This window comes from Doryrhamphus excisus, linkage group LG23, assembly GCF_037039965.1.
Source record: "Doryrhamphus excisus strain RoL-2023G ecotype Guam linkage group LG23, RoL_Dexc_Guam_v1.1, whole genome shotgun sequence".
NCBI lineage: Eukaryota > Metazoa > Chordata > Actinopteri > Syngnathiformes > Syngnathidae > Doryrhamphus > Doryrhamphus excisus.
In genome coordinates this window covers 6,664-74,547 of record NC_136379.1, presented here as the reverse complement: position 1 = coordinate 74,547, position 67,884 = coordinate 6,664, and the positions used below count along the sequence as shown (strand labels likewise).

Here is a 67,884-nt window from a genome sequence, read left to right as displayed (position 1 = left end):
CTTTAAGCTGGCCCTCTAAGGCTGGCCCTTTAAGCTGGCCCTCTAAGGCTGGCCCTTTAAGGCTGGCCCTTTAAGCTGGCCCTTTAAGGCTGGCCCTTTAAGCTGGCCCTTTAAGGCTGGCCCTTTAAGGCTGGCCATTTAAGCTGGCCCTTTAAGGCTGGCCCTTTAAGCTGGCCCTTTAAGGCTGGCCCTTTAAGGCTGGCCCTTTGAGGCTGGCCCTTTAAGCTGGCCCCTTAAGGCTGGCCCTTTAAGCTGGCCCTCTAAGGCTGGCCCTTTAAGCTGGCCCTCTAATGCTGGCCCTCTAAGGCTGGCCCTTTAAGGCTTGCCCTTTAAGGCTGGACCTTTAAGCTGGCCCCTTAAGGCTGGCCCTTTAAGCTGGCCCTCTAAGGCTGGCCCTTTAAGCTGGCCCTCTAAGGCTGGCCCTTTAAGCTGGCCCTTTAAGGCTGGCCCTTTAAGCTGGCCCTGTAAAGCTGGCCCTCTGAGGCTGGCCCTTTAAGCTGGCCCTTTAAGGCTGGCCCTTTAAGCTGGCCCTCTAAGGCTGGCCCTTTAAGGCTGGCCCTTTAAGCTGGCCCCTTAAGGCTTGCCCTCTAAGGCTGGCCCTTTAAGCTGGCCCTTTAAGGCTGGCCCTTTAAGCTGGCCCTTTAAGGCTGGCCCTTTAAGGCCGGCCCTTTAAGCTGGCCCTTTAAGGCTGGCCCTTTAAGCTGGCCCTTTAAGGCTGGCCCTTTAAGCTGGCCCTTTAAGGCTGGCCCTTTAAGCTGGCCCTTTAAGGCTGGCCCCTTAAGGCTGGCCCTTTAAGCAGGCCCTCTACGGCTGGCCCTTTAAGCTGGCCCTCTAAGGCTGGCCCTTTAAGGCTTGCCCTTTAAGGCTGGCCCTTTAAGCTGGCCCCTTAAGGCTGGCCCTTTAAGCTGGCCCTCTAAGGCTGGCCCTTTAAGGCTTGCCCTTTAAGGCTGGCCCTTTAAGCTGGCCCCTTAAGGCTGGCCCTTTAAGCTGGCCCTTTAAGGCTGGCCCTTTAAGGCTGGCCCTTTAAGGCTGGCCCTTTTAGGCTGGCCCTTTAAGGCTGGCCCTTTAAGCTGGCCCCTTAAGGCTGGCCATCTAAGGCTGGCCCTTTAAGCTGGCCCTTTAAGGCTGGCCCTTTAAGCTGGCCCTTTAAGGCTGGCCCTTTAAGCTGGCCCTTTAAGGCTGGTCCTCTAAGGCTGGCCCTTTAAGACTGGCCCTTTAAGGCTGGCCCTTTAAGGCTGGCCCTTTAAGCTGGCCCCTTAAGGCTGGCCGTTTAAGCTGGCCCTCTAAGGCTGGCCCTTTAAGCTGGCCCTCTAAGGCTGGCCCTTTAAGGCTGGCCCTTTAAGGCTTGCCCTTTAAGGCTGGCCCTTTAAGCTGGCCCTTTAAGGCTGGCCCTTTAAGCTGGCCCTTTAAGGCTGGCCCTTTAAGGCTGGCCCTTTAAGCTGGCCCTTTAAGGCTGGCCCTTTAAGCTGGCCCTTTAAGGCTGGCCCTTTGAGGCTGGCCCTTTAAGCTGGCCCCTTAAGGCTGGCCCTTTAAGCTGGCCCTCTAAGGCTGGCCCTTTAAGCTGGCCCTCTAAGGCTGGCCCTTTAAGGCTTGCCCTTTAAGGCTGGCCCTTTAAGCTGGCCCCTTAAGGCTGGCCCTTTAAGCTGGCCCTCTAAGGCTGGCCCTTTAAGCTGGCCCTTTAAGGCTGGCCCTTTAAGGCTGGCCCTTTAAGGCTGGCCCTTTAAGGCTGGCCCTTTAAGGCTGGCCCTTTAAGGCTGGCCCTTTAAGGCTGGCCCTTTAAGCTGGCCCCTTAAGGCTGGCCATCTAAGGCTGGCCGTTTAAGCTGGCCCTTTAAGGCTGGCCCTTTAAGCTGGCCCTTTAAGGCTGGCCCTTTAAGCTGGCCCTTTAAGGCTGGCCCTTTAAGCTGGCCCTTTAAGGCTGGCCCTCTAAGGCTGGCCCTTTAAGACTGGCCCTTTAAGGCTGGCCCTTTAAGGCTGGCCCTTTAAGCTGGCCCTTTAAGGCTGGCCCTTTAAGCTGGCCCTTTAAGGCTGGCCCTATTTAGGCTGGCCCTTTAAGCTGGCCCTTTAAGGCTGGCCCTTTAAGGCTGGCCCTTTAAGCTGGCCCTTTAAGGCTGGCCCTTTAAGCTGGCCCTTTAAGGCTGGCCCTTTAAGGCTGGCCCTTTAAGGCTGGCCCTTTAAGGCTGGCCCTTTAAGCTGACCCTTTAAGGCTGGCCCTTTAAGGCTGGCCCTTTGAGGCTGGCCCTTTAAGCTGGCCCCTTAAGGCTGGCCCTTTAAGCTGGCCCTCTAAGGCTGGCCCTTTAAGCTGGCCCTCTAAGGCTGGCCCTCTAAGGCTGGCCCTTTAAGGCTTGCCCTTTAAGGCTGGCCCTTTAAGCTGGCCCCTTAAGGCTGGCCCTTTAAGCTGGCCCTCTAAGGCTGGCCCTTTAAGCTGGCCCTTTAAGCTGGCCCTTTAAGGCTGGCCCTTTAAGGCTGGCCCTTTAAGGCTGGCCCTTTAAGGCTGGCCCTTTAAGGCTGGCCCTTTAAGTTGGCCCCTTAAGGCTGGCCATCTAAGGCTGGCCCTTTAAGCTGGCCCTTTAAGGCTGGCCTTTTAAGCTGGCCCTTTAAGGCTGGCCCTTTAAGCTGGCCCTTTAAGGCTGGCCCTCTAAGGCTGGCCCTTTAAGACTGGCCCTTTAAGGCTGGCCCTTTAAGGCTGGCCCTTTAAGCTGGTCCCTTAAGGCTGGCCCTTTAAGCTGGCCCCTTAAGGCTGGCCCTTTAAGCTGGCCCTCTAAGGCTGGCCCTTTAAGCTGGCCCTCTAATGCTGGCCCTCTAAGGCTGGCCCTTTAAGGCTTGCCCTTTAAGGCTGGACCTTTAAGCTGGCCCCTTAAGGCTGGCCCTTTAAGCTGGCCCTCTAAGGCTGGCCCTTTAAGCTGGCCCTCTAAGGCTGGCCCTTTAAGCTGGCCCTTTAAGGCTGGCCCTTTAAGCTGGCCCTGTAAAGCTGGCCCTCTAAGGCTGGCCCTTTAAGCTGGCCCTTTAAGGCTGGCCCTTTAAGCTGGCCCTCTAAGGCTGGCCCTTTAAGGCTGGCCCTTTAAGCTGGCCCCTTAAGGCTTGCCCTCTAAGGCTGGCCCTTTAAGCTGGCCCTTTAAGGCTGGCCCTTTAAGCTGGCCCTTTAAGGCTGGCCCTTTAAGCTGGCCCCTTAAGGCTGGCCCTTTAAGCTGGCCCTCTAAGGCTGGCCCTTTAAGCTGGCCCTTTAAGCTGGCCCTTTAAGGCTGGCCCTTTAAGGCTGGCCCTTTAAGGCTGGCCCTTTAAGGCTGGCCCTTTAAGGCTGGCCCTTTAAGTTGGCCCCTTAAGGCTGGCCATCTAAGGCTGGCCCTTTAAGCTGGCCCTTTAAGGCTGGCCTTTTAAGCTGGCCCTTTAAGGCTGGCCCTTTAAGCTGGCCCTTTAAGGCTGGCCCTCTAAGGCTGGCCCTTTAAGACTGGCCCTTTAAGGCTGGCCCTTTAAGGCTGGCCCTTTAAGCTGGTCCCTTAAGGCTGGCCCTTTAAGCTGGCCCTCTAAGGCTGGCCCTTTAAGCTGGCCCTCTAAGGCTGGCCCTTTAAGGCTGGCCCTTTAAGCTGGCCCTTTAAGGCTGGCCCTTTAAGCTGGCCCTTTAAGGCTGGCCCTTTAGGGCTGGCCTTTTAAGCTGGCCCTTTAAGGCTGGCCCTTTAAGCTGGCCCTTTAAGGCTGGCCCTTTAAGGCTGGCCCTTTGAGGCTGGCCCTTTAAGCTGGCCCCTTAAGGCTGGCCCTTTAAGCTGGCCCTCTAAGGCTGGCCCTTTAAGCTGGCCCTCTAATGCTGGCCCTCTAAGGCTGGCCCTTTAAGGCTTGCCCTTTAAGGCTGGACCTTTAAGCTGGCCCCTTAAGGCTGGCCCTTTAAGCTGGCCCTCTAAGGCTGGCCCTTTAAGCTGGCCCTCTAAGGCTGGCCCTTTAAGCTGGCCCTTTAAGGCTGGCCCTTTAAGCTGGCCCTGTAAAGCTGGCCCTCTAAGGCTGGCCCTTTAAGCTGGCCCTTTAAGGCTGGCCCTTTAAGCTGGCCCTCTAAGGCTGGCCCTTTAAGGCTGGCCCTTTAAGCTGGCCCCTTAAGGCTTGCCCTCTAAGGCTGGCCCTTTAAGCTGGCCCTTTAAGGCTGGCCCTTTAAGCTGGCCCTTTAAGGCTGGCCCTTTAAGGCCGGCCCTTTAAGCTGGCCCTTTAAGGCTGGCCCTTTAAGCTGGCCCTTTAAGGCTGGCCCTTTAAGCTGGCCCTTTAAGGCTGGCCCTTTAAGCTGGCCCTTTAAGGCTGGCCCCTTAAGGCTGGCCCTTTAAGCAGGCCCTCTACGGCTGGCCCTTTAAGCTGGCCCTCTAAGGCTGGCCCTTTAAGGCTTGCCCTTTAAGGCTGGCCCTTTAAGCTGGCCCCTTAAGGCTGGCCCTTTAAGCTGGCCCTCTAAGGCTGGCCCTTTAAGCTGGCCCTTTAAGGCTGGCCCTTTAAGCTGGCCCTTTAAAGCTGGCCCTCTAAGGCTGGCCCTTTAAGACTGGCCCTTTAAGGCTGGCCCTTTAAGGCTGGCCCTTTAAGCTGGCCCCTTAAGGCTTGCCCTTTAAGCTGGCCCTCTAAGGCTGGCCCTTTAAGCTGGCCATCTAAGGATGGCCCTTTAAGGCTGGCCCTTTAAGCTGGCCCCTTAAGGCTGGCCCTCTAAGGCTGGCCCTTTAAGCTGGCCCTTTAAGGCTGGCCCTTTAAGCTGGCCCTCTAAGGCTGGCCCTTTAAGGCTGGCCCTTTAAGCTGGCCCCTTAAGGCTGGCCCTCTAAGGCTGGCCCTTTAAGCTGGCCCTTTAAGGCTGGCCCTTTAAGCTGGCCCTTTAAGGCTGGCCCTTTAAGGCGGGCCCTTTAAGCTGGCCCCTTAAGGCTGGCCCTTTAAGCTGGCCCTCTAAGGCTGGCCCTTTAAGCTGGCCCTTTAAGGCTGGCCCTTTAAGCTGGCCCTGTAAAGCTGGCCCTCTAAGGCTGGCCTTTTAAGCTGGCCCTTTAAGGCTGGCCCTTTAAGCTGGCCCTCTAAGGCTGGCCCTCTAAGGCTGGCCCTTTAAGCTGGCCCTTTAAGGCTGGCCCTGTAAGCTGGCCCTTTAAGGCTGGCCCTTTAAGTCTGGCCCTTTAAGACTGGCCCTTTAAGGCTGGCCCTTTAAGGCTGGCCCTTTAAGCTGGCCCCTTAAGGCTGGCCCTTTAAGCTGGCCCTCTAAGGCTGGCCCTTTAAGCTGGCCATCTAAGGCTGGCCCTTTAAGGCTGGCCCTTTAAGGCTGGCCCTTTAAGGCTGGCCCTTTAAGCTGGCCCCTTAAGGCTGGCCCTCTAAGGCTGGCCCTTTAAGCTGGCCCTTTAAAGCTGGCCCTTTAAGCTGGCCCTTTAAGGCTGGCCCTTTAAGGCCGGCCCTTTAAGCTGGCCCTTTAAGGCTGGCCCTTTAAGGCTGGCCCTTTAAGGCTGGCCCTTTAAAGCTGGCCCTTTAAGCTGGCCCTCTAAGCCTGGCCCTTTAAGGCTGGCCCTTTAAGCTGGCCCTTTAAGGCTGGCCCTTTAAGGCTGGCCCTTTAAGCTGCCCCTTTAAGGCTGGCCCTTTAAGGCTGGCCCTTTAAGGCTGGCCCTTTAAGCTGGCCCCTTAAGGCTGGCCCTTTAAGCTGGCCCTCTAAGGCTGGCCCTTTAAGCTGGCCCTCTAAGGCTGGCCCTTTAAGGCTTGCCCTTTAAGGCTGGCCCTTTAAGCTGGCCCCTTAAGGCTGGCCCTTTAAGCTGGCCCTTTAAGGCTGGCCCTTTAAGGCTGGCCCTTTAAGGCTGGCCCTTTAAGCTGGCCCCTTAAGGCTGGCCATCTAAGGCTGGCCCTTTAAGCTGGCCCTTTAAGGCTGGCCCTTTAAGCTGGCCCTTTAAGGCTGGCCCTTTAAGCTGGCCCTTTAAGGCTGGCCCTCTAAGGCTGGCCCTTTAAGACTGGCCCTTTAAGGCTGGCCCTTTAAGCTGGCCCCTTAAGGCTGGCCCTTTAAGCTGGCCCTCTAAGGCTGGCCCTTTAAGCTGGCCCCCTAAGGCTGGCCCTTTAAGGCTGGCCCTTTAAGGCTTGCCCTTTAAGGCTGGCCCTTTAAGCTGGCCCTTTAAGGCTGGCCCTTTAAGGCTGGCCCTTTAAGCTGGCCCTTTAAGGCTGGCCCTTTAAGCTGGCCCTTTAAGCTGGCCCCTTAAGGCTGGCCCTTTAAGCTGGCCCTCTAAGGCTGGCCCTTTAAGCTGGCCCTCTAAGGCTGGCCCTTTAAGCCAGGCCCTCTAAGGCTGGCCCTTTAAGGCTTGCCCTTTAAGGCTGGCCCTTTAAGCTGGCCCCTTAAGGCTGGCCCTTTAAGCTGGCCCTCTAAGGCTGGCCCTTTAAGCTGGCCCTTTAAGGCTGGCCCTTTAAGCTGGCCCTGTAAAGCTGGCCCTCTAAGGCTGGCCTTTTAAGCTGGCCCTTTAAGGCTGGCCCTTTAAGCTGGCCCTCTAAGGCTGGCCCTTTAAGGCTGGCCCTTTAAGGCTGGCCCTTTAAGCTGGCCCCTTAGGGCTGGCCCTCTAAGGCTGGCCCTTTAAGCTGGCCCTTTAAGGCTGGCCCTGTAAGCTGGCCCTTTAAGGCTGGCCCTTTAAGGCTGGCCCTTTAAGCTGGCCCTTTAAGGCTGGCCCTTTAAGGCTGGCCCTTTAAGGCTGGCCCTTTAAGCTGGCCCTTTAAAGCTGGCCCTTTAAGGCTGGCCCTTTAAGGCTGGCCCATTAAGCTGGCCCCTTAAGGCTGGCCATCTAAGGCTGGCCCTTTAAGCTGGCCCTTTAAGGCTGGCCCTTTAAGCCTGGCCCATTAAGCTGGCCCCTTAAGGCTGGCCATCTAAGGCTGGCCCTTTAAGCTGGCCCTTTAAGGCTGGCCCTTTAAGCTGGCCCTTTAAGGCTGGCCCTCTAAGGCTGGCCTTTTAAGACTGGCCCTTTATGGCTGGCCCTTTAAGGCTGGCCCTTTAAGCTGGCCCCTTAAGGCTGGCCCTTTAAGCTGGCCCTCTAAGGCTGGCCCTTTAAGCTGGCCCTCTAAGGCTGGCCCTTTAAGCTGGCCATCTAAGGCTGGCCCTTTAAGGCTGGCCCTTTAAGGCTGGCCCTTTAAGGCTGGCCCTTTAAGCTGGCCCCTTACGGCTGGCCCTCTAAGGCTGGCCCTTTAAGCTGGCCCTTTAAGGCTGGCCCTTTAAGCTGGCCCTTTAAGGCTGGCCCTTTAAGGCCGGCCCTTTAAACTGGCCCTTTAAGGCTGGCCCTTTAAGGCTGGCCCTTTAAGCGTGCCCTTTAAGGCTGGCCCTTTAAGCTGGCCCTTTAAGGCTGGCCCTTTAAGGCTGGCCGTTTAAGGCTGGCCCTTTAAAGCTGGCCCTTTAAGCTGGCCCTCTAAGGCTGGCCCTTTAAGGCTGGCCCTTTAAGCTGGCCCTTTAAGGCTGGCCCTTTAAGGCTGGCCCTTTAAGCTGGCCCTTTAAGGCTGGCCCTTTAAGCTGGCCCTTTAAGGCTGGCCCTTTAAGGCTGGCCCTTTAAGGCTGGCCCTTTAAGCTGGCCCTTTAAGGCTGGCCCTTTAAGGCTGGCCCTTTAAGGCTGGCCCTTTAAGCTGGCCCCTTAAGGCTGGCCCTTTAAGCTGGCCCTCTAAGGCTGGCCCTTTAAGCTGGCCCTCTAAGGCTGGCCCTTTAAGGCTTGCCCTTTAAGGCTGGCCCTTTAAGCTGGCCCCTTAAGGCTGGCCCTTTAAGCTGGCCCTTTAAGGCTGGCCCTTTAAGGCTGGCCCTTTAAGGCTGGCCCTTTAAGGCTGGCCCTTTAAGCTGGCCCCTTAAGGCTGGCCATCTAAGGCTGGCCCTTTAAGCTGGCCCTTTAAGGCTGGCCCTTTAAGCTGGCCCTTTAAGGCTGGCCCTTTAAGCTGGCCCTTTAAGGCTGGCCCTCTAAGGCTGGCCCTTTAAGACTGGCCCTTTAAGGCTGGCCCTTTAAGGCTGGCCCTTTAAGCTGGCCCCTTAAGGCTGGCCCTTTAAGCTGGCCCTCTAAGGCTGGCCCTTTAAGCTGGCCCTCTAAGGCTGGCCCTTTAAGGCTGGCCCTTTAAGGCTTGCCCTTTAAGGCTGGCCCTTTAAGCTGGCCCTTTAAGGCTGGCCCTTTAAGCTGGCCCTTTAAGGCTGGCCCTTTAAGGCTGGCCCTTTAAGCTGGCCCTTTAAGGCTGGCCCTTTAAGCTGGCCCTTTAAGGCTGGCCCTTTAAGGCTGGCCCTTCGAGGCTGGCCCTTTAAGCTGGCCCCTTAAGGCTGGCCCTTTAAGCTGGCCCTTTAAGCTGGCCCTTTAAGGCTGGCCCTTTAAGCTGGCCCTTTAAGGCTGGCCCTTTAAGGCTGGCCCTTTAAACTGGCCCTTTAAGGCTGGCCCTTTAAGGCTGGCCCTTTAAGCGTGCCCTTTAAGGCTGGCCCTTTAAGCTGGCCCTTTAAGGCTGGCCCTTTAAGGCTGGCCCTTTAAGGCTGGCCCTTTAAAGCTGGCCCTTTAAGCTGGCCCTCTAAGGCTGGCCCTTTAAGGCTGGCCCTTTAAGCTGGCCCTTTAAGGCTGGCCCTTTAAGGCTGGCCCTTTAAGCTGGCCCTTTAAGGCTGGCCCTTTAAGCTGGCCCTTTAAGGCTGGCCCTTTAAGGCTGGCCCTTTAAGGCTGGCCCTTTAAGCTGGCCCTTTAAGGCTGGCCCTTTAAGGCTGGCCCTTTAAGGCTGGCCCTTTAAGCTGGCCCCTTAAGGCTGGCCCTTTAAGCTGGCCCTCTAAGGCTGGCCCTTTAAGCTGGCCCTCTAAGGCTGGCCCTTTAAGGCTTGCCCTTTAAGGCTGGCCCTTTAAGCTGGCCCCTTAAGGCTGGCCCTTTAAGCTGGCCCTTTAAGGCTGGCCCTTTAAGGCTGGCCCTTTAAGGCTGGCCCTTTAAGGCTGGCCCTTTAAGCTGGCCCCTTAAGGCTGGCCATCTAAGGCTGGCCCTTTAAGGCTGGCCCTTTAAGCTGGCCCTTTAAGGCTGGCCCTTTAAGCTGGCCCTTTAAGGCTGGCCCTCTAAGGCTGGCCCTTTAAGACTGGCCCTTTAAGGCTGGCCCTTTAAGGCTGGCCCTTTAAGCTGGCCCCTTAAGGCTGGCCCTTTAAGCTGGCCCTCTAAGGCTGGCCCTTTAAGCTGGCCCTCTAAGGCTGGCCCTTTAAGGCTGGCCCTTTAAGGCTTGCCCTTTAAGGCTGGCCCTTTAAGCTGGCCCTTTAAGGCTGGCCCTTTAAGCTGGCCCTTTAAGGCTGGCCCTTTAAGGCTGGCCCTTTAAGCTGGCCCTTTAAGACTGGCCCTTTAAGCTGGCCCTTTAAGGCTGGCCCTTTAAGGCTGGCCCTTCGAGGCTGGCCCTTTAAGCTGGCCCCTTAAGGCTGGCCCTTTAAGCTGGCCCTCTAAGGCTGGCCCTTTAAGCTGGCCCTCTAAGGCTGGCCCTTTAAGGCTGGCCCTTTAAGGCTGGCCCTTTAAGGCTGGCCCTTTAAGGCTGGCCATCTAAGGCTGGCCCTTTAAGGCTGGCCCTTTAAGCTGGCCCCTTAAGGCTGGCCCTTTAAGCTGGCCCTCTAAGGCTGGCCCTTTAAGCTGGCCCTCTAAGGCTGGCCCTTTAAGGCTGGCCCTTTAAGGCTTGCCCTTTAAGGCTGGCCCTTTAAGCTGGCCCTTTAAGGCTGGCCCTTTAAGCTGGCCCTTTAAGGCTGGCCCTTTAAGGCTGGCCCTTTAAGCTGGCCCTTTAAAGCTGGCCCTTTAAGGCTGGCCCTTTAAGGATGGCCCTTTAAGCTGGCCCCTTAAGGCTGGCCATCTAAGGCTGGCCCTTTAAGCTGGCCCTTTAAGGCTGGCCCTTTAAGCTGGCCCTTTAAGGCTGGCCCTCTAAGGCTGGCCCTTTAAGACTGGCCCTTTATGGCTGGCCCTTTAAGGCTGGCCCTTTAAGCTGGCCCCTTAAGGCTGGCCCTTTAAGCTGGCCCTCTAAGGCTGGCCCTTTAAGCTGGCCCTCTAAGGCTGGCCCTTTAAGCTGGCCATCTAAGGCTGGCCCTTTAAGGCTGGCCCTTTAATGCTGGCCCTTAAAGGCTGGCCCTTTAAGCTGGCCCCTTACGGCCGGCCCTCTAAGGCTGGCCCTTTAAGCTGGCCCTTTAAGGCTGGCCCTTTAAGCTGGCCCTTTAAGGCTGGCCCTTTAAGGCCGGCCCTTTAAACTGGCCCTTTAAGGCTGGCCCTTTAAGGCTGGCCCTTTAAGCGTGCCCTTTAAGGCTGGCCCTTTAAGCTGGCCCTTTAAGGCTGGCCCTTTAAGGCTGGCCCTTTAAGGCTGGCCCTTTAAAGCTGGCCCTTTAAGCTGGCCCTCTAAGGCTGGCCCTTTAAGGCTGGCCCTTTAAGCTGGCCCTTTAAGGCTGGCCCTTTAAGGCTGGCCCTTTAAGCTGGCCCTTTAAGGCTGGCCCTTTAAGGCTGGCCCTTTAAGGCTGGCCCTTTAAGCTGGCCCCTTAAGGCTGGCCCTTTAAGCTGGCCCTCTAAGGCTGGCCCTTTAAGCTGGCCCTCTAAGGCTGGCCCTTTAAGGCTTGCCCTTTAAGGCTGGCCCTTTAAGCTGGCCCCTTAAGGCTGGCCCTTTAAGCTGGCCCTTTAAGGCTGGCCCTTTAAGGCTGGCCCTTTAAGGCTGGCCCTTTAAGCTGGCCCCTTAAGGCTGGCCATCTAAGGCTGGCCCTTTAAGCTGGCCCTTTAAGGCTGGCCCTTTAAGCTGGCCCTTTAAGGCTGGCCCTTTAAGCTGGCCCTTTAAGGCTGGCCCTCTAAGGCTGGCCCTTTAAGACTGGCCCTTTAAGGCTGGCCCTTTAAGGCTGGCCCTTTAAGCTGGCCCCTTAAGGCTGGCCCTTTAAGCTGGCCCTCTAAGGCTGGCCCTTTAAGCTGGCCCTCTAAGGCTGGCCCTTTAAGGCTGGCCCTTTAAGGCTTGCCCTTTAAGGCTGGCCCTTTAAGCTGGCCCTTTAAGGCTGGCCCTTTAAGCTGGCCCTTTAAGGCTGGCCCTTTAAGGCTGGCCCTTTAAGCTGGCCCTTTAAGGCTGGCCCTTTAAGCTGGCCCTTTAAGGCTGGCCCTTTAAGCTGGCCCTTTAAGGCTGGCCCTTTAAGCTGGCCCCTTAAGGCTGGCCCTTTAAGCTGGCCCTCTAAGGCTGGCCCTTTAAGCTGGCCCTTTAAGGCTGGCCCTTTAAGCTGGCCCTGTAAAGCTGGCCCTCTAAGGCTGGCCCTTTAAGCTGGCCCTCTAAGGCTGGCCCTTTAAGGCTGGCCCTTTAAGCTGGCCCCTTAAGGCTGGCCCTCTAAGGCTGGCCCTTTAAGCTGGCCCTTTAAGGCTGGCCCTTTAAGCTGGCCCTTTAAGGCTGGCCCTTTAAGGCCGGCCCTTTAAGCTGGCCCTTTAAGGCTGGCCCTTTAAGCTGGCCCTTTAAGGCTGGCCCTTTAAGCTGGCCCTTTAAGGCTGGCCCTTTAAGGCTGGCCCTTTAAGGCTGGCCCTTTAAGCTGGCCCCTTAAGGCTGGCCCTTTAAGCAGGCCCTCTAAGGCTGGCCCTTTAAGCTGGCCCTCTAAGGCTGGCCCTTTAAGGCTTGCCCTTTAAGGCTGGCCCTTTAAGCTGGCCCCTTAAGGCTGGCCCTTTAAGCTGGCCCTTTAAGGCTGGCCCTTTAAGGCTGGCCCTTTAAGCTGGCCCTTTAAAGCTGGCCCTTTAAGGCTGGCCCTTTAAGCTGGCCCCTTAAGGCTGGCCCTTTAAGCTGGCCCTCTAAGGCTGGCCCTTTAAGCTGGCCCTCTAAGGCTTGCCCTTTAAGGCTTGCCCTTTAAGGCTGGCCGTTTAAGCTGGCCCCTTAAGGCTGGCCCTTTAAGCTGGCCCTTTAAGGCTGGCCCTTTAAGGCTGGCCCTTTAAGGCTGGCCCTTTAAGGCTGGCCCTTTAAGGCTAGCCCTTTAAGGCTGGCCCTTTAAGCTGGCCCCTTAAGGCTGGCCATCTAAGGCTGGCCCTTTAAGCTGGCCCTTTAAGGCTGGCCCTTTAAGCTGGCCCTTTAAGGCTGGCCCTTTAAGCTGGCCCTTTAAGGCTGGTCCTCTAAGGCTGGCCCTTTAAGACTGGCCCTTTAAGGCTGGCCCTTTAAGCTGGCCCCTTAAGGCTGGCCCTTTAAGCTGGCCCTCTAAGGCTGGCCCTTTAAGCTGGCCCTCTAAGGCTGGCCCTTTAAGGCTGGCCCTTTAAGGCTTGCCCTTTAAGGCTGGCCCTTTAAGCTGGCCCTTTAAGGCTGGCCCTTTAAGCTGGCCCTCTAAGGCTGGCCCTTTAAGCTGGCCCTTTAAGGCTGGCCCTTTAAACTGGCCCCTTAAGGCTGGCCCTTTAAGCTGGCCCTCTAAGGCTGGCCCTTTAAGCTGGCCCTCTAAGGCTGGCCCTTTAAGCTGGCCATCTAAGGCTGGCCCTTTAAGGCTGGCCCTTTAAGGCTGGCCCTTTAAGGCTGGCCCTTTAAGGCTGGCCCTTTAAGCTGGCCCCTTAAGGCTGGCCCTTTAAGCTGGCCCTCTAAGGCTGGCCCTTTAAGCTGGCCCTCTAAGGCTGGCCCTTTAAGGCTGGCCCTTTAAGGCTTGCCCTTTAAGGCTGGCCCTTTAAGGCTGGCCCTTTAAGCTGGCCCTTTAAGGCTGGCCCTCTAAGGCTGGCCCTTTAAAGCTGGCCCTTTAAGGCTGGCCCTTTAAGGCTGGCCCTTTAAGCTGGCCCCTTAAGGCTGGCCATCTAAGGCTGGCCCTTTAAGCTGGCCCTTTAAGGCTGGCCCTTTAAGCTGGCCCTTTAAGGCTGGCCCTCTAAGGCTGGCCCTTTAAGACTGGCCCTTTATGGCTGGCCCTTTAAGGCTGGCCCTTTAAGCTGGCCCCTTAAGGCTGGCCCTTTAAGCTGGCCCTCTAAGGCTGGCCCTTTAAGCTGGCCCTCTAAGGCTGGCCCTTTAAGCTGGCCATCTAAGGCTGGCCCTTTAAGGCTGGCCCTTTAATGCTGGCCCTTTAAGGCTGGCCCTTTAAGCTGGCCCCTTACGGCTGGCCCTCTAAGGCTGGCCCTTTAAGCTGGCCCTTTAAGGCTGGCCCTTTAAGCTGGCCCTTTAAGGCTGGCCCTTTAAGGCCGGCCCTTTAAACTGGCCCTTTAAGGCTGGCCCTTTAAGGCTGGCCCTTTAAGCGTGCCCTTTAAGGCTGGCCCTTTAAGCTGGCCCTTTAAGGCTGGCCCTTTAAGGCTGGCCCTTTAAAGCTGGCCCTTTAACCTGGCCCTCTAAGGCTGGCCCTTTAAGGCTGGCCCTTTAAGCTGGCCCTTTAAGGCTGGCCCTTTAAGGCTGGCCCTTTAAGCTGGCCCTTTAAGGCTGGCCCTTTAAGGCTGGCCCTTTAAGGCTGGCCCTTTAAGCTGGCCCCTTAAGGCTGGCCCTTTAAGCTGGCCCTCTAAGGCTGGCCCTTTAAGCTGGCCCTCTAAGGCTGGCCCTTTAAGGCTTGCCCTTTAAGGCTGGCCCTTTAAGCTGGCCCCTTAAGGCTGGCCCTTTAAGCTGGCCCTTTAAGGCTGGCCCTTTAAGGCTGGCCCTTTAAGGCTGGCCCTTTAAGGCTGGCCCTTTAAGCTGGCCCCTTAAGGCTGGCCATCTAAGGCTGGCCCTTTAAGCTGGCCCTTTAAGGCTGGCCCTTTAAGCTGGCCCTTTAAGGCTGGCCCTTTAAGCTGGCCCTTTAAGGCTGGCCCTCTAAGGCTGGCCCTTTAAGACTGGCCCTTTAAGGCTGGCCCTTTAAGGCTGGCCCTTTAAGCTGGCCCCTTAAGGCTGGCCCTTTAAGCGTGCCCTTTAAGGCTGGCCCTTTAAGCTGGCCCTTTAAGGCTGGCCCTTTAAGGCTGGCCCTTTAAAGCTGGCCCTTTAACCTGGCCCTCTAAGGCTGGCCCTTTAAGGCTGGCCCTTTAAGCTGGCCCTTTAAGGCTGGCCCTTTAAGGCTGGCCCTTTAAGCTGGCCCTTTAAGGCTGGCCCTTTAATGCTGGCCCTTTAAGGCTGGCCCTTTAAGCTGGCCCCTTAAGGCTGGCCCTTTAAGCTGGCCCTCTAAGGCTGGCCCTTTAAGCTGGCCCTCTAAGGCTGGCCCTTTAAGGCTTGCCCTTTAAGGCTGGCCCTTTAAGCTGGCCCCTTAAGGCTGGCCCTTTAAGCTGGCCCTTTAAGGCTGGCCCTTTAAGGCTGGCCCTTTAAGGCTGGCCCTTTAAGGCTGGCCCTTTAAGCTGGCCCCTTAAGGCTGGCCATCTAAGGCTGGCCCTTTAAGCTGGCCCTTTAAGGCTGGCCCTTTAAGGCTGGCCCTTTAAGCTGGCCCTTTAAAGCTGGCCCTTTAAGGCTGGCCCTCTAAGGCTGGCCCTTTAAGACTGGCCCTTTAAGGCTGGCCCTTTAAGGCTGGCCCTTTAAGCTGGCCCCTTAAGGCTGGCCCTTTAAGCTGGCCCTCTAAGGCTGGCCCTTTAAGCTGGCCCTCTAAGGCTGGCCCTTTAAGGCTGGCCCTTTAAGGCTTGCCCTTTAAGGCTGGCCCTTTAAGCTGGCCCTTTAAGGCTGGCCCTTTAAGCTGGCCCTTTAAGGCTGGCCCTTTAAGGCTGGCCCTTTAAGCTGGCCCTTTAAGGCTGGCCCTTTAAGCTGGCCCTTTAAGGCTGGCCCTTTAAGCTGGCCCTTTAAGGCTGGCCCTTTAAGCTGGCCCCTTAAGGCTGGCCCTTTAAGCTGGCCCTCTAAGGCTGGCCCTTTAAGCTGGCCCTTTAAGGCTGGCCCTTTAAGCTGGCCCTGTAAAGCTGGCCCTCTAAGGCTGGCCCTTTAAGCTGGCCCTCTAAGGCTGGCCCTTTAAGGCTGGCCCTTTAAGCTGGCCCCTTAAGGCTGGCCCTCTAAGGCTGGCCCTTTAAGCTGGCCCTTTAAGGCTGGCCCTTTAAGCTGGCCCTTTAAGGCTGGCCCTTTAAGGCCGGCCCTTTAAGCTGGCCCTTTAAGGCTGGCCCTTTAAGCTGGCCCTTTAAGGCTGGCCCTTTAAGCTGGCCCTTTAAGGCTGGCCCTTTAAGGCTGGCCCTTTAAGGCTGGCCCTTTAAGCTGGCCCCTTAAGGCTGGCCCTTTAAGCAGGCCCTCTAAGGCTGGCCCTTTAAGCTGGCCCTCTAAGGCTGGCCCTTTAAGGCTTGCCCTTTAAGGCTGGCCCTTTAAGCTGGCCCCTTAAGGCTGGCCCTTTAAGCTGGCCCTTTAAGGCTGGCCCTTTAAGGCTGGCCCTTTAAGCTGGCCCTTTAAAGCTGGCCCTTTAAGGCTGGCCCTTTAAGGCTGGCCCTTTAAGCTGGCCCCTTAAGGCTGGCCCTTTAAGCTGGCCCTCTAAGGCTGGCCCTTTAAGCTGGCCCTCTAAGGCTTGCCCTTTAAGGCTTGCCCTTTAAGGCTGGCCGTTTAAGCTGGCCCCTTAAGGCTGGCCCTTTAAGCTGGCCCTTTAAGGCTGGCCCTTTAAGGCTGGCCCTTTAAGGCTGGCCCTTTAAGGCTGGCCCTTTAAGGCTGGCCCTTTAAGGCTGGCCCTTTAAGCTGGCCCCTTAAGGCTGGCCATCTAAGGCTGGCCCTTTAAGCTGGCCCTTTAAGGCTGGCCCTTTAAGCTGGCCCTTTAAGGCTGGCCCTTTAAGCTGGCCCTTTAAGGCTGGTCCTCTAAGGCTGGCCCTTTAAGACTGGCCCTTTAAGGCTGGCCCTTTAAGCTGGCCCCTTAAGGCTGGCCCTTTAAGCTGGCCCTCTAAGGCTGGCCCTTTAAGCTGGCCCTCTAAGGCTGGCCCTTTAAGGCTGGCCCTTTAAGGCTTGCCCTTTAAGGCTGGCCCTTTAAGCTGGCCCCTTAAGGCTGGCCCTTTAAGCTGGCCCTCTAAGGCTGGCCCTTTAAGCTGGCCCTCTAAGGCTGGCCCTTTAAGCTGGCCATCTAAGGCTGGCCCTTTAAGGCTGGCCCTTTAAGGCTGGCCCTTTAAGGCTGGCCCTTTAAGCTGGCCCCTTAAGGCTGGCCCTTTAAGCTGGCCCTCTAAGGCTGGCCCTTTAAGCTGGCCCTCTAAGGCTGGCCCTTTAAGGCTGGCCCTTTAAGGCTTGCCCTTTAAGGCTGGCCCTTTAAGCTGGCCCTTTAAGGCTGGCCCTTTAAGCTGGCCCTTTAAGGCTGGCCCTTTAAGGCTGGCCCTTTAAGCTGGCCCTTTAAGGCTGGCCCTCTAAGGCTGGCCCTTTAAGGCTGGCCCTTTAAGGCTGGCCCTTTAAGCTGGCCCCTTAAGGCTGGCCCTTTAAGCTGGCCCTCTAAGGCTGGCCCTTTAAGCTGGCCCTCTAAGGCTGGCCCTTTAAGGCTGGCCCTTTAAGCTGGCCCTTTAAGGCTGGCCCTTTAAGGCTGGCCCTTTAAGCTGGCCTTTTAAGGCTGGCCCTTTAAGCTGGCCCTTTAAGGCTGGCCCTTTAAGGCTGGCCCTTTGAGGCTGGCCCTTTAAGTTGGCCCCTTAAGGCTGGCCCTTTAAGCTGGCCCTCTAAGGCTGGCCCTTTAAGCTGGCCCTCTAAGGCTGGCCCTCTAAGGCTGGCCCTTTAAGGCTTGCCCTTTAAGGCTGGCCCTTTAAGCTGGCCCCTTAAGGCTGGCCCTTTAAGCTGGCCCTCTAAGGCTGGCCCTTTAAGCTGGCCCTTTAAGGCTGGCCCTTTAAGCTGGCCCTGTAAAGCTGGGCCTCTAAGGCTGGCCCTTTAAGCTGGCCCTCTAAGGCTGGCCCTTTAAGGCTGGCCCTTTAAGCTTGCCCCTTAAGGCTGGCCCTCTAAGGCTGGCCCTTTAAGCTGGCCCTTTAAGGCTGGCCCTTTAAGGCTGTCCCTTTAAGCTGGCCCTTTAAAGCTGGCCCTTTAAGGCTGGATCTTTAAGGCTGGCCCTTTAAGCTGGCCCCTTAAGGCTGGCCCTTTAAGCTGGCCCTCTAAGGCTGGCCCTTTAAGCTGGCCCTCTAAGGCTGGCCCTTTAAGGCTTGCCCTTTAAGGCTGGCCCTTTAAGCTGGCCCCTTAAGGCTGGCCCTTTAAGCTGGCCCTTTAAGGCTGGCCCTTTAAGGCTGGCCCTTTAAGGCTGGCCCTTTAAGGCTGGCCCTTTAAGGCTGGCCCTTTAAGCTGGCCCCTTAAGGCTGGCCATCTAAGGCTGGCCCTTTAAGCTGGCCCTTTAAGGCTGGCCCTTTAAGCTGGCCCTTTAAGGCTGGCCCTTTAAGCTTGCCCTTTAAGGCTGGTCCTCTAAGGCTGGCCCTTTAAGACTGGCCCTTTAAGGCTGGCCCTTTAAGGCTGGCCCTTTAAGCTGGCCCCTTAAGGCTGGCCCTTTAAGTTGGCCCTCCAAGGCTGGCCCTTTAAGCTGGCCCTCTAAGGCTGGCCCTTTAAGGCTGGCCCTTTAAGGCTTGCCCTTTAAGGCTGGCCCTTTAAGCTGGCCCTTTAAGGCTGGCCCTTTAAGCTGGCCCTTTAAGGCTGGCCCTTTAAGGCTGGCCCTTTAAGCTGGCCCTTTAAGGCTGGCCCTTTAAGCTGGCCCTTTAAGGCTGGCCCTTTGAGGCTGGCCCTTTAAGCTGGCCCCTTAAGGCTGGCCCTTTAAGCTGGCCCTCTAAGGCTGGCCCTTTAAGCTGGCCCTCTAAGGCTGGCCCTTTAAGGCTTGCCCTTTAAGGCTGGCCCTTTAAGCTGGCCCCTTAAGGCTGGCCCTTTATGCTGGCCCTCTAAGGCTGGCCCTTTAAGCTGGCCCTTTAAGGCTGGCCCTTTAAGGCTGGCCCTTTAAGGCTGGCCCTTTAAGCTGGCCCTTTAAGGCTGGCCATCTAAGGCTGGCCCTTTAAGCTGGCCCTTTAAGGCTGGCCCTTTAAGCTGGCCCTTTAAGGCTGGCCCTTTAAGCTGGCCCTTTAAGGCTGGCCCTCTAAGGCTGGCCCTTTAAGACTGGCCCTTTAAGGCTGGCCCTTTAAGGCTGGCCCTTTAAGCTGGCCCCTTAAGGCTGGCCCTTTAAGCTGGCCCTCTAAGGCTGGCCCTTTAAGCTGGCCCTCTAAGGCTGGCCCTTTAAGGCTGGCCCTTTAAGGCTTGCCCTTTAAGGCTGGCCCTTTAAGCTGGCCCTTTAAGGCTGGCCCTTTAAGCTGGCCCTTTAAGCCTGGCCATCTAAGTCTGGCCCTTTAAACTGGCCCTTTAAGGCTGGGCCTCTAAGGCTGGACTTCAAAGGCTGGCCCTTTAAGCTGGCCCTTTAAGGCTGGCCCCCTAAGGCTGGCCCTTTAAGGCTGGCCCTTTAAGGCTGGCCCTTTAAGGCTGGCCCTCTAAGGCTGGCCCTTTAAGGCTGGCCCTTTAAGGCTGGCCCTTTAAGCTGGCCCCTTAAGGCTGGCCATCTAAGGCTGGCCCTTTAAGCTGGCCCTTTAAGGCTGGCCCTTTAAGCTGGCCCTTTAAGGCTGGCCCTTTAAGCTGGCCCTTTAAGGCTGGCCCTCTAAGGCTGGCCCTTTAAGACTGGCCTGTTAAGGCTGGCCCTTTAAGGCTGGCCCTTTAAGCTGGCCCCTTAAGGCTGGCCCTTTAAGCTGGCCCTCTAAGGCTGGCCCTTTAAGCTGGCCCTCTAAGGCTGGCCCTTTAAGGCTGGCCCTTTAAGGCTTGCCCTTTAAGGCTGGCCCTTTAAGGCTGGCCCTTTAAGCTGGCCCTTTAAGGCTGGCCCTCTAAGGCTGGCCCTTTAAGACTGGCCTGTTAAGGCTGGCCCTTTAAGGCTGGCCCTTTAAGCTGGCCCCTTAAGGCTGGCCCTTTAAGCTGGCCCTCTAAGGCTGGCCCTTTAAGCTGGCCCTCTAAGGCTGGCCCTCTAAGGCTGGCCCTTTAAGCTGGCCCTCTAAGGCTGGCCCTTTAAGGCTGGCCCTTTAAGGCTTGCCCTTTAAGGCTGGCCGTTTAAGCTGGCCCTTTAAGGCTGGCCCTTTAAGCTGGCCCTTTAAGCCTGGCCATCTAAGTCTGGCCCTTTAAACTGGCCCTTTAAGGCTGGGCCTCTAAGGCTGGACTTCAAAGGCTGGCCCTTTAAGCTGGCCCTTTAAGGCTGGCCCCCTAAGGCTGGCCCTTTAAGGCTGGCCCTTTAAGGCTGGCCCTTTAAGGCTGGCCCTTTAAGGCTTGCCCTTTAAGGCTGGCCCTTTAAGCTGGCCCTTTAAGGCTGGCCATTTAAGCTGGCCCTTTAAGGCTGGCCCTTTAAGCTGGCCCCTTAAGGCTGGCCCTTTATGCTGGCCCTCTAAGGCTGGCCCTTTAAGCTGGCCCTTTAAGGCTGGCCCTTTAAGGCTGGCCCTTTAAGGCTGGCCCTTTAAGCTGGCCCTTTAAGGCTGGCCATTTAAGGCTGGCCCTTTAAGCTGGCCCTTTAAGGCTGGCCCTTTAAGCTGGCCCTTTAAGGCTGGCCCTTTAAGCTGGCCCTTTAAGGCTGGCCCTCTAAGGCTGGCCCTTTAAGACTGGCCCTTTAAGGCTGGCCCTTTAAGGCTGGCCCTTTAAGCTGGCCCCTTAAGGCTGGCCCTTTAAGCTGGCCCTCTAAGGCTGGCCCTTTAAGCTGGCCCTCTAAGGCTGGCCCTTTAAGGCTGGCCCTTTAAGGCTTGCCCTTTAAGGCTGGCCCTTTAAGCTGGCCCTTTAAGGCTGGCCCTTTAAGCTGGCCCTTTAAGCCTGGCCATCTAAGTCTGGCCCTTTAAACTGGCCCTTTAAGGCTGGGCCTCTAAGGCTGGACTTCAAAGGCTGGCCCTTTAAGCTGGCCCTTTAAGGCTGGCCCTTTAAGCTGGCCCCTTAAGGCTGGCCATCTAAGGCTGGCCCTTTAAGCTGGCCCTTTAAGGCTGGCCCTTTAAGCTGGCCCTTTAAGGCTGGCCCTTTAAGCTGGCCCTTTAAGGCTGGCCCTCTAAGGCTGGCCCTTTAAGACTGGCCTGTTAAGGCTGGCCCTTTAAGGCTGGCCCTTTAAGCTGGCCCCTTAAGGCTGGCCCTTTAAGCTGGCCCTCTAAGGCTGGCCCTTTAAGCTGGCCCTCTAAGGCTGGCCCTTTAAGGCTGGCCCTTTAAGGCTTGCCCTTTAAGGCTGGCCCTTTAAGCTGGCCCTTTAAGGCTGGCCATTTAAGCTGGCCCTTTAAGGCTGGCCCTTTAAGGCTGGCCCTTTAAGCTGGCCCTTTAAGGCTGGCCCTTTAAGCTGGCCCTTTAAGGCTGGCCCTTTAAGGCTGGCCCTTTAAGCTGGCCCTTTAAGGCTGGCCCTTTAAGCTGGCCCTTTAAGGCTGGCCATCTAAGGCTGGCCCTTTAAGCTGGCCCTTTAAGGCTGGCCCTCTAAGGCTGGCCCTTTAAGCTGGCCCTCTAAGGCTGGCCCTTTAAGGCTTGCCCTTTAAGGCTGGCCCTTTAAGCTGGCCCCTTAAGGCTGGCCCTTTAAGCTGGCCCTTTAAGGCTGGCCCTTTAAGGCTGGCCCTTTAAGCTGGCCCTTTAAAGCTGGCCCTTTAAGGCTGGCCCTTTAAGGCTGGCCCTTTACGCTGGCCCCTTAAGGCTGGCCCTTTAAGCTGGCCCTCTAAGGCTGGCCCTTTAAGCTGGCCCTCTAAGGCTGGCCCTTTAAGGCTTGCCCTTTAAGGCTGGCCCTTTAAGCTGGCCCCTTAAGGCTGGCCCTTTAAGGCTGGCCCTTTAAGGCTGGCCCTTTAAGGCTGGCCCTTTAAGGCTGGCCCTTTAAGGCTGGCCCTTTAAGGCTGGCCCTTTAAGCTGGCCCCTTAAGGCTGGCCATCTAAGGCTGGCCCTTTAAGCTGGCCCTTTAAGGCTGGCCCTTTAAGCTGGCCCTTTAAGGCTGGCCCTTTAAGCTGGCCCTTTAAGGCTGGTCCTCTAAGGCTGGCCCTTTAAGACTGGCCCTTTAAGGCTGGCCCTTTAAGGCTGGCCCTTTAAGCTGGCCCCTTAACCTGGCCCTTTAAGCTGGCCCTCTAAGGCTGGCCCTTTAAGCTGGCCCTCTAAGGCTGGCCCTTTAAGGCTGGCCCTTTAAGGCTTGCCCTTTAAGGCTGGCCCTTTAAGCTGGCCCTTTAAGGCTGGCCCTTTAAGCTGGCCCTTTAAGCCTGGCCATCTAAGTCTGGCCCTTTAAACTGGCCCTTTAAGGCTGGGCCTCTAAGGCTGGACTTCAAAGGCTGGCCCTTTAAGCTGGCCCTTTAAGGCTGGCCCCCTAAGGCTGGCCCTTTAAGGCTGGCCCTTTAAGGCTGGCCCTTTAAGGCTGGCCCTTTAAGGCTTGCCCTTTAAGGCTGGCCCTTTAAGCTGGCCCTTTAAGGCTGGCCATTTAAGCTGGCCCTTTAAGGCTGGCCCTTTAAGGCTGGCCCTTTAAGCTGGCCCTTTAAGGCCGGCCCTTTAAGCTGGCCCTTTAAGGCTGGCCCTTTAAGGCTGGCCCTTTAAGGCTGGCCCTTTAAGCTGGCCCCTTAAGGCTGGCCCTTTAAGCTGGTCCTCTAAGGCTGGCCCTTTAAGCTGGTCCTTTAAGGCTGGGCCTCTAAGGCTGGACCTCAAAGGCTGGCCCTTTAAGCTGGCCCTTTAAGGCTGGCCCTCTAAGGCTGGCCCTTTAAGGCTGGCCCTTTAAGGCTGGCCCTCTAAGGCTGGCCCTTTAAGGCTGGCCCTTTAAGGCTGGCCCTTTAAGCTGGCCCCTTAAGGCTGGCCATCTAAGGCTGGCCCTTTAAGCTGGCCCTTTAAGGCTGGCCCTTTAAGCTGGCCCTTTAAGGCTGGCCCTCTAAGGCTGGCCCTTTAAGGCTGGCCCTTTAAGGCTGGCCCTCTAAGGCTGGCCCTTTAAGGCTGGCCCTTTAAGGCTGCCCCTTTAAGCTGGCCCCTTAAGGCTGGCCATCTAAGGCTGGCCCTTTAAGCTGGCCCTTTAAGGCTGGCCCTTTAAGCTGGCCCCTTAAGGCTGGCCATCTAAGGCTGGCCCTTTAAGCTGGCCCTTTAAGGCTGGCCCTTTAAGCTGGCCCTTTAAGGCTGGCCCTTTAAGCTGGCCCTTTAAGGCTGGCCCTCTAAGGCTGGCCCTTTAAGACTGGCCTTTTAAGGCTGGCCCTTTAAGGCTGGCCCTTTAAGCTGGCCCCTTAAGGCTGGCCCTTTAAGCTGGCCCTCTAAGGCTGGCCCTTTAAGGCTGGCCCTTTAAGGCTTGCCCTTTAAGGCTGGCCCTTTAAGCTGGCCCTTTAAGGCTGGCCATTTAAGCTGGCCCTTTAAGGCTGGCCCTTTAAGGCTGGCCCTTTAAGCTGGCCCTTTAAGGCTGGCCCTTTAAGCTGGCCCTTTAAGGCTGGCCCTTTAAGGCTGGCCCTTTAAGGCTGGCCCTTTAAGCTGGCCCCTTAAGGCTGGCCCTTTAAGCTGGTCCTCTAATGCTGGCCCTTTAAGCTGGCCCTTTAAGGCTGGGCCTCTAAGGCTGGACCTCAAAGGCTGGCCCTTTAAGCTGGCCCTTTAAGGCTGGCCCTCTAAGGCTGGCCCTTTAAGGCTTGCCCTTTAAGGCTGGCCCTCTAAGGCTGGCCCTTTAAGGCTGGCCCTTTAAGGCTGCCCCTTTAAGCTGGCCCCTTAAGGCTGGCCATCTAAGGCTGGCCCTTTAAGCTGGCCCTTTAAGGCTGGCCCTTTAAGCTGGCCCTTTAAGGCTGGCCCTTTAAGCTGGCCCTTTAAGGCTGGCCCTCTAAGGCTGGCCCTTTAAGACTGGCCTTTTAAGGCTGGCCCTTTAAGGCTGGCCCTTTAAGCTGGCCCCTTAAGGCTGGCCCTTTAAGGCTGGCCCTTTAAGCTGGCCCCTTAAGGCTGGCCCTTTAAGCTGGCCCTCTAAGGCTGGCCCTTTAAGCTGGCCCTCTAAGGCTGGCCCTTTAAGGCTGGCCCTTTAAGGCTTGCCCTTTAAGGCAGGCCCTCTAAGGCTGGCCCTTTAAGGCTTGCCCTTTAAGGCTGGCCCTTTAAGCTGGCCCCTTAAGGCTGGCCCTTTAAGCTGGCCCTCTAAGGCTGGCCCTTTAAGCTGGCCCTTTAAGGCTGGCCCTTTAAGCTGGCCCTGTAAAGCTGGCCCTCTAAGGCTGGCCTTTTAAGCTGGCCCTTTAAGGCTGGCCCTTTAAGCTGGCCCTCTAAGGCTGGCCCTTTAAGGCTGGCCCTTTAAGGCTGGCCCTTTAAGCTGGCCCCTTTGGGCTGGCCCTCTAAGGCTGGCCCTTTAAGCTGGCCCTTTAAGGCTGGCCCTTTAAGCTGGCCCTTTAAGGCTGGCCCTTTAAGCTGGCCCTTTAAAGCTGGCCCTTTAAGGCTGGCCCTTTAAGGCTGGCCCTTTAAGCTGGCCCCTTAAGGCTGGCCATCTAAGGCTGGCCCTTTAAGCTGGCCCTTTAAGGCTGGCCCTTTAAGCTGGCCCTTTAAGGCTGGCCCTCTAAGGCTGGCCCTTTAAGACTGGCCCTTTAAGGCTGGCCCTTTAAGGCTGGCCCTTTAAGCTGGCCCCTTAAGGCTGGCCCTTTAAGCTGGCCCTCTAAGGCTGGCCCTTTAAGCTGGCCCTCTAAGGCTGGCCCTTTAAGCTGGCCATCTCTATTCTGGCCCTTTAAGGCTGGCCCTTTAAGGCTGGCCCTTAAGGCTGGCCCTTTAAGCTGGCCCCTTAAGGCTGGCCCTCTAAGGCTGGCCCTTTAAGCTGGCCCTTTAAGGCTGGCCCTTTAAGCTGGCCCTCTAAGGCTGGCCCTTTAAGCTGGCCCTCTAAGGCTGGCCCTTTAAGGCTGGCCCTTTAAGCTGGCCCCTTAAGGCTGGCCCTCTAAGGCTGGCCCTTTAAGCTGGCCCTTTAAGGCTGGCCCTTTAAGATGGCCCTTTAAGGCTGGCCCTTTAAGCTGGCCCTTTAAGGCTGGCCCTCTAAGGCTGGCCCTTTAAGACTGGCCCTTTAAGGCTGGCCCTTTAAGCTGGCCCCTTAAGGCTGGCCCTTTAAGCTGGCACTCTAAGGCTGGCCCTTTAAGCTGGCCCTCTAAGGCTGGCCCTTTAAGGCTGGCCCTTTAAGGCTTGCCCTTTAAGGCTGGCCCTTTAAGCTGGCCCTTTAAGGCTGGCCCTTTAAGCTGGCCCTTTAAGGCTGGCCATCTAAGGCTGGCCCTTTAAGCTGGCCCTTTAAGGCTGGCCCTTTAAGGCTGGCCCTTTAAGGCTGGCCCTTTAAGCTGGCCCCTTAAGGCTGGCCCTTTAAGCTGGCCCCTTAAGGCTGGCCCTTTAAGCTGGCCCTCTAAGGCTGGCCCTTTAAGCTGGCCCTCTAAGCTGGCCCTTTAAGGCTTGCCCTTTAAGGCAGGCCCTCTAAGGCTGGCCCTTTAAGCTGGCCCCTTAAGGCTGGCCATCTAAGGCTGGCCCTTTAAGCTGGCCCTTTGAGGCTGGCCCTTTAAGCTGGCCCTTTAAGGCTGGCCCTTTAAGCTGGCCCTTTAAGGCTGGCCCTCTAAGGCTGGCCCTTTAAGACTGGCCCTTTAAGGCTGGCCCTTTAAGCTGGCCCCTTAAGGCTGGCCCTTTAAGCTGGCCCTCTAAGGCTGGCCCTTTAAGCTGGCCCTCTAAGGCTGGCCCTTTAAGGCTGGCCCTTTAAGGCTTGCCCTTTAAGGCTGGCCCTTTAAGCTGGCCCTTTAAGGCTGGCCATTTAAGCTGGCCCTTTAAGGCTGGCCCTTTAAGGCTGGCCCTTTAAGCTGGCCCTCTAAGGCTGGCCCTTTAAGGCTGGCCCTTTAAGGCTTGCCCTTTAAGGCTGGCCCTTTAAGCTGGCCCTTTAAGGCTGGCCATTTAAGCTGGCCCTTTAAGGCTGGCCCTTTAAGGCTGGCCCTTTAAGCTGGCCCTTTAAGGCTGGCCCTTTAAGCTGGCCCTTTAAGGCTGGCCCTTTAAGGCTGGCCCTTTAAGGCTGGCCCTTTAAGCTGGCCCCTTAAGGCTGGCCCTTTAAGCTGGTCCTCTAAGGCTGGCCCTTTAAGCTGGCCCTTTAAGGCTGGGCCTCTAAGGCTGGACCTCAAAGGCTGGCCCTTTAAGCTGGCCCTTTAAGGCTGGCCCTCTAAGGCTGGCCCTTTAAGGCTGGCCCTTTAAGGCTGGCCCTTTAAGGCTTGCCCTTTAAGGCAGGCCCTCTAAGGCTGGCCCTTTAAGGCTTGCCCTTTAAGGCTGGCCCTTTAAGCTGGCCCCTTAAGGCTGGCCCTTTAAGCTGGCCCTCTAAGGCTGGCCCTTTAAGCTGGCCCTTTAATCCTGGCCCTTTAAGCTCTCCCTGTAAAGCTGGCCCTCTAAGGCTGGCCTTTTAAGCTGGCCCTTTAAGGCTGGCCCTTTAAGCTGGCCCTCTAAGGCTGGCCCTTTAAGGCTGGCCCTTTAAGGCTGGCCCTTTAAGCTGGCCCCTTAGGGCTGGCCCTCTAAGGCTGGCCCTTTAAGCTGGCCCTTTAAGGCTGGCCCTTTAAGCTGGCCCTTTAAGGCTGGCCCTTTAAGCTGGCCCTTTAAAGCTGGCCCTTTAAGGCTGGCCCTTTAAGGCTGGCCCTTTAAGCTGGCCCCTTAAGGCTGGCCATCTAAGGCTGGCCCTTTAAGCTGGCCCTTTAAGGCTGGCCCTTTAAGCTGGCCCTTTAAGGCTGGCCCTCTAAGGCTGGCCCTTTAAGACTGGCCCTTTAAGGCTGGCCCTTTAAGGCTGGCCCTTTAAGCTGGCCCCTTAAGGCTGGCCCTTTAAGCTGGCCCTCTAAGGCTGGCCCTTTAAGCTGGCCCTCTAAGGGTGGCCCTTTAAGCTGGCCATCTAAGGCTGGCCCTTTAAGGCTGGCCCTTTAAGGCTGGCCCTTTAAGCTGGCCCCTTAAGGCTGGCCCTCTAAGGCTGGCCCTTTAAGCTGGCCCTTTAAGACTGGCCCTTTAAGCTGGCCCTCTAAGGCTGGCCCTTTAAGACTGGCCCTTTAAGCTGGCCCTCTAAGGCTGGCCCTTTAAGGCTGGCCCTTTAAGGCTGGCCCTTTAAGCTGGCCCCTTAAGGCTGGCCCTCTAAGGCTGGCCCTTTAAGCTGGCCCTTTAAGGCTGGCCCTTTAAGCTGGCCCTTTAAGGCTGGCCCTTTAAGCTGGCCCTTTAAGGCTGGCCCTTTAAGCTGGCCCCTTAAGGCTGGCCCTTTAAGCTGGCCCTCTAAGGCTGGCCCTTTAAGGCTTGCCCTTTAAGGCTGGCCCTTTAAGCTGGCCCCTTAAGGCTGGCCCTTTAAGCTGGCCCTTTAAGGCTGGCCCTTTAAGCTGGCCCTCTAAGGCTGGCCCTTTAAGCTGGCCCTCTAAGGCTGGCCCTTTAAGGCTGGCCCTTTAAGGCTTGCCCTTTAAGGCTGGCCCTTCAAGCTGGCCCTTTAAGGCTGGCCCTTTAAGCTGGCCCTTTAAGCCTGGCCATCTAAGTCTGGCCCTTTAAACTGGCCCTTTAAGGCTGGGCCTCTAAGGCTGGACCTCAAAGGCTGGCCCTTTAAGCTGGCCCTTTAAGGCTGGCCCCCTAAGGCTGGCCCTTTAAGGCTGGCCCTTTAAGGCTGGCCCTTTAAGGCTGGCCCTCTGAGGCTGGCCCTTTAAGGCTGGCCCTTTAAGGCTGGCCCTTTAAGCTGGCCCCTTAAGGCTGGCCATCTAAGGCTGGCCCTTTAAGCTGGCCCTTTAAGGCTGGCCCTTTAAGCTGGCCCTTTAAGGCTGGCCCTCTAAGGCTGGCCCTTTAAGACTGGCCTTTTAAGGCTGGCCCTTTAAGCTGGCCCTCTAAGGCTGGCCCTTTAAGGCTGGCCCTTTAAGGCTGGCCCTTTAAGCTGGCCCCTTAAGGCTGGCCCTCTAAGGCTGGCCCTTTAAGCTGGCCCTTTAAGGCTGGCCCTTTAAGCTGGCCCTTTAAGGCTGGCCCTTTAAGCTGGCCCTTTAAGGCTGGCCCTTTAAGCTGGCCCCTTAAGGCTGGCCCTTTAAGCTGGCCCTCTAAGGCTGGCCCTTTAAGGCTTGCCCTTTAAGGCTGGCCCTTTAAGCTGGCCCCTTAAGGCTGGCCCTTTAAGCTGGCCCTTTAAGGCTGGCCCTTTAAGCTGGCCCTCTAAGGCTGGCCCTTTAAGCTGGCCCTCTAAGGCTGGCCCTTTAAGGCTGGCCCTTTAAGCTGGCCCCTTAAGGCTGGCCCTTTAAGCTGGCCCTCTAAGGCTGGCCCTTTAAGCTGGCCCTCTAAGGCTGGCCCTTTAAGGCTTGCCCTTTAAGGCTGGCCCTTTAAGCTGGCCCCTTAAGGCTGGCCCTTTAAGCTGGCCCTTTAAGGCTGGGCCTTTAAGGCTGGCCCTTTAAGGCTGGCCCTTTAAGGCTGGCCCTTTAAGGCTGGCCCTTTAAGGCTGGCCCTTTAAGCTGGCCCCTTAAGGCTGGCCCTTTAAGCTGGCCCTTTAAGGCTGGCCCTTTAAGCCTGGCCCTTTAAGGCTGGCCCTTTAAGGCTGGCCCTTTAAGGCTGGCCCTTTAAGGCTGGCCCTTTAAGATGGCCCCTTAAGGCTGGCCATCTAAGGCTGGCCCTTTAAGCTGGCCCTTTAAGGCTGGCCCTTTAAGCTGGCCCTTTAAGGCTGGCCCTTTAAGCTGGCCCTTTAAGGCTGGTCCTCTAAGGCTGGCCCTTTAAGACTGGCCCTTTAAGGCTGGCCCTTTAAGGCTGGCCCTTTAAGCTGGCCCCTTAAGGCTGGCCCTTTAAGCTGGCCCTCTAAGGCTGGCCCTTTAAGCTGGCCCTCTAAGGCTGGCCCTTTAAGGCTGGCCCTTTAAGGCTTGCCCTTTAAGGCTGGCCCTTTAAGCTGGCCCTTTAAGGCTGGCCCTTTAAGCTGGCCCTTTAAGGCTGGCCCTTTAAGGCTGGCCCTTTAAGCTGGCCCTTTAAGGCTGGCCCTTTAAGCTGGCCCTTTAAGGCTGGCCCTTTGAGGCTGGCCCTTTAAGCTGGCCCCTTAAGGCTGGCCCTTTAAGCTGGCCCTCTAAGGCTGGCCCTTTAAGCTGGCCCTCTAAGGCTGGCCCTTTAAGGCTTGCCCTTTAAGGCTGGCCCTTTAAGCTGGCCCCTTAAGGCTGGCCCTTTAAGCTGGCCCTCTAAGGCTGGCCCTTTAAGCTGGCCCTTTAAGGCTGGCACTTTAAGGCTGGCCCTTTAAGCTGGCCCTTTAAGGCTGGTCCTTTAAGCTGGCCCTTTAAGGCTGGCCCTTTAAGGCTGGCCCTTTAAGGCTTGCCCTTTAAGGCTGGCCCTTTAAGCTGGCCCCTTAAGGCTGGCCCTTTAAGCTGGCCCTTTAAGGCTGGCCCTTTAAGGCTGGCCCTTTAAGGCTGGCCCTTTAAGGCTGGCCCTTTAAGGCTGGCCCTTTAAGCTGGCCCCTTAAGGCTGGCCATCTAAGGCTGGCCCTTTAAGCTGGCCCTTTAAGGCTGGCCCTTTAAGCTGGCCCTTTAAGGCTGGCCCTTTAAGCTGGCCCTTTAAGGCTGGCCCTCTAAGGCTGGCCCTTTAAGACTGGCCCTTTAAGGTTGGCCCTTTAAGGCTGGCCCTTTAAGCTGGCCCCTTAAGGCTGGCCCTTTAAGCTGGCCCTCTAAGGCTGGCCCTTTAAGCTGGCCCTCTAAGGCTGGCCCTTTAAGGCTGGCCCTTTAAGGCTTGCCCTTTAAGGCTGGCCCTTCAAGCTGGCCCTTTAAGGCTGGCCCTTTAAGCTGGCCCTTTAAGCCTGGCCATCTAAGTCTGGCCCTTTAAACTGGCCCTTTAAGGCTGGGCCTCTAAGGCTGGACCTCAAAGGCTGGCCCTTTAAGCTGGCCCTTTAAGGCTGGCCCCCTAAGGCTGGCCCTTTAAGGCTGGCCCTTTAAGGCTGGCCCTTTAAGGCTGGCCCTCTGAGGCTGGCCCTTTAAGGCTGGCCCTTTAAGGCTGGCCCTTTAAGCTGGCCCCTTAAGGCTGGCCATCTAAGGCTGGCCCTTTAAGCTGGCCCTTTAAGGCTGGCCCTTTAAGCTGGCCCTTTAAGGCTGGCCCTTTAAGCTGGCCCTTTAAGGCTGGCCCTCTAAGGCTGGCCCTTTAAGACTGGCCTTTTAAGGCTGGCCCTTTAAGGCTGGCCCTTTAAGCTGGCCCCTTAAGGCTGGCCCTTTAAGCTGGCCCTCTAAGGCTGGCCCTTTAAGCTGGCCCTCTAAGGCTGGCCCTTTAAGGCTGGCCCTTTAAGGCTTGCACTTTAAGGCTGGCCCTTTAAGCTGGCCCTTTAAGGCTGGCCATTTAAGCTGGCCCTTTAAGGCTGGCCCTTTAAGGCTGGCCCTTTAAGCTGGCCCTTTAAGGCTGGCCCTTTAAGGCTGGCCCTTTAAGGCTGGCCCTTTAAGGCTGGCCCTTTAAGGCTGGCTCTTTAAGCTGGCCCCTTAAGGCTGGCCCTTTAAGCTGGTCCTCTAAGGCTGGCCCTTTAAGCTGGCCCTTTAAGGCTGGGCCTCTAAGGCTGGACCTCAAAGGCTGGCCCTTTAAGCTGGCCCCTTAAGGCTGGCCCTTTAAGCTGGCCCTTTAAGGCTGGCCCTTTAAGGCTGGCCCTTTAAGCTGGCCCTTTAAAGCTGGCCCTTTAAGGCTGGCCCTTTAAGGCTGGCCCTTTAAGCTGGCCCCTTAAGGCTGGCCCTTTAAGCTGGCCCTCTAAGGCTGGCCCTTTAAGCTGGCCCTCTAAGGCTGGCCCTTTAAGGCTTGCCCTTTAAGGCTGGCCCTTTAAGCTGGCCCCTTAAGGCTGGCCCTTTAAGCTGGCCCTTTAAGGCTGGCCCTTTAAGGCTGGCCCTTTAAGGCTGGCCCTTTAAGGCTGGCCCTTTAAGGCTGACCCTTTAAGCTGGCCCCTTAAGGCTGGCCATCTAAGGCTGGCCCTTTAAGCTGGCCCTCTAAGGCTGGCCCTTTAAGCTTTCCCTTTAAGGCTGGCCCTTTAAGCTGGCCCTTTAAGGCTGGTCCTCTAAGGCTGGCCCTTTAAGACTGGCCCTTTAAGGCTGGCCCTTTAAGGCTGGCCCTTTAAGCTGGCCCCTTAAGGCTGGCCCTTTAAAGGCTGGCCCTTTAAGCTGGCCCTTTAAGGCTGGGCCTCTAAGGCTGGACCTCAAAGGCTGGCCCTTTAAGCTGGCCCTTTAGGGCTGGCCCTCTAAGGCTGGCCCTTTAAGGCTGGCCCTTTAAGGCTGGCCCTCTAAGGCTGGCCCTTTAAGGCTGGCCCTTTAAGGCTGGCCCTTTAAGCTGGCCCCTTAAGGCTGGCCATCTAAGGCTGGCCCTTTAAGCTGGCCCTTTAAGGCTGGCCCTTTAAGCTGGCCCTTTAAGGCTGGCCCTTTAAGCTGGCCCTTTAAGGCTGGCCCTCTAAGGCTGGCCCTTTAAGACTGGCCTTTTAAGGCTGGCCCTTTAAGGCTGGCCCTTTAAGCTGGCCCCTTAAGGCTGGCCCTTTAAGCTGGCCCTCTAAGGCTGGCCCTTTAAGCTGGCCCTCTAAGGCTGGCCCTTTAAGGCTGGCCCTTTAAGGCTTGCCCTTTAAGGCAGGCCCTCTAAGGCTGGCCCTTTAAGGCTTGCCCTTTAAGGCTGGCCCTTTAAGCTGGCCCCTTAAGGCTGGCCCTTTAAGCTGGCCCTCTAAGGCTGGCCCTTTAAGCTGGCCCTTTAAGGCTGGCCCTTTAAGCTGGCCCTCTAAGGCTGGCCTTTTAAGCTGGCCCTTTAAGGCTGGCCCTTTAAGCTGGCCCTCTAAGGCTGGCCCTTTAAGGCTGGCCCTTTAAGGCTGGCCCTTTAAGCTGGCCCCTTAGGGCTGGCCCTCTAAGGCTGGCCCTTTAAGCTGGCCCTTTAAGGCTGGCCCTGTAAGCTGGCCCTTTAAGCTGGCCCTTTAAGGCTGGCCCTCTAAGGCTGGCCCTTTAAGACTGGCCCTTTAAGGCTGGCCCTTTAAGGCTGGCCCTTTAAGCTGGCCCCTTAAGGCTGGCCCTTTAAGCTGGCCCTCTAAGGCTGGCCCTTTAAGCTGGCCCTCTAAGGCTGGCCCTTTAAGCTGGCCATCTAAGGCTGGCCCTTTAAGGCTGGCCCTTTAAGGCTGGCCCTTTAAGCTGGCCCCTTAAGGCTGGCCCTCTAAGGCTGGCCCTTTAAGCTGGCCCTTTAAGGCTGGCCCTTTAAGCTGGCCCTTTAAGGCTGGCCCTTTAAGCTGGCCCTTTAAGGCTGGCCCTTTAAGCTGGCCCTCTAAGGCTGGCCCTTTAAGGCTTGCCCTTTAAGGCTGGCCCTTTAAGCTGGCCCCTTAAGGCTGGCCCTTTAAGCTGGCCCTCCAAGGCTGGCCCTTTAAGCTGGCCCTTTAAGGCTGGCCCTTTAAGCTGGCCCCTTAGGGCTGGCCCTCTAAGGCTGGCCCTTTAAGCTGGCCCTTTAAGGCTGCCCCTGTAAGCTGGCCCTTTAAGGCTGGCCCTTTAAGGCTGGCCCTTTAAGCTGGCCCTTTAAGGCTGGCCCTTTAAGGCTGGCCCTTTAAGGCTGGCCCTTTAAGCTGGCCCTTTAAGGCTGGCCCTTTAAGCTGGCCCTTTAAGGCTGGCCCTTTAAGCTGGCCCTTTAAGCTGGCCCTTTAAGGCTGGCCCTCTAAGGCTGGCCCTTTAAGGCTGGCCCTTTAAGGCTGGCCCTCTAAGGCTGGCCCTTTAAGGCTGGCCCTTTAAGGCTGGCCCTTTAAGCTGGCCCCTTAAGGCTGGCCATCTAAGGCTGGCCCTTTAAGCTGGCCCTTTAAGGCTGGCCCTTTAAGCTGGCCCTTTAAGGCTGGCCCTTTAAGCTGGCCCTTTAAGGCTGGCCCTCTAAGGCTGGCCCTTTAAGACTGGCCTTTTAAGGCTGGCCCTTTAAGGCTGGCCCTTTAAGCTGGCCCCTTAAGGCTGGCCCTTTAAGCTGGCCCTCTAAGGCTGGCCCTTTAAGCTGGCCCTCTAAGGCTGGCCCTTTAAGGCTGGCCCTTTAAGGCTTGCCCTTTAAGGCAGGCCCTCTAAGGCTGGCCCTTTAAGGCTTGCCCTTTAAGGCTGGCCCTTTAAGCTGGCCCCTTAAGGCTGGCCCTTTAAGCTGGCCCTCTAAGGCTGGCCCTTTAAGCTGGCCCTTTAAGGCTGGCCCTTTAAGCTGGCCCTCTAAGGCTGGCCTTTTAAGCTGGCCCTTTAAGGCTGGCCCTTTAAGCTGGCCCTCTAAGGCTGGCCCTTTAAGGCTGGCCCTTTAAGGCTGGCCCTTTAAGCTGGCCCCTTAGGGCTGGCCCTCTAAGGCTGGCCCTTTAAGCTGGCCCTTTAAGGCTGGCCCTGTAAGCTGGCCCTTTAAGCTGGCCCTTTAAGGCTGGCCCTCTAAGGCTGGCCCTTTAAGACTGGCCCTTTAAGGCTGGCCCTTTAAGGCTGGCCCTTTAAGCTGGCCCCTTAAGGCTGGCCCTTTAAGCTGGCCCTCTAAGGCTGGCCCTTTAAGCTGGCCCTCTAAGGCTGGCCCTTTAAGCTGGCCATCTAAGGCTGGCCCTTTAAGGCTGGCCCTTTAAGGCTGGCCCTTTAAGCTGGCCCCTTAAGGCTGGCCCTCTAAGGCTGGCCCTTTAAGCTGGCCCTTTAAGGCTGGCCCTTTAAGCTGGCCCTTTAAGGCTGGCCCTTTAAGCTGGCCCTTTAAGGCTGGCCCTTTAAGCTGGCCCTCTAAGGCTGGCCCTTTAAGGCTTGCCCTTTAAGGCTGGCCCTTTAAGCTGGCCCCTTAAGGCTGGCCCTTTAAGCTGGCCCTCTAAGGCTGGCCCTTTAAGCTGGCCCTTTAAGGCTGGCCCTTTAAGCTGGCCCCTTAGGGCTGGCCCTCTAAGGCTGGCCCTTTAAGCTGGCCCTTTAAGGCTGCCCCTGTAAGCTGGCCCTTTAAGGCTGGCCCTTTAAGGCTGGCCCTTTAAGCTGGCCCTTTAAGGCTGGCCCTTTAAGGCTGGCCCTTTAAGGCTGGCCCTTTAAGCTGGCCCTTTAAGGCTGGCCCTTTAAGCTGGCCCTTTAAGGCTGGCCCTTTAAGCTGGCCCTTTAAGGCTGGCCCTTTAAGGCTGGCCCTTTAAGCTGGCCCCTTAAGGCTGGCCATCTAAGGCTGGCCCTTTAAGCTGGCCCTTTAAGGCTGGCCCTTTAAGCTGGGCCTTTAAGGCTGGCCCTCTAAGGCTGGCCCTTTAAGACTGGCCCTTTAAGGCCGGCCCTTTAAGGCTGGCCCTTTAAGCTGGCCCCTTAAGGCTGGCCCTTTAAGCTGGCCCTCTAAGGCTGGCCCTTTAAGACTGGCCCTTTAAGGCTGGCCCTTTAAGGCTGGCCCTTTAAGCTGGCCCCTTAAGGCTGGCCCTTTAAGCTGGCCCTCTAAGGCTGGCCCTTTAAGCTGGCCCTCTAAGGCTGGCCCTTTAAGCTGGCCATCTAAGGCTGGCCCTTTAAGGCTGGCCCTTTAAGGCTGGCCCTTTAAGGCTGGCCCTTTAAGCTGGCCCCTTAAGGCTGGCCCTCTAAGGCTGGCCCTTTAAGCTGGCCCTTTAAGGCTGGCCCTTTAAGCTGGCCCTCTAAGGCTGGCCCTTTAAGGCTGGCCCTTTAAGGCTGGCCCTTTAAGCTGGCCCCTTAAGGCTGGCCCTCTAAGACTGGCCCTTTAAGCTGGCCCTTTAAGGCTGGCCCTTTAAGCTGGCCCTTTAAGGCTGGCCCTTTAAGGCCGGCCCTTTAAACTGGCCCTTTAAGGCTGGCCCTTTAAGGCTGGCCCTTTAAGGCTGGCCCTTTAAGCTGGCCCTTTAAGGCTGGCCCTTTAAGGCTGGCCCTTTAAGGCTGGCCCTTTAAAGCTGGCCCTTTAAGCTGGCCCTCTAAGGCCGGCCCTTTAAGGCTGGCCCTTTAAGCTGGCCCTTTAAGGCTGGCCCTTTAAGGCTGGTCCTTTAAGCTGGCCCTTTAAGGCTGGCCCTTTAAGGCTGGCCCTTTAAGGCTGGCCCTTTAAGCTGGCCCCTTAAGGCTGGCCCTTTAAGCTGGCCCTCTAAGGCTGGCCCTTTAAGCTGGCCCTCTAAGGCTGGCCCTTTAAGGCTTGCCCTTTAAGGCTTGCCCTTTAAGGCTGGCCCTTTAAGCTGGCCCCTTAAGGCTGGCCCTTTAAGCTGGCCCTTTAAGGCTGGCCCTTTAAGGCTGGCCCTTTAAGGCTGGCCCTTTAAGGCTGGCCCTTTAAGGCTGGCCCTTTAAGCTGGCCCTTTAAGGCTGGCCCTCTAAGGCTGGCCCTTTAAGACTGGCCCTTTAAGGCTGGCCCTTTAAGGCTGGCCCTTTAAGGCTGGCCCCTTAAGGCTGGCCCTTTAAGCTGGCCCTCTAAGGCTGGCCCTTTAAGCTGGCCCTCTAAGGCTGGCCCTCTAAGGCTGGCCCTTTAAGGCTTGCCCTTTAAGGCTGGCCCTTTAAGCTGGCCCCTTAAGGCTGGCCCTTTAAGCTGGCCCTCTAAGGCTGGCCCTTTAAGCTGGCCCTTTAAGGCTGGCCCTTTAAGCTGGCCCTCTAAGGCTGGCCCTTTAAGGCTGGCCCTTTAAGCTGGCCCCTTAAGGCTGGCCCTCTAAGGCTGGCCCTTTAAGCTGGCCCTTTAAGGCTGGCCCTTTAAGCTGGCCCTTTAAGGCTGGCCCTTTAAGGCCGGCCCTTTAAGCTGGCCCTTTAAGGCTGGCCCTTTAAGCTGGCCCTTTAAGGCTGGCCCTTTAAGCTGGCCCTTTAAGGCTGGCCCTTTAAGGCTGGCCCTTTAAGGCTGGCCCTTTAAGCTGGCCCCTTAAGGCTGGCCCTTTAAGCAGGCCCTCTAAGGCTGGCCCTTTAAGCTGGCCCTCTAAGGCTGGCCCTTTAAGCTGGCCCCTTAAGGCTGGCCCTTTAAGCTGGCCCTTTAAGGCTGGCCCTTTAAGATGGCCCTTTAAGGCTGGCCCTCTAAGGCTGGCCCTTTAAGACTGGCCCTTTAAGGCTGGCCCTTTAAGGCTGGCCCTTTAAGCTGGCCCCTTAAGGCTGGCCCTTTAAGCTGGCCCTCTAAGGCTGGCCCTTTAAGCTGGCCCTCTAAGGCTGGCCCTTTAAGGCTGGCCCTTTAAGGCTTGCCCTTTAAGGCTGGCCCTTTAAGCTGGCCCTTTAAGGCTGGCCCTTTAAGCTGGCCCTTTAAGGCTGGCCATCTAAGTCTGGCCCTTTAAACTGGCCCTTTAAGGCTGGGCCTCTAAGGCTGGACCTCAAAGGCTGGCCCTTTAAGCTGGCCCTTTAAGGCTGGCCCCCTAAGGCTGGCCCTTTAAGGCTGGCCCTTTAAGGCTGGCCCTCTAAGGCTGGCCCTTTAAGGCTGGCCCTTTAAGGCTGGCCCTTTAAGCTGGCCCCTTAAGGCTGGCCATCTAAGGCTGGCCCTTTAAGGCTGGCCCTTTAAGCTGGCCCTTTAAGGCTGGCCCTTTAAGCTGGCCCTTTAAGGCTGGCCCTCTAAGGCTGGCCCTTTAAGACTGGCCTTTTAATGCTGGCCCTTTAAGGCTGGCCCTTTAAGCTGGCCCCTTAAGGCTGGCCCTTTAAGCTGGCCCTCTAAGGCTGGCCCTTTAAGCTGGCCCTCTAAGGCTGGCCCTTTAAGGCTGGCCCTTTAAGGCTTGCCCTTTAAGGCTGGCCCTTTAAGCTGGCCCTTTAAGGCTGGCAATTTAAGCTGGCCCTTTAAGGCTGGCCCTTTAAGGCTGGCCCTTTAAGCTGGCCCTTTAAGGCTGGCCCTTTAAGCTGGCCCTTTAAGGCTGGCCCTTTAAGGCTGGCCCTTTAAGGCTGGCCCTTTAAGCTGGCCCCTTAAGGCTGGCCCTTTAAGCTGGTCCTCTAAGGCTGGCCCTTTAAGCTGGCCCTTTAAGGCTGGGCCTCTAAGGCTGGACCTCAAAGGCTGGCCCTTTAAGCTGGCCCTTTAAGGCTGGCCCTGTAAGGCTGGCCCTTTAAGGCTGGCCCTTTAAGGCTGGCCCTCTAAGGCTGGCCCTTTAAGGCTGGCCCTTTAAGGCTGGCCCTTTAAGCTGGCCCTTTAAGGCTGGCCCTTTAAGGCTGGCCCTTTAAGCTGGCCCTTTAAGGCTGGCCCTCTAAGGCTGGCCCTTTAAGACTGGCCTTTTAAGGCTGGCCCTTTAAGGCTGGCCCTTTGAGCTGGCCCCTTAAGGCTGGCCCTTTAAGCTGGCCCTCTAAGGCTGGCCCTTTAAGCTGGCCCTCTAAGGCTGGCCCTTTAAGGCTGGCCCTTTAAGGCTTGCCCTTTAAGGCAGGCCCTCTAAGGCTGGCCCTTTAAGGCTTGCCCTTTAAGGCTGGCCCTTTAAGCTGGCCCCTTAAGGCTGGCCCTTTAAGCTGGCCCTCTAAGGCTGGCCCTTTAAGCTGGCCCTTTAAGGCTGGCCCTTTAAGCTGGCCCTGTAAAGCTGGCCCTCTAAGGCTGGCCTTTTAAGCTGGCCCTTTAAGGCTGGCCCTTTAAGCTGGTCCTCTAAGGCTGGCCCTTTAAGCTGGCCCCTTAGGGCTGGCCCTCTAAGGCTGGCCCTTTAAGCTGGCCCTTTAAGGCTGGCCCTGTAAGCTGGCCCTTTAAGGCTGGCCCTTTAAGGCTGGCCCTTTAAGCTGGCCCTTTAAGGCTGGCCCTTTAAGGCTGGCCCTTTAAGGCTGGCCCTTTAGGCTGGCCCTTTAAGGCTGGCCCTTTAAGCTGGCCCTTTAAAGCTGGCCCTTTAAGGCTGGCCCTTTAAGGCTGGCCCTTTAAGCTGGCCCCTTAAGGCTGGCCATCTAAGGCTGGCCCTTTAAGCTGGCCCTTTAAGGCTGGCCCTTTAAGCTGGCCCTTTAAGGCTGGCCCTCTAAGGCTGGCCCTTTAAGACTGGCCCTTTAAGGCTGGCCCTTTAAGCTGGCCCCTTAAGGCTGGCCCTTTAAGCTGGCCCTCTAAGGCTGGCCCTTTAAGCTGGCCCTCTAAGGCTGGCCCTTTAAGCTGGCCATCTAAGGCTGGCCCTTTAAGGCTGGCCCTTTAAGGCTGGCCCTTTAAGCTGGCCCCTTAAGGCTGGCCCTCTAAGGCTGGCCCTTTAAGCTGGCCCTTTAAGGCTGGCCCTTTAAGCTGGCCCTCTAAGGCTGGCCCTTTAAGGCTGGCCCTTTAAGGCTGGCCCTTTAAGCTGGCCCCTTAAGGCTGGCCCTCTAAGGCTGGCCCTTTAAGCTGGCCCTTTAAGGCTGGCCCTTTAAGCTGGCCCTTTAAGGCTGGCCCTTTAATTCCGGCCCTTTAAACTGGCCCTTTAAGGCTGGCCCTTTAAGCTGGCCCTTTAAGGCTGGCCCTTTAAGCTGGCCCTTTAAGGCTGGCCCTTTAAGGCTGGCCCTTTAAGGCTGGCCCTTTAAAGCTGGCCCTTTAAGCTGGCCCTCTAAGGCTGGCCCTTTAAGGCTGGCCCTTTAAGCTGGCCCTTTAAGGCTGGCCCTTTAAGGCTGGCCCTTTAAGGCTGGCCCTTTAGGCTGGCCCTTTAAGGCTGGCCCTTTAAGCTGGCCCTCTAAGGCTGGCCCTTTAAGCTGGCCCTCTAAGGCTGGCCCTTTAAGGCTTGCCCTTTAAGGCTGGCCCTTTAAGCTGGCCCCTTAAGGCTGGCCCTTTAAGCTGGCCCTTTAAGGCTGGCCCTTTAAGGCTGGCCCTTTAAGGCTGGCCCTTTAAGGCTGGCCCTTTAAGGCTGGCCCTTTAAGCTGGCCCTTTAAGGCTGGCCCTTTGAGGCTGGCCCTTTAAGCTGGCCCCTTAAGGCTGGCCCTTTAAGCTGGCCCTCTAAGGCTGGCCCTTTAAGCTGGCCCTCTAAGGCTGGCCCTCTAAGGCTGGCCCTTTAAGGCTTGCCCTTTAAGGCTGGCCCTTTAAGCTGGCCCCTTAAGGGGGGGCCTTTAAGCTGGCCCTCTAAGGCTGGCCCTTTAAGCTGGCCCTTTACGCTGGCCCTCTAAGGCTGGCCCTTTAAGCTGGCCCTTTAAGGCTGGCCCTTTAAGCTGGCCCTCTAAGGCTGGCCCTTTAAGGCTGGCCCTTTAAGCTGGCCCCTTAAGGCTGGCCCTCTAAGGCTGGCCCTTTAAGCTGGCCCTTTAAGGCTGGCCCTTTAAGCTGGCCCTTTAAGGCTGGCCCTTTAAGGCCGGCCCTTTAAGCTGGCCCTTTAAGGCTGGCCCTTTAAGCTGGCCCTTTAAGGCTGGCCCTTTAAGCTGGCCCTTTAAGGCTGGCCCTTTAAGGCTGGCCCTTTAAGGCTGGCCCTTTAAGCTGGCCCCTTAAGGCTGGACCTTTAAGCAGGCCCTCTAAGGCTGGCCCTTTAAGCTGGCCCTCTAAGGCTGGCCCTTTAAGCTGGCCCTTTAAGGCTGGCCCTTTAAGCTGGCCCTTTAAAACTGGCCCTTTAAGGCTGGCCCTTTAAGCTGGCCCCTTAAGGCTGGCCCTTTAAGCTGGCCCTCTAAGGCTGGCCCTTTAAGCTGGCCCTCTAAGGCTGGCCCTTTAAGGCTTGCCCTTTAAGGCTGGCCCTTTAAGCTGGCCCCTTAAGGCTGGCCCTTTAAGCTGGCCCTTTAAGGCTGGCCCTTTAAGGCTGGCCCTTTAAGGCTGGCCCTTTAAGGCTGGCCCTTTAAGGCTGGCCCTTTAAGCTGGCCCCTTAAGGCTGGCCATCTAAGGCTGGCCCTTTAAGCTGGCCCTTTAAGGCTGGCCCTTTAAGCTGGCCTTTTAAGGCTGGCCCTTTAAGCTGGCCCTTTAAGGCTGGTCCTCTAAGGCTGGCCCTTTAAGACTGGCCCTTTAAGGCTGGCCCTTTAAGGCTGGCCCTTTAAGCTGGCCCCTTAAGGCTGGCCCTTTAAGCTGGCCCTCTAAGGCTGGCCCTTTAAGCTGGCCCTCTAAGGCTGGCCCTTTAAGGCTGGCCCTTTAAGGCTGGCCCTTTAAGCTGGCCCCTTAAGGCTGGCCATCTAAGGCTGGCCCTTTAAGCTGGCCCTTTAAGGCTGGCCCTTTAAGCTGGCCCTTTAAGGCTGGCCCTTTAAGATGGCCCTTTAAGGCTGGCCCTCTAAGGCTGGCCCTTTAAGACTGGCCTTTTAAGGCTGGCCCTTTAAGGCTGGCCCTTTAAGCTGGCCCCTTAAGGCTGGCCCTTTAAGCTGGCCCTCTAAGGCTGGCCCTTTAAGGCTGGCCCTTTAAGGCTTGCCCTTTAAGGCTTGCCCTTTAAGGCTGGCCCTTTAAGCTGGCCCTTTAAGGCTGGCCATTTAAGCTGGCCCTTTAAGGCTGGCCCTTTAAGGCTGGCCCTTTAAGCTGGCCCTTTAAGGCTGGCCCTTTAAGCTGGCCCTTTAAGGCTGGCCCTTTAAGGCTGGCCCTTTAAGGCTGGCCCTTTAAGCTGGCCCCTTAAGGCACACACACACAGATCATGCTCATCATTTTAAGGGCAATGGCTACAAGCCTATGCTGGTGGCTTATGAGAGCCAATGTTTGAACCATTTCATGTCTGCATATCAAAAGCCAAAAACTTGAATAGATAGACAGTCCATTCTTTGAAGTAGGCCTAATGGAAACATTAGTCAAGATTTAAGACTGGCCTATGCTCTTTTTGATAGTCACATGGACCAAGACTGTCTGTGACAATTCAAGTATGACTGACAAATAAATCATGACTGTAACTTAAATGAATCTACCATTGTGAATGCAGGACAATGAGAATTGCCATGTAGGCTACCGTAAGTAACAGAACATTTCCCAGTGTTACTTTATGTTACATTATATTTCATCAACGGCCTTTCAATGAAGTGTGATGTCATTGTTGATGATTTGTTGCAGCAAATAAATGAATGTATGGGTATGCTCCACCACTCTGCCAATCAGAACAAAGAAGACGCACTGACAGGCTACAACTTTGGAAGAACTTTTCACTCATTTCCCGGTAAGTCAGCATGATGTATTTTGTATGGATGAATTCATTGAAATCTCAAGATATATGATGGTTTGGCAGTAGTTTTAAAGCTCAGTCCGCTATATTGTCAAAAGTGTCACTCTTGTATTTTTTTCCTCTTATACAGCATGATACTCCAAAACAATTAGCTGCACCACATACAGTTGAAATAAAAGTCTATGGTCACGTCGCGGTAAAACAGTTCAACTTTGCAACAACTTTTCACTCCTTTCCCGGTCAGCAAGCATGATGTATTTGGTGTCAATGGATTGGTTGAAATCTCAAGATTCAAATAATACCACTGGTTTGGTGCTACCTTTGAGTCCGCTAGATTGTCAAACATGTCCATGTTGCATTTTTCTCTCTTATGCAGTACGCTAGGAGCCTCCAGCACGCTAGGCCTAATGTTTGTAAACATTGCCAATCATGAATTGTTATTAGTAAGGATCATTTGAGATGGTTATGTTTTAATGTGATGTTTTGCTTAATGTCTATAGCCTGTACTATTTACAGCATCATTTAGTTTGTTTTTGTAACCCACATGGAAGTTATGCATCCTTGGAAAATAATGAAAATATATTTTATAATCAAATGATGATTATGAATATTTCTATCATATAAAAATATTCCCCGGTCTTTTATAACGTCCGTGAATGCAACCCAGTCACATGACGGAAGACGGAACGTTCTTCCGCTTGCGCTGCGTCTCAGCCAATCAGGTTCGCCAGGGCCGCAATCAAATACACCGGTGCGCTCTCCCTCACACACAGTGGTGAGGAGACAGGCTACAGGACGCTGCTAACACGGTTAGTCTCGAACAAACTACTTCAACTTATATATATTGTTGATCGTTCTCTAAAACTTTGTGCATTATAAAACTTGTAGAAGCCGCGTGCCGTCGCTGCAGACATCTGGGTTCTAGCGGGGACTGAATTACGAGGGAATCGGTGAGTCTGGATGCTATTGTTGCGTGTGGTTAGCTTATGTAGCGTTAGCATATCAATGCGATCGGCAACCAACTTCGCTGCTGTAATGCGATTCATTGTTATGCTAACCCCCAAAACGATAATCAAACTTTTTAACTTGATTAACTGTTTAAATATTGAGCCACTGCTTTTGATTACTGTGTATTCTGAATGTTATGCACCTTAAATTGCATTTTAAAACAATCCTCTTTAAAGCTAAACCGGGGTTGATCATTGAAAATGTATTTTTATATTCTGATTTTGCATACTGATTCATTGATTTGTGTACACTGAGCTAGCTGATGATAATTATGACTGATTTACTGATAGTGGTCCTGTCTGTGATATACAGGCCAGGTGTGCCTGGTTGGGGACCCCGAGGCGAGCTAGACCCAAAGAGAACCGAACCACTTCAACATCCTCCTGCGGTCTGGTAGGGGTGTTGGCAGCCAGTTCTCTCCCACCTATGCACTGGTCACTTTATCTGTTCACATATGAACTCTGTTGCGCGCGATCATGGACAATTTCCACATATACCATGGACTCTGGGTTCCTATGAGATGGACATTCGCTCCACACATTGTTGTGGCCACTGACCCTTTATTGTGAATACTGTGATTTTGTGCTTTGTGTGATTTGAAGGGCATTTACACCCTGGACTGTGCTGAACCACTGTTGAATTGTGATTTCTTTATTTGTAAGAAACAAATGAACTAGATTGAAAGACTGAAGTGCACTTCATCAAACAGCTATAGGAATTCCCAAAACCTCTATACCATTTTACTGCCGTTTGTAAATATTGTCAATAATTTGTCACTGTTTGCACTTAAAGCAAATAATAAGGCACCAAGCCACTTAAAAGTACATTTTGTGTCTTGTGTGATATTACTGTACCTCAACCTCCCTAGAGCCGAGCATAGATCTTCTGAGCTAGTCTGTACTTGTATTTAATTCATCTTGACCTTTTCTTGCATTTCTCATACGTATATGCTACATTTTCACAAAATGCAATTTGATATTGTAATACTTACTTGTAATACATTACCGTTGTGGTGTACTGGCCACCGGTCCAGGGTGTACCCCGCCTCTCGCCCCCAAGTCAGCCGTACTATGTACTATGTACTATGTACTATGTACTATGTACTATGACTGTTGTGATCAGAGGTGTAAATGTTCAGAAATCCTATGTGTTTGATTGTAGGACCTTCTGGGCTGTGACCTGTCTGAGACTTCAGGACCATAGACAGCGATGGTCACAGACTGAGTGCTGTCAGTCTTAAAGGTACTATATGTAAGAAATGTGTAGATTGATTGATTTTTGAAAAAATGGGACATGGGAGATGATAGCCGTATGGCTAATTTGCACTTCCCATTGGCAGCTTGGTTTTGAACATATAAATCACATTATTCATAAAACATGCAAGGTTATGTGTTTCATGCGTATTACTATATTGCAACTTGCCCAAGTGCACACTAGATGCTGTAAAGTGCTATTTTCATTTGACAATTCTCCAAACATTTTACAATCATGAAATACCAACAATGGTCATTTTATAATACTGAGAGAACTAGACTCTAAAAATGATTCATGGGATTAGTTAGTTGAGCTTAAAATCAAGAGCTTTTTCAACATAAAAGAATAAGGTTGTTACATGGACTTATTATAACAAGTTGGTAACTTATTTGAAGAAGTTGGTCCAGCTGAAAATATGGGCTTAGTTAGTTGAGTTGAGTTAAAATCAAGAGCTTTTTCAACATAAAACGATAAACTTGTGTCACTGACTTATTAAAACAAGTTGTTAACTTATTTGAAGAAGTTGGCCCAGCTGAAAATAGAAAAATAGAAATGTTAACTTAAATATGTATGTATATTTTGAAGCAAACTTTTGAACAAATTCAAATACAAAAACTTTATCTGTCCCCAGGGGTAATTCAAAGGCCACATTAAACATGCCGTTTCAAAACAAGAGCACCGCTCATGTTTCATGTTCATAGTAATGGGAGCTTTTATTTTGAAAAAAACAGGGAAGACGTTCTATTGTACGATGTCTCCGAGATGTCAGGACCAAACGTTTCTCCGAATTTTCTGGATGAAGGTAAGCTACAGGGTCACATTCTCACTTAAAAGGTTGTTAAAACTTGATGAAATGACATATTCCCACAGCTAGAGCCAAATGTTCAACAGCTTTCAGAAGCTGCTCTGCTCCTGCTCCTGCTTCTGGTTTTATCCTGCAATCACGTACAGAGAGGAGCCAGACTGCGACTGCTATTAATGCCTGTTGGAAAATCCCCAAAATCCCAAGAAAAAAACAAGAGTTTCTATGGAGCAATACGAGGTAAGTAACTGTTTTTGCTTTATTTTGTTCATAACGGCTACTAACTGTATCAGCAAATGTTGCACTAATTCGTGTTAACGCAGACATCATTGAAATGAAGCTAATGTAGCCATTTTGTAAAATGGTAGCTTCATAGCTGCCTATAACTGCATGTTACAAAACTTTAGAACTGAAGCTGTTCATAAATGTCCTTTTGCCCGCGCTCTCTCGCCCAGCGCCGCCCCTCGACCGTTTATCGTCAGACAAAGACGTCTGTGGCAGCCGAACGATTTGAATTAGCGGTAAACGTTAGTTAGTATATCACTCTTATCAAGGTAAGAGAAATGAGTGTATTGTTTTGTTCACATTTTTTCCAAGTTTGGACTACATTGATGAAGTTTGGCCAGCTAGTAGTTTCTGTTTTAAGTGACGTGTTGGTGTGTGTCTATGAGAGGTTAAGGCACCCACATTAGTTGTAGATACGCCATAGAACAAGTTTCCTTTTAGTAAGGCTGCAGTAGGCCTGGCTATTTTTCTCTTTTGCTATTGAGACAGGTGGCATTTTCTGAAGTTAGGAATGAATGTATACACACAAAATGTGTGTATAGTGGTGTGTAGTGTTTTTTTTTTCTCATTTAGCTCACTTTAAAAGTCCAAAATATTGTGAAGCAGTTCAACCATATTTCAAATCCTTTAGAACCCAAGACAAAGGATCATTTTTGTGCAGTTGGTTGCAAGCACATTTTTCACACTTTTTCCATCTTCAATTTAGAAACACATCATAGGCAATATATTTTTCCAAGTCATGCTGCACACGCTGTAAGCACTAAAGCTATGAATCACTAAACAATTCCAAATGTCATGAAAAAATTCAAAGCCGTTTAAATAGAGCTTTGTTTAGTTTTAAAAATGAATTGGACCTGTAAACTTGTGTCAAGAAAAAGTGATCTTTGAAAGCATTATAGGCTTAGACCATGGTGGCCATGGTGGAGAACTTCTCCCTTGCCTCCATTGGGAGCGTTATTGGGAGCGTTATTGCTCGTTTAAAACATGGGGCAGCCTGAGAACCCATCTGTCAAGAAGCCATTCAACTCGTGAGACAGGGACACGCAGAGAAGTTCTGTCTTTGAAATGTTCATGTTGCTCTTTAAACACCATCTCCACAGAAAGAGAATACTTTGAACACATTGGCCGTCATTTAAAAAAGCAGGAAACAGTGTCTTGTGTTTTTGAAAATTGCTCTTGCTCTCAAAACAAACATTTCTGGAACATTTGCCTCTCATAGGAGCCGGAAACACACTCCTCATTCCCTGGATGACTTCAAGCCTGAGCTCTTGCAGAGGTACTGTATGTTCATCTTTCAAATACAGGGGTCCTTTTGATATGATCCTTTTGACGAGGATATGGAGGTTACAGTGAGTGAAGATCCTGAAGATGAAGAAATGAGAGAACTGCCACTGCAACTTCATTGAAAAAAATGTAGCCCACCTGCTGTTGAAAATGGAAAGCATATTCAATGTACCACAAAGGTGTATTCATGAGTTAGTGGAAGAACTGCACTTTATTTCTTCATCAGCTTCAGGTCCTCTTTTGAAAGATATTTTACAGTCATGCTTAAAGAGGCATAATTGTTGATGAAAAGTTGATGATGTGATCATCTCAGAGATGGCGACAGACCTATCTGTGCAAGTCTAAGCCAATGACATTAGCTCTAGGACATACTGCTCCTCTTTCCACCTTTCCACCTACAAAAGAAGGGAGCATTTTTCCATGGTGGAACCTACAGAATATCTAATCATGTCTTCTCAGTTCTTCTCAGGGAGAAGAAAAGTTTCCAACATGTACCAATTTGAAAGTCCTTGCATGAGGTTTTGAAGAAAAAAAGAGATCCAGGATTTGCTCAAACATAGCTCTGAAGCAGACAGCAGCTCTGACACTCACTACAATTCATTTCATGATGGCATACATTTGAAAAACAATAAATTGCTATGAGAAAAGAATCCAGCCATTTCTCTCATTCTGTATGTGGATGATTTTGAAGTGTGTAATCCACTTGGCACATCAAGAAAAAAACACAAAATGACTGCTGTGTATTGGGTTTTAGCCAATGTGCCACCATTGCTCAGATCCTCGCTCACATCAATCTACCTTGCCATTCTCTGCAAGGCTGATGATGTTCAAAAGTTTGGCTATAGTGCTGTGTTAGAACCACTGCTTAAGGACCTTCCTTGCCAGCCTAGAAGAAGAAGGACTTTACATTCCTTCAATAGGTCTACGAGTCAAAGGTACTGTGTATTGTGTCGTTGCAGATAACCTTGGTGCCCACTCTATTGGAGGGTTTGTGGAGAGCTTCTCACGTCTCACAAGTACACACACCTGCAGGTTCTGTCTTGGAGAAAGATCTCAATTCCAGGTGAGTGAAGTTAAAACAGGAACAACACAAGAGCACAGGTTGCATGTTCAGACAGCACAGAGAGATACAAGTGCATTCTTCTCATTGTTATGGAGTAAAGAGACAGTGCCCACTGACTGACAAACTCAAATATTTCAATGTTTTATCTGGCTATCCACCTGATTTGCTACATGATCTCTTTGAAGGCGTTGTGCCTTTAGAGTTAGCACTATGCCTAAATGTGTTCATCAAAGAGAAATATTTCACACTCGAGGAATGAAATCAATGAATCAAAGAGTTCCCATACAGATGGACAGATAGAACGGATGCACCGCAACCAGTTCCACTGACTTTTGCTGCAAGAAAAACTGTTGGTGGAAATGCCCATGAAAACTGGGCTTTGCTTCGCCTCCTTCCCCTGATAGTTGGAGAAAGAATCCCTGAGAATGAACCAGCATGGCTGATCCTTCTGAACCTTAAGGACATAGTTGAACTTGTCCTTTCTCCTGTTCACACAGACCTCGCTGTTTGTTTCCTTGAAAGCAAGATTTCTGAGCATCGGCACAGATTCCTGGAGGTTTTCCCTCAGGAAAGCATCATTTTCTTGAACACTACCCACACCAGCCAGATGAAAGCTTTTGGTCCACTTGGTTCATTTGGTTCACTTTGTGGACTATGCGCTTTGAAGCTAAGCACAGCTTTTTGAAGCGTGTGGTCAGACATACGCATAGCTTCCGAAACATTCTGTTGTCTCTTGCAGTGAAGCATCAGTTAATGATTGCATACCATCTACATGGCAGTAAAATTGTTCAGTCTCTACAAGTAGCAAAAGTGTCAACAGTGGATTTGACTGTGCTGAGGGAAGACATTAAGAAAGCAGTGGAATGAAAATTCCCTGGTGAATCATTTGTCCACATGGCAAACACAGTGTGCTACAGTGGCACCAGTTATTCCACTGGCATGATCTTGGCACATGGTTCAACAGGTGGTCTGCCAGATTTTGTAGAATTGATGCAGCTTGTTGTCATAAATGGCAAGGTTGGCTTCATTGTCAAATGTTTCAATTCATGGTATATTGAGCATCTTAGAAACACAACAAGTGTTTTCAAGCTCATTGAGCCTCGTGAGTTGTTTGACATCTTCCCCATGGCAGCATACGGTGTTGCAGGGAAGCGTATGGTGACCCAGAAGTGCTACATGAATGTACCATAGATTGCAAAGGGGTCAGTATAACTCATCATTTGTTTGAGTTTATAGGAGAGACCTCAAAAATGGCATCATCCTCTCTGTATATGGGGTTACTGTCTCATTACAAAAACAAAGTTGTTGTTTTTTTTCAATGAACGTGCTTGCCCCACACTTGAGCACAAATGATCATTTTCACTTGCAGGTGTAGTGAGAATATACAACTCCTTGAATGTGTGTATTCCAATCATATTTTTGTGATGAAGTGTGATAATGTTCAACCTATAATCAAACATGAGACAATATTAGTTTGTCAATTTGCCAGAAGCATGGTAAGACTTTTAAACCCAGACCACACTGATTCTCGCTGAGGAGAGGATGTTAGGCTCTTGATGACTATGCCAATATGGAGATCTGAAATTATGATTAGTAGTAGTTGTAAATATGAGCTCCATAATACTGACACGAGATGGACAACAAGATGGTACAAGATCTTTGTAGTTTGACTTTTATGACATTATTCTTCAGGGGGAAATGTTCAAGTGAACAAAGCTTTGTTCCTATCCTTGTCTTTGCCACAGAAATAAAAGTCTTCAACATTTAATCATAGTATAAGCAGGCATATAGGATTCTTTGCATTGGCTTTTGTAGAAGTATACTTATGGACACAAATCTAAGACTTGGTGTGAAGTTTGATGATGAGGAAATGTCACGGATGTGTGATGTCAAATTTCTTGGAGACTGAATCAACCAGTACTTGTCAGCATACTAGTTTACTATATGATAAATGTGATGAAAATTCAAAGTCCAAAGCTTTTATTTATCTAGAGTCATTTTTAGTGGTCATATTCTTCTCCCATACTGAATGATGATGATTATATGATGTGTCTGCATGTATTCTAGAACCCAAACTGATGTCATGTTTTCTCTAATAGATACCCTGATGTCTCCTCAAGCCAAACTTGGGATCATTCTTCAGGACCGTGAAATTGGCAAACTGGACTTACCGGATGGAATCCCTGATGAACTTGAGTCTATTGTGAGGGAGAAATTTGGGCTTGATGGGAACTTTACCTTGCATTATAAGGATGCTGACTTTGGAGAGGAATATTTTTCTCTTACCTCAACAAGTGACACCAAGGACAAGGATACCATTAAGGTGGTTCACATTGTTGAACCTCCTACAGTTACTCTGACCTTTACTGATGGGTACTGACAGTTCCTTTGAAAGTGCATCAGTAGCCTCGCTCCCTAATTCTGAGACCTCTGTCCATCCTGCTAGCAGCAGCTGTTCCTCTGGATCGCAGGACACACTGATCACACTTTCATCACCTGAACAGGTTACTCACCGTACACAGTGTTGGCCCACTACATTTCCTGTACCTAATTTTGCTTACGACACAGAGCTTGTGCTGGCCTCAGGAAATGAAGTTTTCAAGAAGGATGGAATTCAGCTCAACTTTGCCACAATCCTTTGCCTCCAGACATCCTTGAGAAGCTGGCTGAAAGCATCTTACCCCACTAGTGCGCAGTTTAACCATGTTGCTGAGGCACTGATTCAGAAGCATCCTTGCCTTAAAGAACCAGGGTCATATAATGGATGCTACGCATGGCAACAAAGACTAAAACATAAAATGGCCAGCTATAGATCTAAATGGAGAGGGCTAGGATGCCCTGAGCTTGATGTGAACTCTCTCAGAAAGAAGCGAGCATAGAGCATGAGAAAGCCCCTGCAAAGAATATCCAAAAAAAAAGCCAAGAAGGGCAGGCAGAGGTGAACTATTTACCTCCTCACCCACAAGGAGAAACAGAAGGAACTTTGGAGCTCCTTGATGAAGTAAAGAAGAGGAACAACTGCCAGGTCATCAGTGAGAAAATGGCAAAGACTTTCTCCATTCGCAGGCAGGAAGTTGCACCACAAGCACCACAAATCTGTGACATAAGAGACCGATGGCCGGCTCTTTTCGATGCAACTCAGGTTAATATTGTTTTATAAAATGGTTTGCAGTATGTGCTATGTCAGTCAATTTACTACATGAACAAATTGCACCTTTTTATTTGTATTTTATACAGATAAATGAAGAATTCAGAAGGATCACCACTGGTTGCCTTGAGAGAACATTCATGGCAAAACTGGACCAGTATACCCCAAAAATAATGGCACTGGTGTCCTCAAGAGGAGGAGATTCAGCACATAAAGAACATGCTGCTAGAGGTATAAATAAATGTAACAAGGTTCATTTCAAATAGAAAGAAAAATCACTTTATTTTTAGGAGGTGTTGATGGGTTAGTTAAATAAATATTTCAATCAATAAATCATAAATTCATCTTTTTAAAGATTGTTTCATTTTCTTGTATTATTTTATTTACAGGACCAGTCGGTAGAAAGTAGGAGAGAAGCTGCAATCCGTAGCCTAATCGTGTACCTGAGAGAACAGGAGGAGGATCTCTTTAAAGAACAGCTGCTAAGTAATCCAACACTTCAACTTCAAGGATTTAACCTGGGCAGTATTTAGGGGTGGCAGACTGAATGACTGGGTGCAACTGAATGATAGGAACCAAAATCAGGACCATCAGTGATATATTCAGGAAGTTTTGTGAAAAGTGAAAGTTTTCTACGTTTTATCAGAACTTTATGGGCAGCGTTTGTTTGTCAAAAGTATGTCATTAAAAATGTTTGTTTTGCTACTAAACAGCCGTCCCCAAAGCCCACGTTAAATCCTGAAGTTAACCCAAGTGCAGATTCACTGTACATTATTCTTGTTTTTACATAAGACAAAAAACACTGATGTTGACTCTGATCTACTTATGCCAGAATGGTGATGAAGTGATGAAGATTGTTGTGAGCAGAGGGGCATCTGAACCAGCCAACGCAACAGTGGTGATTGAGGGAGCAGAAGTCCTGGATGGCCTGACTGTCCCAAGAGCATGTGCCTTGCTCATGGGACTAATGTATGCACTCAACCTGAGTTACCCAAAAGAGTTACCTGAAAAGCACTTTTGAGGTATTTCAAAAGATATTCCTTGAGCTGGATGCTCTGAGAGCAAGTCCCAAGGTAATGTCTCTAAAAGCTAAACTGCTGCACTGAAAATTAGGCTGCATTCTAATTTCACTGTTATGTTTAATGCAGTTTAATACAAGTCATTTCTTTGAAGGATCATTTTGAAGACTAGTTTGTCATTTTTTTTTTTTACTTTTGAGCTGTTAGCTGTCAATATTTAGACCTACATACATACGTACACATTTGATATATTCTGTGTTCTTTTTTGGAAGAAGTATGACTGCTATGTAAAATATGTTTCAATATTCTTCAGGAAGAAATATGTATAATATGTAATATTTGATTTCATGTCTTCATTTGGAGCTCCTCCATGTTTATTTGATGGTAACCAGTTGGACAAGTTGGCCATTATATGCAGTGGTGGAGTGAGTACACGACTTCAGTACTTGAGTAAGAGTACAAATCCTCCTTGTCAAATTTACTCCACTACAAGTAAAAGTAGCTCTGTCAAAATGTTACTCGAGTAAGAGTATGAAATCAATTTTCTACTCGAGTAAAGTACAAATCCTTAAAATCTGTACTCAAGTAAATTTACTCCGTTACTTTCCACCACTGATTATATGTAATAAACAAGTTTGACCATTAAACTGACTGAACTGTATTTATGTTCATAAAATTAACGTTATTGATAAAAAAAACAATTGAGAAAACAATTTGAAATATTTGTGATGAGGAATGAAAAACAAATGAGCTGGAATAGCTTAAATTAATTATATTGACAACTTCATTGAACTTTAACCATTTTATTAAAATTGAGTTGGTTCACCTGAATTGAACTTGAACCATTTTATTAAAATGAAGTTGGTTCACCTTAATTAACTGTTTGCAGGATGAAGTAAATCATGTCGGTTGTCCTTAAATAACTTAGTTAATAACATTAAAAGACTTGTTGGATTTACTGAAAGGTTTTAGTTGGAATTTCTTAAAAAGATTGACGCAAATTGTTACCTTCATTGAATTAAGCTGAGCCACTATATTTTTTTTTAGAGTGTATAGAACAGAAATATAAAGTGCTTGTTGAATTGCACGTTGCTCTCCTGCCTAAGAATAAAAGATAAATGATGACAGAATTACAGACTTATGACATACTACAATAATGAATTAGCAGTTATAATTTGTGGCTACCCAACTATGTAAAAATGCAACATTATAACATACAATAGATAATAACACACAACAAATCAGCAGCAGTGGACAAGTTAAAAATGATCACAATCAGTGGCAACGGGTTTGATTTTCCAAAGTTGAAGATGCTTGGAAAATGAAGCAATAGTGGGTAGATCAGGCACTTGGTGCGGAGTTCCAAGAATTTGTCGCTCCGTAGGAAAAAGTTGCTTGACCAAAGGTCCTTCTCCTTAAAAGAACAGTGGGTTAGCACAGCAAATCAGAGACCTTTTCTCCAAAAATAACAGGTGGGCGAGAGCTTGGATGACTCTGACCTATCTCGCTTATGGGCGGTACAAAGTCAAAGTCTTCTTTTGGAAGCCTCAGTCCTCCTGTGGGCGTCTCTTTCCCGAGTGAATGGTCTTATATGCTAGAAGCACATGCATGCAGAAGCCAACTTTTAACATACACTTGCATACTTGCACTTAAGTGCGTTCACACTGTGTACAAGCAGAACAGAGACACCTAGTGCCAAAAACGCAGAACTACAGCACACAGACTTCCCACAATGCCATTTTTCTTAAAGGGCCATGACGCACTTTCCGGAAACGATGGTCGCAACATTCAGATGAAGCACGGACGGCCGGAAGCCCCGCCCGGCACGCTATAGAGCGGTTTCAAATAAAAGAGGGACGGCCTGAGGGCAACCTGCTTCTTACGCACTTTGAAGAAAATTGAACAAGTGTGAGTAGTAAGTACGCAAACTCTCTGTACTCTTTGTACACGCTATTAAAACATTATAATTGTTAAATGGCTTTAAGTGACCTTTAAACGGCATACATTGAGCTAGCTTAAGTAGCACACGGCCTTCAACGTCAGAGGCTCATATTCAAAAAACTAAAGCAGACAGCAGGCTGAATTCTATATAGTTTGAAAGCATATTGACTGCGCTTTCCCTCCTTTTTTTGTTTTACAGAACTCCCTTCTATGGCAGGAGGCTGGTCCACCGGTCACACCTGTAATTGATTGCAGCAGCTACTAACAGTGAACATGGCCACCTTGTGCCATGCCATTCTGCGCATGCGTCAGAGGATCGTTTGAGCTCAGACTTCCCAAGACGAAGTTCGAGGGCGCCATGTTTTCACGGGAAGACAATGGAAGACGACGTGGACAGTCGTTTAACAAGGAAATTCATCGATGTGGAGCCATATGGGTAGGTCATATGCTTATCTGACTTGTTTTCTGTCACCTTTCCTGTTCCTGTTCAATGTTTACGTCAGTGTCATAATGTGACATACGCGACGTTAGCATTAGCTTACCTTTAGCCTGCCAGCCAGCCAGCTAGCTAGCTAGCTAGCTAGCTCGCTATCAACTGCGAGCTGTTTTCGGTTGCAGAACAGGAGATTTTTATGTTTATTAAATGTGTAAGGATTCGTCCCTTTTATATATGTTATGTGATTATTTTGGCAGCAGCAGTGTCCTCTAAGCCATGGGAACCGCGTGTAGCGCAAACATTTGTTGAAGTATGCTAGCGACCTGAGTCTTGTGGATACCATCGGGGAGCGGGAGTTTTTGTTTGTGACAAGTATTCCATGGAAGTGAATTTTGGAACTTTAATTTCACCTATACACATACACGATCTCTAGACACCTGGGGTGAAGGACGCGCCACAGAGAGGCCGCCGCCGGGGTCAAGGTGGCCAACCCCTACAGAAGGTAACATTACAATATGTATATGGTTATTTGAATCTGGAAATGGCAGTTTAGCCTTTTAAGTTTTATTGATTTAAAGAGTTGGATAATGGAGTTCCTCAACGATATCCCGTTGTGAGGAAAAAAGAGTTTTGTTTAGGTTAGGTTTCAAGACACAGATGAAAAATGTGTATTAACCCATAGATGCATAAGTGGGTCAAAAATGACCCAGTCAGGTTGTTTTCTTGAAATATCTTCATAATGAATTTTTTTTTAATCATTTCATATTCCAGTTATTCCGAAAAAAACATGTTTTCAATATAATACCATTCAAATTTTTAACTTAGCTTTTATACATTTCAAGAAATATGGACTCTTATGGAAGAGTGTAGGGTCCAGTCACTCATGCATCTTAGGGTTAAGAACTAAGTTGATTTTGAGTGTTTTGTTTAAAAAAAAAAAAACAAAAAAAAAACCCAACAAATATTGTCAAGCAGCTTTGTCGTTTGGACTACTAACCATTGTGATGATTTTAGATTTTGTAGTTGCCATAATTGAAATGATTTCTCCATCCATTTAACAGAATGCTGAAGGATGTTGACGCTCAAGAATTTGGTCCCAACAGCTTAGACAAGGTAAGATTACAGTACAGCTGTTGAATGACACCAACATGGTTTAGTTATTCATTCATTTTCTATGTCTCTTATCCTCACTAGGGTGGGGGTATGCTGGAGCCTGATTTGGGGCGAGAGGCGGGGTACACCCTGGACCGGTGGCCAGCCAATCCCAGGGCACATACAGTACATCCGGAAAGTATTCACAGCGCTTCACTTTTTCCACATTTTGTCAAGTTACAGCCTCATTCCCAATTGTATTAATTTAATCTCTTACCTCAAAATACTCCATTATGACAATGTGAAAAAGTTTTTTTTTTTACTTTTTTGAATTTATTAAAAATAGAAAACAAAAAAATCACATTTACATAAGTATTCACAGCCTTTGCCATGAAGCTCAAAATTGAGCTCAGGTGCATCTTTTTTCCACTGATCATCCTTGAGATAATAACTGTCTATATAAGGTCCCACAGTTGACTGTGCATGTCAGAGCACAAACGCCAAGCATGAAGTCAAAAGAACTGTCTGTAGACCTGCGAGACAGGATTGTCTTGAGGCACAAATCTGGGGAAGGATACAGAAACATTTCTGCTGCTTTGAAGGTCCCAATGAGCACAGTGGCCTCCATCCCTACAGTGAAGCATGGTGGTGGCAGCATCATGCTGTGGGGATGTTTTTCAGCAGCAGGAACTGGCAGACTAGTCAGGATAGAAGGAAAAATGAATGCAACAATATATAGAGATATCCTGGATGAAAATATTGCTGCATTCATTTTTCCTTCTATCCTGGCTAGTCGAATAATGGGGGCCACTGTGCTCATTGGGACCTTCAAAGCAGCAGAAATGTTTCTGTATCCTTCCCCAGATTTGTGCCTCAAGACAATCCTGTCTCGCAGGTCTACAGACAGTTCTTTTGACTTCATGCTTGGCGTTTGTGCTCTGACATGCACAGTCAACTGTGGGACATTATATAGACAGTTATTGTATTTCCAAATCATGTCCAGTCAACTGAATTTACTGCAGGTGGACTCCAATTGAGTGTATAGTAGACACCAAACGTCCAGAAGGAGGCGACTGGCACACTAGTGTGGGAAGTCCATACCTGCATGAGGAAAGTGGAAGTCAAAAAATAATCATTCTAATAATACGATTCCCAATTAAGGGAATAAATCCCAGGTCTTTGGTTTAGTTATGAAATGTTGAATTCATTTCACAGGTGCCTCAACCTGTGGCTGTGTTGTGTTTTTGTGCACCGTCATCTGGAAGTAAATACAGCTTTAGTACAAATGCAGTGAAGCTGTTCTGGTTTGAAATAATGTTTTGTAGAAGATGTGTTAAGATCATTTCATTCAAAGAAGGCCATCTTAAAAAAATACTACACAATCATATTAGAAAAGTGGTGTAGGTGGTAGCTTAAATCATGTAAATATTACTTATAATTTGCTCCAAATGAAGTCAGGGAAAACTAGTTAAACAATCCTGAAAAGCGAGTACATTTATATGGATTTTGAAGTAGATTCAAAGGTAGTTTGGGGTCAAATTTACTAGCAAAGAGTACCTTTTTCATTCAAAAAAAGTAAATTTGACCAGAGTATTTCCCAAGGAAAAGTTGCTTGGGAATTGTGCGTGCAAATTGTTACCTAGCTTTTCTCAAGTAAATGGCACTCCAAATTTTTTTTCAGTGTACTGCCCAGTGGACCGCGACCTCCTCCAGCTGTTTTTGGGAGTTCTTTTGTCTCTGGACTGCTCCATGGTATGCCTTCTGCCCCCATCGCCTTGCTTTTCCTTTTTTGGACTGCACTAATGAATACAGATATTCTGGCTGCCACATGAATTACATGTGCAGCATTCTCCATCCATTTAACAGAATACTGAAGGATGTTGACGCTCAAGAATTTGGTCCCAACAGCTTAGACAAGGTAAGATTACAGTACAGCTGTTGAATGACACCAACATGGTTTAGTTATTCATTCATTTTCTATGTCTCTTATCCTCACTAGGGTGGGGGTATGCTGGAGCCTGATTTGGGGCGAGAGGCGGGGTACACCCTGGACCGGTGGCCAGCCAATCCCAGGGCACATACAGTACATCCGGAAAGTATTCACAGCGCTTCACTTTTTCCACATTTTGTCAAGTTACAGCCTCATTCCCAATTGTATTAATTTAATCTCTTACCTCAAAATTCTACACAAAATACTCCATCATGACAATGTGGAAAAGTTTTTTTTTTTACTTTTTGAATTTATTAAAAATAGAAAACAAAAAAATCACATTTACATAAGTATTCACAGCCTTTGCCATGAAGCTCAAAATTGAGCTCAGGTGCATCTTTTTTACACTGATCACCCTTGAGATCTTTCTACAGCTCAATTGGAGTCTACCTGCAGTAAATTCAGTTGATTGGACATGATTTGGAAATATAATAACTGTCTATATAAGGTCCCACAGTTGACTGTGCATGTCAGAGCACAAACGCCAAGCATGAAGTCAAAAGAACTGTCTGTAGACCTGCGGGACAGGATTGTCTTGAGGCACAAATCTGGGGAAGGATACAGAAACATTTCTGCTGCTTTGAAGGTCCCAATGAGCACAGTGGCCTCCATCCCTACAGTGAAGCATGGTGGTGGCAGCATCATGCTGTGGGGATGCTTTTCAGCAGCAGGAACTGGCAGACTAGTCAGGATAGAAGGAAAAATGAATGCAACAATATATAGAGATATCCTGGATGAAAATATTGCTGCATTCATTTTTCCTTCTATCCTGACTAGTCGAATAATGGGGGCCACTGTGCTCATTGGGACCTTCAAAGCAGCAGAAGTGTTTCTGTATCCTTCCCCAGATTTGTGCCTCAAGACAATCCTGTCTCGCAGGTCTACAGACAGTTCTTTTGACTTCATGCTTGGCGTTTGTGCTCTGACATGCAGTCAACTGTGGGACCTTATATAGACAGTTATTGTATTTCCAAATCATGTCCAGTCAACTGAATTTACTGCAGGTGGACTCCAATTGAGTGTATAGTAGACACCAAACGTCCAGAAGGAGGCGACTGGCACACTAGTGTGGGAAGTCCATACCTGCATGAGGAAAGTGGAAGTCAAAAAATAATCATTCTAATAATACGATTCCCAATTAAGGGAATAAATCCCAGGTCTTTGGTTTAGTTATGAAATGTTGAATTCATTTCACAGGTGCCTCAACCTGTGGCTGTGTTGTGTTTTTGTGCACCGTCATCTGGAAGGAAATACAGCTTTAGTACAAATGCAGTGAAGCTGTTCTGGTTTGAAATAATGTTTTGTAGAAGATGTGTTAAGATCATTTCATTCAAAGAAGGCCATCTTAAAAAAATACTACACAATCATATTAGAAAAGTGGTGTAGGTGGTAGCTTAAATCATGTAAATATTACTTATAATTTGCTCCAAATAAAGTCAGGGAAAACTAGTTAAACAATCCTGAAAAGCGAGTACATTTATATGGATTTTGAAGTAGATTCAAAGGTAGTTTGGGGTCAAATTTACTAGCAAAGAGTACCTTTTTCATTCAAAAAAAGTAAATTTGACCAGAGTATTTCCCAAGGAAAAGTTGCTTGGGAATTGTGCGTGCAAATTGTTACCTAGCTTTTCTCAAGTAAATGGCACTCCAATTTTTTTTTCAGTGTACTGCCCAGTGGACCGCGACCTCCTCCAGCTGTTTTTGGGAGTTCTTTTGTCTCTGGACTGCTCCATGGTATGCCTTCTGCCCCCATCGCCTTGCTTTTCCTTTTTTGGACTGCACTAATGAATACAGATATTCTGGCTGCCACATGAATTACATGTGCAGCATTCTCCATCCATTTAACAGAATACTGAAGGATGTTGACGCTCAAGAATTTGGTCCCAACAGCTTAGACAAGGTAAGATTACAGTACAGCTGTTGAATGACACCAACATGGTTTAGTTATTCATTCATTTTCTATGTCTCTTATCCTCACTAGGGTGGGGGTATGCTGGAGCCTGATTTGGGGCGAGAGGCGGGGTACACCCTGGACCGGTGGCCAGCCAATCCCAGGGCACATACAGTACATCCGGAAAGTATTCACAGCGCTTCACTTTTTCCACATTTTGTCATGTTACAGCCTCATTCCCAATTGTATTAATTTAATCTCTTAGCTCAAAATTCTACACAAAATACTCCATTATGACAATGTGAAAAAGTTTTTTTTTTACTTTTTTGAATTTATTAAAAATAGAAAACAAAAAAATCACATTTACATAAGTATTCACAGCCTTTGCCATGAAGCTCAAAATTGAGCTCAGGTGCATCTTTTTTCCACTGATCATCCTTGAGATCTTTCTACAGCTCAATTGGAGTCCACCTGCAGTAAGACTGTGCATGTCAGAGCACAAACGCCAAGCATGAAGTCAAAAGAACTGTCTGTAGACCTGCGAGACAGGATTGTCTTGAGGCACAAATCTGGGGAAGGATACAGAAACATTTCTGCTGCTTTGAAGGTCCCAATGAGCACAGTGGCCCCCATTATTCGACTAGCCAGGATAGAAGGGAAAAATGAATGCAGCAATATTTTCATCCAGGATATCTCTATATATTGTTGCATTCATTTTTCCTTCTATCCTGACTAGTCTGCCAGTTCCTGCTGCTGAAAAACATCCCCACAGCATGATGCTGCCACCATCATGCTTCACTGTAGGGATGGAGGCCACTGTGCTCATTGGGACCTTCAAAGCAGCAGAAGTGTTTCTGTATCCTTCCCCAGATTTGTGCCTCAAGACAATCCTGTCTCGCTGGTCTACAGACAGTTCTTTTGACTTCATGCTTGGCGTTTGTGCTCTGACATGCACAGTCAACTGTGGGACCTTATATAGACAGTTATTATATTTCCAAATCATGTCCAATCAACTGAATTTACTGCAGGTGGACTCCAACTGAGTGTATAGTAGACACCAAACGTCCAGAAGGAGGCGACTGGCACACTAGTGTGGGAAGTCCATACCTGCATGAGGAAAGTGGAAGTCAAAAATAATCATTCTAATAATACGATTCCCAATTAAGGGAATAAATCCCAGGTCTTTGGTTTAGTTATGAAATGTTGAATTAATTTCACAGGTGCCTCAACCTGTGGCTGTGTTGCGTTTTTGTGCACCGCCATCTGGAAGTAAATACAGCTTTAGTACAAATGCAGTGAAGCTGTTCTGGTTTGAAATAATGTTTTGTAGAAGATGTGTTAAGATCATTTCATTCAAAGAAGGCCATCTTAAAAAAAATACTACACAATCATATTAGAAAAGTGGTGTAGGTGGTAGCTTAAATCATGTAAATATTACTTATAATTTGTTCCAAATAAAGTCAGGGAAAACTAGTTAAACAATCCTGAAAAGAGAGTACATTTATATGGATTTTGAAGTAGATTCAAAGGTAGTTTGGGGTCAAATTTACTAGCAAAGAGTACCTTTTTCATTCAAAAAAAGTAAATTTGACCAGAGTATTTCCCAAGGAAAAGTTGCTTGGGAATTGTGCGTGCAAATTGTTACCTAGCTTTTCTCAAGTAAATGGCACTCCAAATTTTTTTTCAGTGTACTGCCCAGTGGACCGCGACCTCCTCCAGCTGTTTTTGGGAGTTCTTTTGTCTCTGGACTGCTCCATGGTATGCCTTCTGCCCCCATCGCCTTGCTTTTCCTTTTTTGGACTGCACTAATGAATACAGATATTCTGGCTGCCACATGAATTACATGTGCAGCATTCTCCATCCATTTAACAGAATACTGAAGGATGTTGACGCTCAAGAATTTGGTCCCAACAGCTTAGACAAGGTAAGATTACAGTACAGCTGTTGAATGACACCAACATGGTTTAGTTATTCATTCATTTTCTATGTCTCTTATCCTCACTAGGGTGGGGGTATGCTGGAGCCTGATTTGGGGCGAGAGGCGGGGTACACCCTGGACCGATGGCCAGCCAATCCCAGGGCACATACAGTACATCCGGAAAGTATTCACAGCGCTTCACTTTTTCCACATTTTGTCATGTTACAGCCTCATTCCCAATTGTATTAATTTAATCTCTTAGCTCAAAATACTCCATTATGACAATGTGAAAAAGGTTTTTTTTTTTACTTTTTTGAATTTATTAAAAATAGAAAACAAAAAATCACATTTACATAAGTATTCACAGCCTTTGCCATGAAGCTCAAAATTGAGCTCAGGTGCATCTTTTTTCCACTGATCATCCTTGAGATAATAACTGTCTATATAAGGTCCCACAGTTGACTGTGCATGTCAGAGCACAAACGCCAAGCATGAAGTCAAAAGAACTGTCTGTAGACCTGCAAGACAGGATTGTCTTGAGGCACAAATCTGGGGAAGGATACAGAAACATTTCTGCTGCTTTGAAGGTCCCAATGAGCACAGTGGCCTCCATCCCTACAGTGAAGCATGGTGGTGGCAGCATCATGCTGTGGGGATGTTTTTCAGCAGCAGGAACTGGCAGACTAGTCAGGATAGAAGGAAAAATGAATGCAACAATATATAGAGATATCCTGGATGAAAATATTGCTGCATTCATTTTTCCTTCTATCCTGACTAGTCGAATAATGGGGGCCACTGTGCTCATTGGGACCTTCAAAGCAGCAGAAATGTTTCTGTATCCTTCCCCAGATTTGTGCCTCAAGACAATCCTGTCTCGCAGGTCTACAGAGTTCTTTTGACTTCATGCTTGGCGTTTGTGCTCTGACATGCACAGTCAACTGTGGGACCTTATATAGACAGTTATTATATTTCCAAATCATGTCCAATCAACTGAATTTACTGCAGGTGGACTCCAATTGAGTGTATAGTAGACACCAAACGTCCAGAAGGAGGCGTCTGGCACACTAGTGTGGGAAGTCCATACCTGCATGAGGAAAGTGGAAGTCAAAAAACAATCATTCTAATAATACGATTCCCAATTAAGGGAATAAATCCCAGGTCTTTGGTTTAGTTATGAAATGTTGAATTAATTTCACAGGTGCCTCAACCTGTGGCTGTGTTGTGTTTTTGTGCACCGCTATCTGGAAGTAAATACAGCTTTAGTACAAATGCAGTGAAGCTGTTCTGGTTTGAAATAATGTTTTGTAGAAGATGTGTTAAGATCATTTCATTCAAAGAAGGCCATCTTAAAAAAATACTACACAATCATATTAGAAAAGTGGTGTAGGTGGTAGCTTAAATCATGTAAATATTACTTATAATTTGCTCCAAATAAAGTCAGGGAAAACTAGTTAAACAATCCTGAAAAGCGAGTACATTTATATGGATTTTGAAGTAGATTCAAAGGTAGTTTGGGGTCAAATTTACGAGCAAAGAGTACCTTTTTCATTCAAAAAAAGTAAATTTGACCAGAGTGTTTGCCAAGGAAAAGTTGCTTGGGAATTGTGCGTGCAAATTGTTACCTAGCTTTTCTCAAGTAAATGGCACTCCAAATTTTTTTCAGTGTACTGCCCAGTGGACCGCGACCTCCTCCAGCTGCTTTTGGGAGTTCTTTTGTCTCTGGACTGCTCCATGGTATGCCTTCTGCCCCCATCGCCTTGCTTTTCCTTTTTTGGACTGCACTAATGAATAGATATTCTGGCTGCCACATGAATTACATGTGCAGCATTCTCCATCCATTTAACAGAATACTGAAGGATGTTGACGCTCAAGAATTTGGTCCCAACAGCTTAGACAAGGTAAGATTACAGTACAGCTGTTGAATGACACCAACATGGTTTAGTTATTCATTCATTTTCTATGTCTCTTATCCTCACTAGGGTGGGGGTATGCTGGAGCCTGATTTGGGGCGAGAGGCGGGGTACACCCTGGACCGGTGGCCAGCCAATCCCAGGGCACATACAGTACATCCGGAAAGTATTCACAGCGCTTCACTTTTTCCACATTTTGTCATGTTACAGCCTCATTCCCAATTGTATTAATTTAATCTCTTAGCTCAAAATTCTACACAAAATACTCCATTATGACAATGTGAAAAAGTTTTTTTTTTACTTTTTTGAATTTATTAAAAATAGAAAACAAAAAAATCACATTTACATAAGTATTCACAGCCTTTGCCATGAAGCTCAAAATTGAGCTCAGGTGCATCTTTTTTCCACTGATCATCCTTGAGATCTTTCTACAGCTCAATTGGAGTCCACCTGCAGTAAGACTCTGCATGTCAGAGCACAAACGCCAAGCATGAAGTCAAAAGAACTGTCTGTAGACCTGCGAGACAGGATTGTCTTGAGGCACAAATCTGGGGAAGGATGCAGAAACATTTCTGCTGCTTTGAAGGTCCCAATGAGCACAGTGGCCCCCATTATTCGACTAGCCAGGATAGAAGGGAAAAATGAATGCAGCAATATTTTCATCCAGGATATCTCTATATATTGTTGCATTCATTTTTCCTTCTATCCTGACTAGTCTGCCAGTTCCTGCTGCTGAAAAACATCCCCACAGCATGATGCTGCCACCATCATGCTTCACTGTAGGGATGGAGGCCACTGTGCTCATTGGGACCTTCAAAGCAGCAGAAATGTTTCTGTATCCTTCCCCAGATTTGTGCCTCAAGACAATCCTGTCTCGCTGGTCTACAGACAGTTCTTTTGACTTCATGCTTGGCGTTTGTGCTCTGACATGCACAGTCAACTGTGGGACCTTATATAGACAGTTATTATATTTCCAAATCATGTCCAATCAACTGAATTTACTGCAGGTGGACTCCAACTGAGTGTATAGTAGACACCAAACGTCCAGAAGGAGGCGACTGGCACACTAGTGTGGGAAGTCCATACCTGCATGAGGAAAGTGGAAGTCAAAAATAATCATTCTAATAATACGATTCCCAATTAAGGGAATAAATCCCAGGTCTTTGGTTTAGTTATGAAATGTTGAATTAATTTCACAGGTGCCTCAACCTGTGGCTGTGTTGCGTTTTTGTGCACCGCCATCTGGAAGTAAATACAGCTTTAGTACAAATGCAGTGAAGCTGTTCTGGTTTGAAATAATGTTTTGTAGAAGATGTGTTAAGATCATTTCATTCAAAGAAGGCCATCTTAAAAAAAAATACTACACAATCATATTAGAAAAGTGGTGTAGGTGGTAGCTTAAATCATGTAAATATTACTTATAATTTGCTCCAAATAAAGTCAGGGAAAACTAGTTAAACAATCCTGAAAAGCGAGTACATTTATATGGATTTTGAAGTAGATTCAAAGGTAGTTTGGGGTCAAATTTACGAGCAAAGAGTACCTTTTTCATTCAAAAAAAGTAAATTTGACCAGAGTATTTCCCAAGGAAAAGTTGCTTGGGAATTGTGCGTGCAAATTGTTACCTAGCTTTTCTCAAGTAAATGGCACTCCAAATTTTTTTCAGTGTACTGCCCAGTGGACCGCGACCTCCTCCAGCTGCTTTTGGGAGTTCTTTTGTCTCTGGACTGCTCCATGGTATGCCTTCTGCCCCCATCGCCTTGCTTTTCCTTTTTTGGACTGCACTAATGAATAGATATTCTGGCTGCCACATGAATTACATGTGCAGCATTCTCCATCCATTTAACAGAATACTGAAGGATGTTGACGCTCAAGAATTTGGTCCCAACAGCTTAGACAAGGTAAGATTACAGTACAGCTGTTGAATGACACCAACATGGTTTAGTTATTCATTCATTTTCTATGTCTCTTATCCTCACTAGGGTGGGGGTATGCTGGAGCCTGATTTGGGGCGAGAGGCGGGGTACACCCTGGACCGGTGGCCAGCCAATCCCAGGGCACATACAGTACATCCGGAAAGTATTCACAGCGCTTCACTTTTTCCACATTTTGTCATGTTACAGCCTCATTCCCAATTGTATTAATTTAATCTCTTAGCTCAAAATTCTACACAAAATACTCCATTATGACAATGTGAAAAAGTTTTTTTTTTACTTTTTTGAATTTATTAAAAATAGAAAACAAAAAAATCACATTTACATAAGTATTCACAGCCTTTGCCATGAAGCTCAAAATTGAGCTCAGGTGCATCTTTTTTCCACTGATCATCCTTGAGATCTTTCTACAGCTCAATTGGAGTCCACCTGCAGTAAGACTGTGCATGTCAGAGCACAAACGCCAAGCATGAAGTCAAAAGAACTGTCTGTAGACCTGCGAGACAGGATTGTCTTGAGGCACAAATCTGGGGAAGGATGCAGAAACATTTCTGCTGCTTTGAAGGTCCCAATGAGCACAGTGGCCCCCATTATTCGACTAGCCAGGATAGAAGGGAAAAATGAATGCAGCAATATTTTCATCCAGGATATCTCTATATATTGTTGCATTCATTTTTCCTTCTATCCTGACTAGTCTGCCAGTTCCTGCTGCTGAAAAACATCCCCACAGCATGATGCTGCCACCATCATGCTTCACTGTAGGGATGGAGGCCACTGTGCTCATTGGGACCTTCAAAGCAGCAGAAATGTTTCTGTATCCTTCCCCAGATTTGTGCCTCAAGACAATCCTGTCTCGCTGGTCTACAGACAGTTCTTTTGACTTCATGCTTGGCGTTTGTGCTCTGACATGCACAGTCAACTGTGGGACCTTATATAGACAGTTATTATATTTCCAAATCATGTCCAATCAACTGAATTTACTGCAGGTGGACTCCAACTGAGTGTATAGTAGACACCAAACGTCCAGAAGGAGGCGACTGGCACACTAGTGTGGGAAGTCCATACCTGCATGAGGAAAGTGGAAGTCAAAAATAATCATTCTAATAATACGATTCCCAATTAAGGGAATAAATCCCAGGTCTTTGGTTTAGTTATGAAATGTTGAATTAATTTCACAGGTGCCTCAACCTGTGGCTGTGTTGCGTTTTTGTGCACCGCCATCTGGAAGTAAATACAGCTTTAGTACAAATGCAGTGAAGCTGTTCTGGTTTGAAATAATGTTTTGTAGAAGATGTGTTAAGATCATTTCATTCAAAGAAGGCCATCTTAAAAAAAATACTACACAATCATATTAGAAAAGTGGTGTAGGTGGTAGCTTAAATCATGTAAATATTACTTATAATTTGCTCCAAATAAAGTCAGGGAAAACTAGTTAAACAATCCTGAAAAGCGAGTACATTTATATGGATTTTGAAGTAGATTCAAAGGTAGTTTGGGGTCAAATTTACTAGCAAAGAGTACCTTTTTCATTAAAAAAAAGTAAATTTGACCAGAGTATTTCCCAAGGAAAAGTTGCTTGGGAATTGTGCGTGCAAATTGTTACCTAGCTTTTCTCAAGTAAATGGCACTCCAAATTTTTTTCAGTGTACTGCCCAGTGGACCGCGACCTCCTCCAGCTGCTTTTGGGAGTTCTTTTGTCTCTGGACTGCTCCATGGTATGCCTTCTGCCCCCATCGCCTTGCTTTTCCTTTTTTGGACTGCACTAATGAATACAGATATTCTGGCTGCCACATGAATTACATGTGCAGCATTCTCCATCCATTTAACAGAATACTGAAGGATGTTGACGCTCAAGAATTTGGTCCCAACAGCTTAGACAAGGTAAGATTACAGTACAGCTGTTGAATGACACCAACATGGTTTAGTTATTCATTCATTTTGTATGTCTCTTATCCTCACTAGGGTGGGGGTATGCTGGAGCCTGATTTGGGGCGAGAGGCGGGGTACACCCTGGACCGGTGGCCAGCCAATCCCAGGGCACATACAGTGCATCCGGAAAGTATTCACAGCGCTTCACTTTTTCCACATTTTGTCAAGTTACAGCCTCATTCCCAATTGTATTAATTTAATCTCTTACCTCAAAATACTCCATTATGACAATGTGAAAAAGGTTTTTTTTTTTTTACTTTTTTGAATTTATTAAAAATAAAAAACAAAAAATCACATTTACATAAGTATTCACAGCCTTTGCCATGAAGCTCAAAATTGAGCTCAGGTGCATCTTTTTTCCACTGATCATCCTTGAGATCTTTCTACAGCTTAATTGGAGTCCACCTGCAGTAAATTCAGTTGATTGGACATGATTTGGAAATATAATAACTGTCTATATAAGGTCCCACAGTTGACTGTGCATGTCAGAGCACAAACGCCAAGCATGAAGTCAAAAGAACTGTCTGTAGACCTGCGAGACAGGATTGTCTTGAGGCACAAATCTGGGGAAGGATACAGAAAAATTTCTGCTGCTTTGAAGGTCCCAATGAGCACAGTGGCCCCCATTATTCGACTAGCCAGGATAGAAGTAAAAATGAATGCAGCAATATTTTCATCCAGGATATCTCTATATATTGCTGCATTCATTTTTCCTTCTATCCTGACTAGTCTGCCAGTTCCTGCTGCTGAAAAACATCCCCACAGCATGATGCTGCCACCACCATGCTTCACTGTAGGGATGGAGGCCACTGTGCTCATTGGGACCTTCAAAGCAGCAGAAATGTTTCTGTATCCTTCCCCAGATTTGTGCCTCAAGACAATCCTGTCTCGCAGGTCTACAGACAGTTCTTTTGACTTCATGCTTGGCGTTTGTGCTCTGACATGCACAGTCAACTGTGGGACCTTATATAGACAGTTATTATATTTCCGAATCATGTCCAATCAACTGAATTTACTGCAGGTGGACTCCAATTGAGCTGTAGAAAGATCTGTGAATACTTATGTAAATGTGATTTTTTTGTTTTCTATTTTTAATACATTCAAAACATGTCAAAAAAACCTTTTTTCACATTGTCATAATGGAGTATTTTGTGTAGAATTTTGAGGTAAGAGATGAATTTAATTCAGTTTGGAATGAGGCTGTAACATGACAAAATGTAGAAAAAGTGAAGCGCTGTGAATACTTTCCGGATGCACTGTATTGTAGACACCAAACGTCCAGAAGGAGGCGACTGGCACACTAGTGTGGGAAGTCCATACCTGCATGAGGAAAGTGGAAGTCAAAAAATAATCATTCTAATAATACGATTCCCAATTAAGGGAATAAATCCCAGGTCTTTGGTTTAGTTATGAAATGTTGAATTCATTTCACAGGTGCCTCAACCTGTGGCTGTGTTGTGTTTTTGTGCACCGTCATCTGGAAGTAAATACAGCTTTACTGCAAATGCAGTGAAGCTGTTCTGGTTTGAAATAATGTTTTGTAGAAGATGTGTTAAGATCATTTCATTCAAAGAAGGCCATCTTAAAAAAATACTACACAATCATATTAGAAAAGTGGTGTAGGTGGTAGCTTAAATCATGTAAATATTACTTATAAATTGCTCCAAATAAAGTCAGGGAAAACTAGTTAAACAACCCTGAAAAGCGAGTACATTTATATGGATTTTGAAGTAGATTCAAAGGTAGTTTGGGGTCAAATTTACTAGCAAAGAGTACCTTTTTCATTCAAAAAAAGTAAATTTGACCAGAATATTTCCCAAGGAAAAGTTGCTTGGGAATTGTGCGTGCAAATTGTTACCTAGCTTTTCTCAAGTAAATGGCACTCCAAATTTTTTTTCAGTGTACTGCGCAGTGGACCGCGACCTCCTCCAGCTGTTTTTGGGAGTTTTTTTGTCTCTGGACTGCTCCATGGTATGCCTTCTGCCCCCATCGCCTTGCTTTTCCTTTTTTGGACTGTACTAATGAATACAGATATTCTTGCTGCCACATGAATTACATGTGCAGCATTTTTGGTAGGTTGAGCGTTGTTGCACTTCCACCTGAATTGGCATCAGCTGTTGGGGCTCGATTGCGAGGCGGTGCCAGGGTTATTGATGGGTCTTGGCGTCACCGGGGCGCTCATTGTTCCTTGCTGTTCACCTGTCGAGGCTGTGTTGGCGCGCTCCGGTGGCGTGCTCTGGTCTGTCGTGCCATCAGCAGCGTATGTGAAAGGTAGGCATAAAATTACTGGGCGTGTACCGGTGACGGTGCATCATGTGACCGCAGCCATGGTTGTTTTAATTTGCAGCGGGGTTGGTTGTTGAGGACCTGGCGTGCATTTTGGAGGGCTTGCAGGAAGTGCAGTGTCAGCCTCTTGAGGCTAGGATTGCACTGGCTGTGTGTTAAGCTACCTTTGCTCCGGTAAGCTGCCGATGCTTTAAACAAGCAGAAAGCTAACTCAAGCACCATGTGTTGTGTTTGTGTAGCTAAAAGTTATTCTCTGCAGCAGAAAGCTAACTTTAGCACCACATGTTGTGTCTGTCTCAAAGTTAAATGATCTGGTTAGATAATTATTTTTCTTTTTTGTGGTTAGCACAGAGAGGTTGTCACGTTCCGGCTTGGGAGCTTTACGGCACGACCCCAGGATGCAGAGATGAGGACCCAATAGCAGGTAAAAAGGCATTTATTGTTGATACTATGCAGCAGACGAACGCACTAGCATGTTCAACAGAGAAAACAACATCAATGACCCAACAAAGAAAGGAGCGCGCACCTGAACCAAATAGGCATCACAAATAATGAGAAACGTGTGCGGGAGATAATGGACATCAACTGAAAACACAACAGAGCAACACAGGAAGGAAATACAAAACAAGGGCATGAACAAGGAACTGAGGAAAACTAAGAGCTGTCACGAGGGGGTGAAACCCGATCGTGACAGACGTTAAACTATTTGTTGGCAAATTCAGGTTCAACATTCAGGGTGTGTGTGTGTAAAATGTTTCAGATTGAATAGTGTAACAGGCTAACACATATTGTTTGAAGCAATGTCGGCGTGTTCTGTTGTACTTTGCTAGCTCTGACAGAGGTTTAAACTTCAAAAGTGGTGCCCTGTCAAATAATATTTTGTGTGTGTTTTCAGGTTGCTGCAACGAACGTGACTTGGCACTGTAAGTTCTGTTCAGCTTTTTTTTACCACTAGAACATCTATTTAAACACTAGATTGCAGCACAACCACTTTTCAAAAATGAGCCCACTCCCATGCCTCCATGATGATTGCATGTGCACATTTCAGACACTTGGTGCGCTGAGTAGTCACCTGTCAAGATATCATACTCAAAAACAAAACAGCGGTGCAAGGGAAAATCAGGAACTTGTGACTTTTTAGTGTCCCTTATGCACATCTGAGCAACCATTTTCAGTCTGTACTCCTCAGTCACATAAGATCACACTTAAAAAAGCACGAGACAGAGGTATAGTATATAAAATAATTATCTAACCAGATCATTTAACTTTTAAATAGACACAACACA

The 67,884-nt window shown here is 49.8% G+C and overlaps 1 long non-coding RNA gene across 1 annotated transcript; it reads left to right on the top strand.

Annotated features, from left to right (window-relative positions):
* The first annotated feature begins 51,047 nt into the window (after positions 1-51,047).
* On the top strand, positions 51,048-52,352 carry LOC144894883 (uncharacterized). Its single transcript, XR_013625414.1, has 3 exons — positions 51,048-51,186; positions 51,412-51,648; positions 52,082-52,352. It is a non-coding gene; the product is annotated as an uncharacterized LOC144894883 (long non-coding RNA).
* The last annotated feature ends 15,532 nt before the right edge of the window (positions 52,353-67,884 follow it).